We start from the raw sequence: 72,089 nt of genomic DNA, 5'->3' as shown, positions 1-72,089 counted from the left end.
TTGTAGGAGCACATTTCAAGCCATTTAGGCCATTAATAGTAGATGCATGTATGGTTCTGCCAACTGAGCTGGTAATTACGGGGACATAAACAAAACCTTTAAAAAAACGTATTTGAATTATTTCAAAGTTGAGGCAGCTTTTATTAAATACATATTTCCAATAACTATTTATAAAGTAATAATGTCGGTCGGACGACAAATGTATGTTTTTCAGAAGTCTCCCAACCCATGATTACACATTCTTCTGTCGCAGTCATCTGTGATGGGACCCCCAAACATGATTTCCCAAATAGATAATACACGTCCTTTAAAGGCACCTGGACATGAAAACACATACAGTTGACTCGATGCTTACTTATACCACTGTTGAACCGTGAATTAACAGAGTTATGGCTGAAATGAACATGAAAGCACTGAGGGGATCAAGCCTTATAATATATAGCGCACATAGGAATAATTAGAAAAATAATGTATTATCAAACAACATTACTTAAAGTTGGAGACATTACAATTGTTCAAAACAACTAATGCTTATCCCATAACAATATGATTGCCTCCCAATTAAGTTCTTCCATGGCAGATAGCTGTGGAATATTGTGTTTCTTTGCACACATTGATATAATGTATGACAGAGGACCCTGTTTCACAGCGGGAGACTATGATCTGTATGGGTGAAGGAGGAAGGAGATGGAGAAAAAGGGAACGTTTGATTCATAACAAATTACAAAAGATGGAGGCTCACAATCATTTGTACTTGTATTGTTTCGCAAATTGCTTCCTTCATCAGCTTTAATTGCAGTGATCACTTATGCAGCATTCCTAACTGTCACATCGGCTGCATGTAATTACTTTCAGGGGAACGCTTCATTGCCCTCCTAATGAATTCCCTGTATACACGCATACAGGTTACTGTTTGGTTAACATAATGAAGGACATTCGTTTTTCGTTTTTTTTGTATGGCAGAAAATCTGGGAGACATAATTGCTAAAAAACACACATTAGGTAGAACATAGATTTTTTTCTTCTGATAAAACTAAATGATTGCTTGTATCTTAGTCGTTGGGTTGAATGATGACAAACGATAGGAATAAAGATATCTCTGAATAATTGTAGACAAAGACGATTATTTTTAAAAACAAAATATTATCTATTCCCAAAATCTCATTTCACTTTATTAAGTGAATGAAGTAGATGACATTAATTGCTTCAGAGTATTAAATAAAAAAAAAGTAAACCAAGTAGAAACTATACAATTCTTTATGGAGTTGAACAAGTTAGTACTTCAACATTTACACAATCTACAACACAAAATACACTCCCAAAACATAAACAAGAACCACATTTTATAAGATGACATTTGATTACATTATAAGTGAAAATGTACTTAAATCCCATATGGCGAATGAGGGAATGAATGAAGCACTAACAATGTTTTCTATTAGGATTTTTATAATTCCTGTGTGAATAAATCATGTTGAATTAATGTTTGAATAATATATCTTAAATATTTTTGACTGCAACTTACTGCAGGATATTCCCGATGTGGCGGGTATTTTCACAGGTGATTTGGCCAATAACACTTTTGATTAAACAGAATTGAGTTCATTTCCCGAGCTCAGGCGCTACTATAATTAGATTACATGGTTAAATGGTTGCCGGGAACAGGTGCCTGAGATGGGTTCTGCGTCTTGATGCTGCTGAGACATGCTTGACTGTACCTTCAGGGAGACCCAGTAACAGCGGGTAAGATCCTCTCGGCCTGCTGTTCCTGATCCAGGGACACATAATGCAGTGTGCCCAGCTTCAACCTTGCAACAGCACAGCATCAAAGTTATAATATCTAATGTAATCAAATATAGAGGCATAAAATAAGATTTAAATGTATAATTTGTAATTTCTTCCGCTAGGGCTCACTCAATCTAAACAATAACAAAATACGTTGTTTGAGGATATTGTGAAGTAATGTGGGTTCATGGAGTTTTTGTCTTCACCAAAATTGCTGGTGGAAATCTGTCTGACATGATGCATGCAGAATTCATGTTCACGGACGGATTTCCGCAAGTAACCTAATGTTAAATTGCCAACTTGCCTTTATAAGAGTCAGCTACCCTAATTACTGTATATAATGGGCTGTGGTTAATTTAATCGTGGGGTAGTGCGGAAAATAATTCCAGATAATGAGTATAATCCTCATAATTGAAGAAGGCTACCCCATCAAAGGGGTATGTCTTAGCTGGAACTTCGGTGGGTTGTGAGTGCAGGGCACCCAGGCCAATGGGAGGAGCTTGTTGACCCCCTGATAGCGCAAATCAAAACACCCTAGCCATCGAAAGAACCAACCCTAGAAGGGGCAGGTCTGGTTCCCAAGTCCTGGATTCAGAAATAACTTCTATGTGTATTGATTAAAGGTACAGGGGTTGGAACAGGGATTTGAAGGGCAAAATTCCAATTAATAACAAAAAATGGGGTCGTTTAAAGAATGTATTTTTTCTACCACATTGAGTTGGCAAGCAAGCCAAGAAAGGAGCGGGGGCAGAGGCTTGAACAGATTACCCAAAGTTCCAGTCCAACGCGTCATTAGTAAATGTGAAGTGTATGCGAGATATATATGTGTATATACAGTATATGATAATTCAACGATGAACTAAGTTTAACCAAACCTAGTTACTACTCCCTTATGGAGTCGATGAACTAAGCAACTAAATGTGGTTACTACACTCTTATGGAGTCGATGAACTAAGAAACTAAATGTGGATACTACTCCCTTATGGAGTCGATGAAGTAAGTATATCTAATCGTGGACAGTGGCGTCACTACGCTGTTTTATTCAGAGCTAAAGCCCCGGTTATTATTTAATTAGCCCAGAATATAATTTTTGAAAAATTTAATAAAATAATAATAATATTCGGTAACACTTTATTTGAAGGTGTATACATAAGACTGTCATAAGACTGTCATTACACTGTCATAACAATGATATGACACCTGTAATGAACATTATGAATAGTTATGACTGTTATACCTGTCATAAAGTGTCATTCGGTCAATTATGTAACGTTTAATGCAACATTGACGTTGTATGAGATGTCTTTGTTATGACAACCTGACACAAGATGAGACAAAATAACTTGTCGATGTCTGTTATGACAACCTGACATAAGCTGAGACAAAATAACTTGTCGATGTCTTTGTTATTACAACCTGACATTAACAAAGACAAAACATCTTATTGATGTCTTGGTTATGTCGACTTGACATTAACCAATAACATGACCTGTCATAAACATGTCATAGTAGGCTTAATAACCAAATGTAAAGAAACTATTTCGATTTATGTAAGATTACATTAAACTGTCATATGCGGAAGGTTTTGACATTGACTGTCATGAGACCTTTATTATACTGTCATGAATGATTCTGTTTGCCTCAAGTAAACTGAAACAATTTGGAAATTTCAATAACATGTCATGAAGCATTATTACACTGTCTAATGCCTTTAAAACAGGCTCATGAATGATTCTGTTGGCATCAAGTAAAGTGATACAATTTGGACATTTCAATAATATGTCATAAAAAGTTACTACACTGGCTAATTTTGACATTGACTGTCATGAGACCTTTATTATACTGTCATGAATTATTCCCTTTACCTCAAAGTGAAACAATTTGGACTTTTCAGTAAATGTTATTACACTTAATTACACACACAACAGTGTGCAGTAGTCACAACTTCATAAATGTAACATGAAGCATGTGGGTATGACATGAGGAAATACCTAAACAAAAGCAATATAAGTCAAGAAAGTCTCTTTTATTTACATTAAGACACAAAACAAAAAATGTATACAGTGGTGGCCAAAATGATCATGTGTTTACCGAATCCGAATATTAAATCAATGCTCTGCTGTCGTAGAAAACACTACCGCTTCAGTCAAAAGGTGCTGCTCGAATCAAAAGAAACTTCCTCTGAGCTACTTCAACCTAACAACCCTTACACTTTGACCTAAGCTGTTTTTTCACATCATGAAAAAGTCTGCCCAAGACACCATCGTAATGGCGGACACCTAACCAGTTGTGACACTCAATCATTTTGAGGTGAATCTTCAGGGACTCAGGAGTCCGATTACCTCTAGGACGCCATATTTCTAGTTTGTATTTCTGCCATGCACGCTCAATATGTTGGGTATGAGCACCACTGACTGGGTCGACAAAGTTCCTTTTATGGCAGACAGAATACTGTTCAAAACCATAGTTAGAAAGCTGCCCTTTGTAAGCACGCCATTCATCAGTCAGGATGGATGTTCTTGGTCTATAAGGGTTTTCCGTGTGCGGTCCCTGACGAGCCTCAGAATGGGTCTTCTGGAGGTCCCATCTATCTCGACCCGAAGACCCACTGGCGTTTCCTTCTACCATGGTACTGCAAAGTAAACAAAAAAAGGAACAAAAAAATATACTTCAATAAGGGTTGGGCTATTTCATTTTTAACACATTGGTATCCATTCCACTTACACTATGGTATACAGTATTTTCATGCTATTTAAAAAATATATTATAATTATAATAAAAACAACATTTCGGACCAAAGTGTAATCAGCACTGTGGAAAAACCACATACTTCTTATTTAACACATAAACTGCACACACAGTATGTTACATGGCCAAAAGTTCTGCACAGTCAAGAAGCAAAATATAGTCACAATAACAGAGCAACACAATATTTATAAAATAAATAAATAGAGGAATAAGAATATACTAAAAACACAGGTAATGATACACACAGAAAGAAACAATAGACAAAAATAAAAACCTCTCATGCTGGGTTAAAGCCAATGAGCCAATCAAAAATTAGTCGTAAGATGTGATTAAAAAACAGGCAGTGTGGGGGGCCGTCCTCAAATGGAGGGGCAGCTTGTTCCACAGTTTAGATGCTAAAATACGAAAGCTCAGTCCCCCCTGGTCTCAAGTGTTGTCTTTGAGACTGAGACTGGTCAAACGACCTCAAAGACCTGGAGAGGACATACTTGTAAAAGGTCTGTAATGTAGTGTGGTGCCAGGGTATTTAAAGATTTAAAAGCATATAATAAAATATTAAAATTTATTCTAAAATGCACAGGGAAACAATGGATGGAGGCCAGGATTGGCGAAATGTGTTCTCGCTTTTAAATGCCAGTTAGAAGCCAAGCGTCAACTTTCTTCACTTCATTAGAGCCTCAATTGATAACAATCTTGATTTGACAGAGTTCACTTTTTTAACTATTATGTTTTTATTTATGTTAATTAAAGCCGGAAAAAGTGTGCACACAAGGAAACAGTGGACATCTGAATTATTCTCCTCAAATTAGTAAGAATTATAAATGTGAACTTAAGTAAAGATATGGTACAGCTGCATACATTGACAGCCTACCTTTCGTCTGTAGTCTTATGTATACACCTTCAAATAAAGTGTTACCTAATATTCTTTAATATTTATTGGTATATTTACTGCTAATTATGGAATGCATTAATTCAATTCAGTCACTAATGTTAGTTAGTTATTTAGAAAGAAACATGGGGGTTCCAGGGACATCTCAAAATAAAGTAGCCTAGTCCTTCTAGATAGTCCTTCTGGCAAGAGAATAAACTGTTTAAAAACATAACCAGACTGTTTACCACCTCAAGTGAATTAATCTATGCTATCCCCAGTAAGATCCATGTATATATATATACATGTAAGGTCTGTCTCACTTGTATTAATTTTACTCTGAAATAACTTGATTGGAACTTTTGATGTTTGGTGATAAGCAGCACAGCAGTCAGGTATTTATTTAAAGCCAAAATAAACTGCGTATTTTGTTTATTAAGGTAGAGCTTTATGAAAAATGTTGCATGCACAATAAAGCATACAAAAAAAATGTGTATGCTTTAAAAAAAAAATGTGTATGCCCGGATGTTTCATAAACATCCGGGCTAAGCCCCGGATGTTTATGAAACCTAGAAACGCCCCTGAACGTGGATACTACTCCCATATGGAGTCGACGAACTAAGCGTAACTTAACAGGAGTAACTTAAGGAATTGATGAAAAAAGCGCAATAGTAGACGGATATTAATCCTAAAAAGTGTTGAAGAACTAATCACGGCTGAAGCAGTTGTTCAAAGTTACAATTTATCGTTACGATTGCTAGTTCAGATAAAAATGATAAATGATAGATGTGTAAATCTACAACTAATATTCAACTAAGACTAGACTGAATAGCAAACTAAAAACTGGAAAATGAATTTCCTACAGAAAATGATGGCAGTGCTGTAGTGCAAAGGGAGGGGGAAAATATGTTTTAATAAACCCACATATTTAAAGATGTAAAGAAATGTTGAAAAGATTCTAACAGAGTTCAAAGGTCTAAATGGAGTAAACAATGTAAACATCTCGCTGAAAGCAGCGAGATAGAGAGAGACTCCATAAGGGGTGTGCGCAGACAGTCAAATACACCCTCTAGTTATGTATCGTGCTCATAATCACGAAAATTGATACATTGAAACGTGTCCCAGAGCCCGAATGTCCGACTTGTTTCGTGCTACACATAGCGAAATTCAACGCATTTCAATTGGGAGATTTTCTTAGACTTCAGAAGGGGTGTGCGCAGATAGTAGAGTGCACCCTCTAGTTATGTTTACGTCAAAACCACAAATGCAACAAAGGGTAAATGGTATGTAATATGGATACTCCAAATTTTGCAGCAGACCTCCTCAAAAACTGAATCTATTAAATCATGTCCCAGAGCACGATTGTCCGACTTGTAAACCCAAGAAATGTAAACCCATGAATTTTTCGTGGAGCGTTTCTCAGAATATATATATAAATATACTTATTTTTTATATACCGTCTATATATATATATATATATATATATATATATATATATATATATTATTTTTAATTAACTTTCTCTCTGTAAAAACGTATAGCCTAGTTTTTATGTTATAAATATTTTAATATTGTCTGATTTTACCTGAACAACACTCCCCATGGAAAAAGTACACTGTGTTAAGTGGTGTTGCTACTGCTGCAATGACGAATCAACTAGATTAACTTTCGTCCCACAATCAAGTCCAGTCGTGGCATCAGAAAGGGGAGAGAATGAAAGCTCCAGAAAAGGTGCCATGGTTTAAAAAGAAGAAGAAATCAAACTATAACAATTGCGGCAGCAAGCGATAGCAGGCAGTGGCAGCATGAGCAAGCAGGCAGTAGGGGAATGCGTGAGCAGCATTACGAGCACCGAACAAAAAAAACAGCATTCCAAAGTCTGGGAATTTTTCAAACTAAACCTGTCTAGCAATGCAGTAATTTTCAGATGAATGTAATGAATGAGCATTTGGAAATGAAACACCCTGGAGCTCCAAAATAATAATTTGGGACAGCTCTAGTTGCTACCCTCTTTGTTGTTTGGATTGGTGGAAGCGGTCAATGGTCCGATACAGATCTCGTTATAAGGATAATTTAATAAAAGCTACATGGTCCTGGTCTTTTTGTGGCCTATTCTATTCAATGGGCCTTCGTCCACGTTAAGTGACTGTCATGGTTGCTATAGTGGTTGCCATTGACCCCCCCCCCCCCGCACACAGATATCGTATATATCTATATGCACTTGTTTACGACCTATGGCTCTTGTTTCATTTTCTGTAACATGCAAGCCTATGTCCTGTATTTAATACATGAACATGTTATATTACCAGTGGCGTTTCTACATGTAAAAATCAGGTGGGGCTAGGCTAATATTTTTTATTCTTTTAAATGACGAACCAGTGTCCGTGACGTCACCCGTTTGTTTTCAAAGTCGTGGCGATCTTTGTAGACGTTGACTCCGCCCGCTCCCGGCTATCCTGCACAACACAGGACTGTATGTTAAAATCTAGTTCAAGGTCTGACCTGTGAAGGGCAGTCATATGCTAAACAGCGTCTAAACTGCCGAAATCTTTCAACAAAAATGGTAGACCCCTTCACTTTTATTACTGTTGCTACTGGCTTTGCAGGCATACAGATATCCATCCAAACAAATTACGGGGCATTTTTAATTTGGTTTGAAATTCATTTTTGGAAAGAGTTACAGCCCTAATATATTACAAATAAAAATGGTAATTTTCATAAAAAAGCAAAAGTATTTCAAAACAGAGATTGAGCTTCCTTCATTGGTCATACTTACGTGTCAGTGTCCCACCATGCTGTTTGTAGCCCAGGCTTGGTGTTTCCCATTCTCTATTCAGCTCCACCCACAAGGACAACAGGCAGGTCATCACAACCATTACAAATAAAAATATACTTTAACACTATTCAGTATGCTGGGCTTTTTGTTTTTGATCATATATATAAAATAAATAATTAATAAAGTACATTTGTGCAGCTTTTAATCTTTAATTGCTGACAACAAAACATTGCAATAATGAAAGTATAGTTTTTAAACTTTAAACTAAGCTTCCGTAAACCTCAGAATAAAATGATACTACTGCAAACAGCTGTAAGAGCTACTATAAAAACTCAATATCAATTTACCATGGAGTACACCTCCCGTAGGCCTAGGCAGTGTCCTGGAGGAGAAATCAAAGATAATAGCTGTGAAAGAAAAGATTCAGAATGGCCTGTCTTGGTTTAAAGCCCACTCACCACGACAAGGTGCAAGCAAGTAGTGGGAACATATAAGACGAGAAAAACATAAATAGACTGAAAAGCACAAGACATAAGGCGTTTTACCTCTAATTTTTCCTCCAGACTAATGGTCTCAAATCTGTGCTCCAATAGATGATCTACCTCATTCATGTTGTCGACTCGTTTTCATTTGTGTGCCTCCGACATGTTTGTGAGCAAAGTTATCCATCTCCTTCTCTTCTTCACTACCGGACTTCTTGCGTGCGGCACGTGAGGTGGGGTGGGAGGTCGCTCGAGTCATGACTCATCACAACACACACTACAGCCAATGAACGGTGAAAAATGAAATTACACTGTAGTGGAACGAACCATATATGTCCATGGCGGCCCCGACGTGGCTAGCCCCACCAGAAGTAAAATAATCTCTGTCCATTTCAACAGAGAAACACTCGGAGCATGCGCATTTCAATTTTTCAAGTCCAATACACATTACATTGGGCTGTTGGGGCTCGAGCCCCTCTTGCCCCTCCTCAGTCTGAAGAAGCAAGCCAGGGTCGACTAAAAATGAACTAAAAGCGCCAAACTTATTATTTTACAGTACTTTCTGGGGAGATTTTTTTAAAATACTTATATGTATAATTTATTTCATATATAATGTTTTTGATATTTTTATTTTTTCATTTTCTTGTTTTTCCTCTTGTGAGAGTAGGTGGGGCCGAGCCCCACTTGCCCCTAATGACCAGTTGCCACTGTATATAACACAATATTCTGAATAACCCCCGAACATATTGATTCTAGATTCCTGTGATAGGAGCATGGCGCAGTGATGAGGAACATTAATGTACACTGGTCACGTTGCAAACGAGTTAATGAGTTCCGTATAAATTGTCATTTACACAATCCTATGAAGATGTACCACCTTAATAGTGCACTTCAGTAATTTACTAATTTGAAGATAAAGGATTTAGCCAGCTTTCCCTCAAAATGATAGCTCTTCTCCGAACCACAGCTCACCCGTTGTCTTAAACTAGGTTCCGCTGACTAGGAAATAGACAGATATTCCAAGGTGTCCTTCAAAAGGCACCTTGGAATATCTTTATATTTTCCAGAGTTTAGACTTGTAATTAAAGCTAGGGTGGGTAATTCTTTTACTGTAATATTTGGCAAAACTGTCATAATAGCCAGTCAGCTATATGTAGGTGAAGTGTTCTGAGAATATCTGCCCATTACTTTGCTCTCCTCTGCCTCTGTGTGCCTCCCCCAAAAATTGCCACCGCTCATGTACACTTTGACCAAGCGAGGCTCTGATTCTCCGTTCTTATTGGCTGTGGGACTGTCCGTTCAGCTTGGCAACGACGTTGGTGCGTCCCTGGGTGAGCGTTCATGAGCCTAGCAGTCTGACAGTTTTGCACTACTACGGCGACAACAAATGAATAGCAATGTCTTCATCAACGGCCCCTAAATTTCCCATTCCCCGGATACCAACAACTAACACCGCTAAGACAGCGAAAAAAAGAGGAAAGACACTTGTTGAAAGGACAGCTACTAAAAGAGAGGCGGAGAGAGCTCGAAAAAAAACCAGAGTAAACATTGGCGTGGCTTATGAGCGATGGAGAGAGTTACGTGACCTGAGAAATGTAAAATCGGACGCTGAGATGGCTACATTTCTTATAGACAGGTAAGGAATAGTGATATCTCTGCATGGTATATTGTGAAGAATATGTACAGTGTCTGGAGCTGGTATGGTTTTTTACTAGGCAGAGCCACGATAACTGTTACATTACGGTTCTGTAATGTAACCGTTTCAATACGGTTCCGTAGGATGTCTTGCATCGGCCCATGGTTCTTTTCCGGTCCGTTTTATGTGTTAGTTATGGTCACACTAACCTGTTGGAATAACAGAGATTGTGCTCACACGTCGCCTGGGCCTCAATGCAACTGTGGATAATGTCCGAGTCACATTTGTGTAAAAGCTACTTTGACACAACTGCCAAGATAAGCACAGCAAGGGAAGTGTAGCATATGATATTCCATGTATTGTTATAACGTTGTTGAAATGGTGTTTAGTCTTCCTATCAATGTAACTGAATTCATATGAACGTGCATAACTGACGTTCGGAGGGAGGAGCTACAGCAGGTAGAGCGTGGCAGGGAGGGAACAGAGAGAACACAACGGAATCTCAACGGCTGTTTTCTCAAAAATTACCCACCCTAGCTTTAATAGAGGGAGAGAGAAGGAATGTGTGAGAATTACAATACAGTGCATTGCTTGTGTGCATTGGGGAAGTTGCCTCATCCTTTCTTGGTACACAAAGACACAAACCTCATCTCTGATCTGATCTGGTACATAACAAGTTCTTTTTCTAACTTCGTTCAGTGTTTCACTTTGGGAATCGCCTCGGCGTGACCTACTATGGAAGGTCCAATTACACCACGTCTGTCCTTGACAGACAGGTCGGACTGTGCCAAGGGGCCCCGCCCCCTGCACTTATACAGTCGACCATCCCTCCTCACACCATTCTCGCTTTTTTTCCCGTGAGAAAGCTACTCAAGCTCCCTCAGCTCATCTAGGCTAGCTTTAACTGCAATAGTTCGCAGACGTGCCGTCAAGGATTCCGTCGCCAAACGCGGTTACAGGCTTTTAACCTGGATTGGCTGAGTAAGTACTTCGTAAGAAGTTATGTTTGCTACACTGTATTCTCCGGGCAGTGTCCGTGTAAAGGCGAGCTGCTATTCCGGCTACACTGTATTCATTTACCGGTGCCGCTGGTTACGGTGTAGTTTACTTTTTACGGCTAACGTGTCAAGACGAGCCTACCACAGCACAGTTAGCATTAGCTTGTTAACTGAGCCAAAACACCCGGAGTTTAGCTAACGCATCGCGGCAAGCAGACTCCGTCTAGTTCGGCTACTTTTTTAAACTTTTCTCTTCTCTTTGCAGTCGCTATGTCTTCATCCTCCACCCCCGCCAAAGGGTTGGGGCCGAAGGTCAACGAGGCTGTATCCCGCCTGTGCCCCGCGTCATGCGGGGCGTCCATATCGGGCAGGGACCCTCACCCAATGTGCATAGCATGTATGGGCATTAAACACACTCAAACTTCGCTAGCTAACCCGCATTCATGCACTCACTGTGCATCACTGCCGGAGAAGATTCTGGAAAGGAGGCTGAGGGTGACAGTGGCTAACAACCAGGACCCTTCCATGGCAGTTACCACTGCTAAAGCCTCAACGAGCACCCATCAGTCCCAAGCCACAGCTAGCTGGGCGGACATGATGGAGGCAGTATCCCCGCTCGTGCCTCCGCTATTCGAGGAGTTCCTCGAGGCGGGACCGGGCGCTGAGGACGCAGAGGGCGATGCCAACTCTGACCTCCTCAACATGGACGAAATGGAGGAAGAGGATTCCACTTTTCCTGTCCAACAGTCCAGACCCCCTAGTGCCTCTGACACTGTGCCACCAATGGACAGTAACTTGTACGAGGTTTGCAAACGGGCTGCGACAAAATTGGGCATTCAATGGCCTGCAACCCCGGATGCTGAAGGGGAGGAGAGGGACCTATATGACGGCAAAAAGCTCCCACCAGCCCAACCGCCGTCTAAACAGCTCCTACCAGCTGTTCCTGCCTGCATGAAGGAAATGAGCCGTTACTGGTCCAGCCCATTTAAGAGCAAGCTTCCAACCAAGGGCTGCTCTAAGCTGGAGATCCACGGGATGGGTGAGCTGGGGTTGGCCGAACCCCCAGCTGTTGAGCCTTCAGTGGCGTACCACCTCCACCCAAACCGTCGCTCTCTCTCTGCTTTTCGGGCATCTCTCTGCCTGATAAGTTGGACCGCCTCACCGCATCCACTTATCGTAGGGTATATAAGTATGCAGCACAGTCGGTATGCTCACTCAATGCCATGACACTGCTGTCTGCATATCAAGCTGAAACACTGGAGGAAATGGGTCGCCAGCTGGACTCGGGGTCACCTAACCCTGCCCTCTGGGATGACATTTGCATTGTTAATGATCTCGTCCTGCGCTCCTCACGGGGCGCAGTTCAGGGCTGTGGCCGAGTTATGGGACTTGCAGTCTCAGGTGAGAGAGCGTTATGGCTCAATCTCTCCGGACTGGGTGGCACACAAAGAGCTGAGGTCATGGATGCAGCATATGACCCAAACAACGGTCTGTTTGGTCCAGCTCTGGAGAAGATGAGAGAGACCAGCACTCTCAGAAAACAGGAAGGAGAAACCTTCGATCTCTGCCTTCCCAGAAAGCAGGCTCCCCGCCCGCCCCAACCAGCAAGGTCGGGCTTTGCGGCCTCCGCAGCGGCGGCGAAGGGAAAATAGGGGGGAAGTAGGCCTCAGAGGGCCTACAGACCAGCCCACTCAGCTGGCCCACAGACCAACCAACAGCCTAGGTCAGAGAACCCGAGGCCATGGGGCAAACACTCCTTCGCTGCTGCGGCAGCTAGGAACCGCTCTCCCCACCCCGGGGATGGGAAGAAGAAGCGTGCAACCTAACGCTCCCAGCTTCTCTCTCTCCCCCTCCCATGAAGAAGTTGAAGCTCCATGGTTCAGGGACCTGGATAGGTTCAGGTTTTCCAGGTGCCCTTTTTCAGTCTCTCCCGCCTCACGTTCAGGGCGAGGTGAGACAGGGGCAACAGGTTACACGGTGTCACCAAGCACTTTCACTCTGTTCGAATGTGAAAACTATAAACCCGACATTTTCACAGCCAGGCCAAGGGCCAAGGGTGAAATGCACAACCCAAAACAAAATAAATCAAAGTCTTGGTCCCTGCATTCCCATAAGGGGAGCTCACGCTCCTCCTGTGGGAGCAGACTGCTCCCCTCGGTTCCCGAGGGTGACGTCATCAAAGCACAGCCACATGGGCCCTCTCGCCGGCCGAGTGGAGCAGTGGCGCGCATGCGCAGTCACCCGTAGATTCTCTCCACTATATCACAGGGTTACAGACTGCAATTTTCTATGAAACCACCCAGATTCAACAGTGTGTTAGTTTCTATGGCCAATGGAGATGCGGGACGAATCCTAGAGGAGGAAATATCTTCCCTGCTGAAAAAACAAGCGATCAGAGCTGTCCCGGGCGAGCAAGCCCAACAGCGTTTTTACTGCCGTTACTTTCTCATTCCAAAGAGAAGGAGCTCGTCCCTTCACCCCATATTGGATCTCCGTGTGTTAAACGGACACCTGCGCAAATACACGTTCAGGATGTTAACACACAAAGTGCTCTGTCATTCAATCCGTCCAGGCAATTGGTTTGTAACGATCGATCTCTCAGACGCATACTTCCACATCGCCATTCATCCCGCGCATCGGAGATTCCTCTGGTTCGCGTTTCAGAAGACAACCTACGCATACCAAGTAGTCCCGTTCGGGCTTTCATTAGCCCCGAGAGTGTTCAGCAGGTGTGTGGAGGCGGCTCTGTCACCGCTAAGGAACAGCGGCATCAGAATATTGTCTTATTTAGACGATTACCTGATATGTTCCAATTCACGCGAACAGGCACTCAGAGATTCTGCTACAGTGGTAAACCATCTCAGGACTCTGGGATATAGCATCAATTGGGAAAAGAGCCGTGTAGACCCTGCACAATGCGCAGAATATTTGGGTCTCCACATAAACTCTGTCTCCTATCGCGTCACACTAGCGGAGAGAAGACTAACGTCTCTCACGCAGTGTCTCTCCCTCTTCAGGCAGGGAATGGCCGTATCGTTCAGTTTATGCCTACGCCTACTTGGCCTTATGGCTTCGGTGATATCAGTGGTACATTTGGGGCTTCTGATGATGAGAGGTTTCCAGCGCTGGGTCTCAGCACTGCGTCTATGCCCCCGTCGCCACCTGAACCGCAAAGTGAAAGTAACACCAGCGTGTGTTACCGCTCTCCACCCGTGGTCGGTACGCACGTCTCTGAGAGTGGGCGTCCCACTGGAGGCCGTGTCGTCCAGAGTTACCATAACAACGGACGTGTCCCTGTCAGGGTGGGGTGCGACAATGATGGGCAGAGCAGTGCCTGGAGCCACAATCTGTCTCAGGCTCACATAAACCTCCTGGAGCTGTGGGCAGTGTTTTTTGCTCTAAAACACTTCCTGCAATTTATTCAGGGCCGCCATGTCTTAGTGAAAACAGACAATACCACTGTTGTGGCATACATCAACCGGCAGGGCGGCACTCGCTCACTGAAACTACACAAGCTAGCTCGAGAAATTATTATGTGGAGCAGCACCAGGCTCTTGTCCCTTCGGGCAACACATGTAGCAGGCGTTTTGAACAGAGGAGCAGATCTTCTGTCCAGAGGGAACCCCCTTTACGGGGAATGGACTCTGAATCCACAGGTTGTGAGACAAGTTTGGCAGAGATACGGCCTGGCAACCGTAGATCTCTTCGCCTTGCAGGAAAATGCTCAGTGCCCGCTGTTTTTCTCCCTGCCAGACGCAAAGGCTCCTCTAGGGGTAGACGCGCTGGCCCATCCGTGGCCGAATGTGCTGCTATATGCATTCCCCCTCTCTCAGCCTAATCTCCCCCACCCTAGCCAGGGTGAGGGAACAGGGTCTGTCGCTAATCCTGATAGCACCGCGGTGGCCATCCAAACTTTGGGTGGCAGAGAAAATACAACTCCTGGCGGGTGAGCCATGGCCTCTTCCCCTGCGCAGGGATCTTCTCTCCGAAGCACGTGGGGAAATATACCATTCCAGAGGTGGAACTTGAATGCTGCAGGCCTACCTGCACAGGTCATTGACACTATTCAGAATGCAAGGGCCCTTTCCACTCGCCAGCTTTACAGTGGCAAGTGGCAGGTTTTTGAGGACTGGTGTGACTCGAGGCACGCCATTTCGTATCAGTGTTCCTTGGTGGACCTACTGTGTTTCTTACAGGAATTGTTAGAAAAGGGTAAGGCTTTTTCCATGATTAAAGTATACCTAGCTGCCATCTCAGCTTGTCATGTTGGCTTTGGGGATAAGTCTGCAGGGCAGCATCCCTTAGTTTGTCGCTTCATGAAGTGGGCGGGACGCAAGCTCTCAGTTTCCAGGCCCCTGGTCCCTTTATGGGATTTATCAGTGGTGCTGGACGCCCTGTCTCATCACCCATTTGAGCCGTTGGAGGCGGTGGGGATGAAGTTTGTGTCGCTGAAAGCGATTTACAGGCATTGTCTATCCGTCCTTCTTGCTTGCAGTTTGGTCCGGGGACCTCCAAGGTCTGCCTACGGCCCAATCCAGCTTTTGTGCCTAAGGTGGTTGAGTATGCCAATAGGTGTCTCACAGTGGAGCTGTCAGCGTTTCACCCACCTCCTTTCTCCTCTGTGGAGGAGCAGAGACTTAACTCACTATGCCCAGCTCGGGCAATGCATGTGTATGTGAGCCGGTCGGCTGCTTTTAGAAGAGGGGATCAACTGTTCGTGTCTTGGGCCACTCTGCATAAAGGCAAGCCTTTGTCTCGTCAAAGGCTGTCCCACTGGATTGTAGAAGCTATATCTCTTGCTTATGGATGTAGGGGCTTGCAGCCCCCCCATGGCTTGAGGGCCCACTCCACAAGGGGTATGGCTACTTCGTGGGCCTTATTCAGAGGGGTGTCAGTACATGACATTTGTGCTGCGGCGAGCTGGGCTACGCCTCACACTTTTGTAAAGTTTTATAGACTGGATGTCTCAGGGCCTTCGTTGGCACAAGCAGTGCTGGAGACAGTCTCCCCAGGCTCCATGTAATATTACTGCCTGGGGGAATTTGCATGGCTTCGGGAGACATATGCAATACGGGAGTGGTCTATATCTGCCATAGTGAAACACTGAACGAAGTTAGAAAAATAACTTTGGGTTACTTAACGTAATCCCTGGTTCTTTGATAACAGAGTGAGGTGTTTCACCAACACGTCCCTCCTTGCATTTACATGGAAAGAAACCGGTATAGAATGGGGTGAGGAGGGATGGTCGACTATATAAGTGCAGGGGGCGGGGCCCCTTGGCACAGTTCGACCTGTCTGTCAAGGACAGACGTGGTGTAATTGGAGCATCCATAGTAGGTCACGCCGAGGCGATTCCCATAGTGAAACACCTCACACTGTTATCAAAGAACCAGGGATTACTTTAAGTAACCCAAAGTACCTGCAATTATCCGCCTTAAGTATGGTTTCATTTCTTTCCACATTCTCCTCCTCTAAACACTCCGTGGCGATTCAGCTGACTGGGAGGAATTTGCAGGCCATGTAGCCGATATCAGCCAGTGTAACACATTCCTCTGCAAAAATACAATAGCTAGTTAAATTTGGAAAAATGTTGAGAGGAATCTGAATCATACATTTCAATGGCAAATCTGTCTTTTTAAAATTGAAGTATTAAAATGTTTGTCTGCCCCCAGACAAATAATGATTTAGGCCACTCAGCCCTGGGACCAGGAGAATGTTACTTCAGCCCTAGGACCATTAGAGACTAAACTACCCCCAGACAAATAATGATTTAGGCCACTCAGCCCTTAGGGCAGGAGAATGTTACTTCAGCCCTGGGACCAGAAGAGACTAAACTGCCCCCAGACAAATAATGATTAGGGTTAGGGTTAGCCTAGGGTTACCCTAACCCTAAATAGCCATTGTTTTTTAATATAAGTACAGTAAAGCTTAATTGGTTTTACTAGCAGTCTAGCTATCTTAATATGTATCACATATTTAAGCTAGCCAACATGTGCTCAGCTATCTTAACATGTATCACACATTTAAGCTAGCACACGTGTAATCACACATAGCTGCACATACTATGCTCCATTTCACAGAAAATATGCAATCACACATAGCTGCACATACAATGCCCTATTTCACAGAAAATGTGCTCAGCTATCTTAACATGTATCACACATTTAAGCTAGCACACATGTAATTACACAAAGCTGCACATGCTATGCTCCATTTCACAGAAAATGACTCACCTTGCTCAAAACTTAATGACTGAATTCAAATGGTGGCTTGTTCCGTTGTTGAGTTTGAAATTCTGCGGCCCCGCCGCCACAATTCTCTCCTGTCTTGCGATTGGTTGTCAGATTGAACCAATCAAAAACGTTTCTACCCTCACGACAACTTTGACTTAAGAAAATTCCCACGAGCGTTCAGCTCGACGGGTCAGGGACAAGCAGGGTCGAAACCAAGATAGCAATCCGGGAAATAATACTAGAGAGCTTTGCATGCTGCTAAAGACAATCTGGCAGAGACTGAGTGGAAAGAGTGGGTTTGAATCAGGTGAGGGAACACAGGTGAAGGTGGTTGCACTGATGAGATGGGAGTGGCAGGCAGGTGATCAGGAATAGTACTGGCAGAGCTGGCAGTAGGATGGAAAGCCAGGAGCGGATCATGACAGTACAGAGCTGGCAGTAGGATGGAAAGCCAGGAGCGGATCATGACACGAGCGGCTTCCACTGACCTGAAGCGATCCAGCCAGCTATTATAAACATAGTTACATAGTCAAAAACATTGTTGTTGATCTGAAGTTGAAACGATGATGAAAACGATATTTATATAATATAATATATATATATATATATATATATATTAATGAGACATCCCGTAGCACCCCCAAGAAGGAAATCATTAATTCAAGCCATTTACTCTGTTTTCTCGATCGCTCTGCCCTGGTCAAATAACATGGAAGGGTTTGTTTGCTAGTGGTGCCATCTGAGAACACTTTTCCTTTTGCCACCCGGAAGAACGTATATTATTGTTGTGACGTCATAGTGTATTGTCGTATACCAAGGGCCAGTGTGTGTGAAGGAGATGTTTTTTTTTTTTTTTCGCTATGTTCCTGTTGAGACAAGAACATAGCGCGTAGTTGTAGGTGTTGACCAGGTCAATAGGGGAGGCGTTCAGAGTCAGGGCCGAGTCGGAGATAGTGTCGGCCAAGATGGAGAAAAGAGAGGAGGAGTTTGATGGACTTGTAGTTCCGGAAAGTGATGTTTGTGTGTATGTCCATAGTGATAGCAAGATGGTCAGAGATGGTGAGGTCAGTGCTGTTCAGGTTACTGATGGTGATGCCAGAGGTGCAGACCAGGTCCAGTGTGTGGGGTAAAATTGAAATAGTGATAAATGTCCAGGACGTTGGGGCGGTTGAAATCGCCCAGTAGCAAAACAGATGGTGAAATGGCACAGAGTTGAGTTAGATATTCAGACAAATCAGACAAATTTGCTTGGGGGGAGGTAAATGAAAGCAGTGACCAGAGGTTTAGGACCAGAGGGTTTGAAAGCAAGGTGCTCAAATGAGGAGGGGGTGGGAATGGATATTGCACTAGCTTTAATAGTTTGTTGATACAATATCACTATTTCACCACCACAACCGTCCTGGCGTGTTTTTTTTCAAGTAGGTGCATGGCAGTCTGGTTGAGAGAGAAGCATTCCAAGGGTTTTTGCCAGGTTTTGTTTAGGCAGAGAAAGTCAACTTTATTGTTTGTGATGAATTTACTGAGGATGAGGCCCTTGTTATTTAGGAATCGGGTGTTGCAGAGTGCGAATTTGAGATGTGATTGTTTCAGAGTGGTCTGGTTTGCTTTGACCAAGGTTTGTAGGCAGGCAGAGTGCACGTGTTGTTTGTTGTGATGACGTAGTGGAGCTGCAAAAGTGCACCCACTGGACCACATGGAGAAGGAGGGAGTGCTCCGGCCCAGAGTCAAAAAACTTTCTCCGGGAGGCTCTGTGGATGTAGCTTGGTCTACGTAACAGCCCAATGTTTTTGATGGCTGAAAAGCAAAGAGGTGGAGTGGTGTGATTGAGTTTAGGAAGATGCGAGTTAGAGTATTTTAGCATCGTGTAAGCCTGGGAGGACGATTAGCACAATGTAACTGCCCAGCTGCCAACCAACTGAGAGATGGCGGTCCCAGCCAACAAGGGCTGAACACATCGGGACAGCTGAGAGGCTGTCGGGGATAGAACTCTCAGTGACAGGCAGCACTGAGCAGAGACAGAGTAATCCAGAAGTGCAGATTGGGCCATGGGAGAGTCCAGATAGAGCAGTCAGGCTGTGCTTGGATGGGTCGAGTTGGGAGTGGCAGTAAAGTCCAAACACTCTACCACAGTGGGAGCTGTTGTAGCTGCTCCATTAGCTGGTGTAGCAGGATTGTTCATGCAGGTATGTAACCACAAACATTCGTCGAACTAGCGATTGGGAAGAGAACCTGTCTAGGCAGAACAAAACAAAAGACACAGAAAGGTTAAACCTAAGGCTAGTTAAAAAGTCTAATGTTAAATTACCTTGAACGTATCAAACAAATTTAATCTCAGGTGAAGAAGCGGCGGACACAGCAATGCCTGTGTCCTCTGGAAGAGAAGTCCATTACTATGAATGAATTAATAAAATACTATGCAAAATATGCTGCAGAACAAACGAAGAGAATTCAGGGCAATAGAAAGATAAGAAAAATAATAATAATGCTCATAGTGCCACGAAAAACCCTGGGTAAAACCGTCAGCCTCTCTTGTCAATACTATCCTGTGATGCCTCACCCTACGGGTTGGGAGTGGTATTGTCTCACCTTATGCCAGATGGGGCTAAGAAGCCCATAGGGATTGTATCACACACACTCAAATAACTATTCACAACTTACTAAGGAGTGGTTAGGAACTTAAGCTTCAGTTGAGTTCACCGTTTATTCATACCGTTTATATTGTGCCACGTTTTGACATAGACAACCTTGGGTTCAGCAGATTATGCGAATGTATTTACAGCTATACCATTTTTTATCTCAGTAATATTCAGGAAGACTATCAGTGCAGGGGGAGGCCGGGGCGCCCTACGCATTGTTGTTATCAGCCTGTTGCCATGAAGTTGTGAAGGTACTGGTGGGGCGTGGGCTGGGCATCATAGACACAAATGGGTAGTTTCACAATCTATTTGGCCCGTTGTCTAAGGTCATGCCCACTGTGTCAGTGCAACTAAAGATATGTGGGGGATATCTTCAAACTTATATGGGATCAGAATGACTGCATCAGAGTCATTCAGGCATGACCAGAATGAAAGGCTTTTTCAGGAGTTACATGTGGTGGCCTAATATAGATTATGGAGAAAAGCACCTGCTAATGCCACACTCCATCCATGGGAGTGGCCCAGTAAGCCATGGAGAAGGCTACACATAGACTATGCAGGTATTTTCATGGTAAAGATGTTTTTGATAATAGTAGACACTCTCTCAAAACGGATGGACGTATACCCAGTGAGCTCAGCTACGTTGGCTGTTACTGTTGACCGTCTCAGGAACAGCTTCAGTAGTCATGGTTTTTTAGAGATGATCGTTTCAGATAATGCTCAGTGTTCTGTGGGTGATAACACTAAAGAGCTCATGAAAAAAAATGGAATCACACGTCACCTCAGCACCCCACCAACCTTCTTCCAATGGGCTGGCTGAGCGTGCCGTTCAAACTTTTAAAGAGCTAATGAGAAAGAGCTCAGGTGACACATTGGAGTTTTGTTTAGCTATCGTATAACTCCACAGTCTACCACTGGACTTGCACCTACTGAGATGATGATGGTTAAGTAGTTGAATTGCACATTACACCGGATGTAATACTGTTTGTTGCAGGAAGACTGATAGCTCCTTTTTGCTAATATAAATGTCAACTGTTGATAGCTCGAAACTCCCAAAAAAATCATAGGGAAACACAGAAGTAACGGCCAAAGGGAAAAGGAAAGGGACAGGAAGAGCAAGTGGTGCGGCAAGAGGAAGACCGGGGGGTAGAGGAAGAGGGACGGCATCAGCAGGCGGCACGGCAGGATTGAGCAGAATAAGTGACCAATATCAAGACCCAAATGGCCAGCCCACTGGGTTTATGGCAGCGCTGTTATAATTATTGTTAACAACCCCTATTATCGTCTTTAGATACATCTTTTTATAGAACTGAATGGTTTGTCAACATTTTTGTACATCTTATAATTTATTCTTGTTATAAAATATATTATTTGGTTCCATACTGCCTTCTTTATAAGGCATTGATTATTCAAAGCAAGCAATGTTTTTATACACTGTACATGACATTTATAGAAATATGTATCTAAAATATTTATTTAAGTAAAAATGTTGCGTTGTGATGAATGTATTTACATTCAATTAATTAAATTAAATAAATATATAAAGTGCAGCTCGTTCAGTTGACCATTGGCTTTAGTTTAAGTTCAGGTCTTGTAGTGTACCATAATTTAACATTTCAGAAAAATGTAAACCACGACCATACCACTATTCAATTAGAGAGAACAATAGCATATCCAAGTTCTGCTATTACAGTCTGCTGATAAATATATTGACCTTACCAAAACTAATATCTTCACCTTCTGTTAAATGTTAAAGCACTTTAGTGTCTAGCCTATTGTTTATTTACAACAACCTACCACCACATTCTCTTTATATAATGTCAACTTTCATGTAGGACCTGTGATTCTATTTCTGACATGGAAAGGTCTTCAATTCCAGGCTTCAGAAAACAGTGGAAAAGTGAAATTCTAATAATTCAGTATTCCTCACCTTATCTGATGGTAAGTCACTGATGGTGCAACGGTAGAGGCTGCTAGGTAGAAAGGACTTGAACAGGGTTTAGGTCTCTTGATAGGATTTGACATTGATGCTCCTCCTTTTTGGTAACGACAATGTGAAGTAAACAAAAAGGTATTGAGCATGTGCCACGAAGAGAGCATAAATGAAGGCAAGAGATAACAAACTACCGGAAAACGGTTCATAAGATGCCTCTGTGAAATCGCAGTGAGCCACACTATTTCCTACACCAAACATAATCACTGAATATTGTCAGTTTATGAACATAGTGAGCCTCAGTATCTCCTTACACCAAACACACTTAACGCTTAAAATATTCATGGTTTATGAACGTTGTAGATCACTAACGCACTCAATCTAAGATTGGCTAAAGTAGTTACTTTTACCTATTTGCAAAGATAGAATACGTAACTATATGAAACCATTGTATTTTGTTACTTTACCCTGTTTGTGTCACCACCCAACGTTTGTGTCCGGATACATATATAAACGCAGCACAAAAAGTAAGGAAATTTGTGTTTGGTCGATTATTTCTCTGTGGTAACAATGCTTTTTGGCAATAAATCTTATACCGTTGGAAAGCCTGTTTAGTTCCCTTTCAAATGGTGCCCCATATGTAAGGAACCTGCATTTGTGGGATGAGCAGCAGCGCTGAGTATGTGGGTTGTGCCCATGAAAAATTTGCCAAATCTTTTCTGCCATTACCAAACAGGTTATTTTGCTGTTGCTATTGACACTTGTTTTGAGATTCTGGTACCCCAAGGTACCAGAATCCCCACCTCTGAGCATGGGCCCTACTACTGTAAGTACAGCTACAGTCATCAAAGGTCTACCCCAAGAATCGGCATGGCGCGTTTGACTGATCTGGAAAGGGCCCGTGCAATAGGGTAACTTAAAGCTGGTGTTCTGCAAAACCAAGTTGCGGCATTTTTTTGGAGTGAGCCCTAGTACCCTCTCCAAACTGAAGGCCACGTTCTATATAATGGGGGATCTCAAAGACAGAACGCGAAGTGGGCGTCCCAAGAAGACAACACCCCAAGAAGACCATTTCATCATCCTGTCAGCACTTAGGCTGTCTTCTACAGATTTGCAGTCAAGGTTTGCGAGGAGGATATGGCCGACGGCTCTCTGCCCAGACAATCCGGAACAGACTACATGCAGCCAATCTCCGGTCTCAAAGGGCTGCCAGAAGTCCTGCCATGACTGCCCTTCACCGTCAGGCCCGTTCGCGCTGGTGTCGGCAACACGTACTGGAACCTGAACATGTGGTGGAACGTTATGTTCAGTGATGAGTCCAGATTCTGCCTACGGCAGTTGGATCGTAGGGTGAATGTGTGGAGAAGACGCGGCGAATGCTATGCTGATTGCTGCACCGGTAGAATAACATCTTTTGGTGGAGGCAGTGTGATGGTGTGGTGCGGCATCTCCCTCACTGGAAAAACGAGGCTTGTCATCATTGGAGGCAATATCAATGCAGAGATATATAGAGATGAGATTCTGCAACCAGTGGCAATCCCATATCTCCACAGTCTGGGCCCAAACTCTATCCTCCAAGATGACAACGCTCGCCCCCACAGGGCGGGGTTTATCAGAGACTACCTCCAGAATGTGGGAGTGGAGAGGATGGAATGGCCTGCAAGCAGTCCTGACCTCAACCCCATTGAACACTTGTTGGATCAGCTTGGGTGTGCTGTTTGTGCAAGAGTAACCAACACAACCACGTTGGCTGACTTGCGACAAATGCCGGTTGAAGAATGGGATGCCATCCCACAGCAGTGTGTGACCAGGCTGGTGACCAGCATGAGGAGGAGGTGCCAGGTTGTTGTGGCTGTGTATGGTTCTTCCACATGCTACTGAGGCTCCTGTTTGTGAAATGAATGAATTGTTAAATTGCCAATATGTCTTTTTTCTTCAAACTTCAATCATCCAATCCAATAAACACCAAACGAGTCAATGGCAGAATAAGCTGTTTGGCATTGGCAGAGAAGATTTGGCAAATTTTTCATGGGTGCAACCCACATACTCAGCTCTGCTGCTCATCCCACAAGTGCATGTTCCTTACAAATGGGGCACCATTTGAAAGGGAACTATACAGGCTTTTCAACGGTATAAGATTCATTGCCAAAAAGCATTGTTACCACAGAGAAATAATCAACCAAACACAAATTTCCTTACTTTTTGTGCTAACTTTATATATACGGATCATATGAATGACTGAAATCTGCACAGGATCATGAAAAGCTCAAAATGAGTGGTTATTTACTTATTATTTATCGATCACAGTGATTGATAGCCTGCATTAAGGTCACAATGTTATAAAACATAACATTCAGATGATCACACCAACAAGGCTAATTCCTATTATGCGTTAATGGTAGTAAGGTGAAACTCTTGACAAACTGCGATGTCAGAGAAAGACAAACATATGTTGCTCATTCTAATTCATAAACACACAAGTATTATCATTATTATGAATAACTATGGAAGTATATCTGTTTCATCGGATTTTGAAAAAAATGCCATTGAATTTAAGCACCGAATATTTATGCATTGCACTTTTTTGGCTCTGAATATAACTCTTTTAATTTTCAACAAATCATTTTCACCTATATTTTTCAATGTTCACAAATTCAGAATCTAGTATTCAACGTTAAAAAATGCAATATGCAAAATTCAGAGGCAAAATTTAACGTATAAAATTCAACTTAAATATTTTGATAAAGTCCCCAAATTCAACACGCCAAATTCAGCTGCAACATTCAATGTATGAAACTCAGTGTTAAAAGTCACATGACATGCCACCAGGTTTGAGTGTGATTAGTCGTTACAAGCCGTTTTGAAAATCTGCCCCTTATGACAATACAAGTGGGCGTGTCCATCTAGATGTGTGACGGATAGATGAGTAGGCTGGTAGACTGATCTATCCAGCACACATCTAGGTGGACATGCCAACTTGCTATCTCATAAAGGGCAGATTTTCAAAACAGCTTGTCAGGCTAATCACACTCACACCTGGTGGCATGTTATGGGACCTTTATCATCCGAGGACCCAAGGAAGAGCAATCAATCCTAGATGCTAGATCGCGGTCAAGCAAGGAGAGCGAGCGGGAATAAAAGCGTCACTCGTTGGACACCCGACTCTGATGCAGGAAGGCATGTGCAAAGCAGTTTTTGGCCATGTCCAACAGCAACGGCTGTGATGATGGGTCTTTCTTTCTTGATACTAATTAATTCTAAACAGCATTTTACACAGTGGCCTATAATAGGAAATGCTCAAAGGTAAATCAACGTAATTTAACACTGACCAGTCACTGTAGCTTTTTATGGGGAAAGAAGCAATGCTGGTGGACCGTACTAAACGCCCTATCCAGGGCCGGTGCTCCCCACATGCAGAGTACGCAGAGCGCTTAGGGCCCCAAGTACCTGGCATGGGCCCCCAAAGTTAAGGAAGCTGAAAAGAAAATCATGATATTATTACATTACAAAATAAATAAATTTGTTATGAACAGGCCCACCGTTGTTTTTTCTTAAATGTGTACCCTATCACTCAATTCGGGCAAATAACATGTTTTTACCTAATATATAAAAAGAGTCCGTCCCACCGCTTCCCTGAAATAGTACAGCCTTCAAAGCCCTTGTCTTTTTGCATTGGAGGTGGAGCATCCTTTCTAAACGCAGATTTTCTAAACTGAAACTCATTAAAACATATCTACGGTCAACAATGGGACAAGTACGCTTAAGTGGCACATAGGGTGTATTATGATGACTTGAATAGCGATTTTGCTGCCAGGAAAACTTGTCGTGCACCTTTGTAAAGCCTCATGCAGCTGCTGAGAATGCACACGCAATTTAGCATTGTACACTATCCAACAGTTACAGTTCTGCATCGTGAAGGGTAAATATTTTCATTAGGACAATACTGCCCTTTGAGGTAGTTTTTTGGTGTGTGAAAAATAGTTGTGGGATTGTGTGTGTGTTTGTTGGTTTTGATGACTTTATAACTTATTCATCTGCATAATTATTTTCGTTCATCTTTGAAGCCTGCAGTTATTATATTGTAATGCTGGTGTTAAGAAGGTTTAATATTTATGACAAAAATGTATGAAAATGTATGCTTAGGGCCTCCAAAAGCTTAGCAGCGGGCCTGGCCCTATCTATTGAATGGGTCTGTAAAATGCTAATCAAATCAAATGTATTTATCAAGCACATTCAACAAAAATGTGTGTGTTGGGGGGGGGGGGATTTTATGTTTTATGTTATAATGCACACCGTTTTCAAAGCCGTTTATTGAATAAATAATGAGTGTTTGCCTGTATGTAAAGTGTGTGTGTGATTGCAGTGACTTGGGTTGATTTGCATGCAGCATACGGGTAATTGTAGTGGGTTAAGAGCCCCATCCGAGGTCCCTTTGCCTGTGTTTGGTCAACACAGTCTCACTCTGAGTTTGTCAAAAATCGACGATCAGGGGGTTTTCAACTCCCTTTTAAATCCCCCCACGGCGATATCTGACGCCCAGGCGCTTTAGGGTTAGGTTAGTAGTTAGGGTTAGGGTAGTAGTGGTTAGTGTTAGGGTTAGGGTTACGCTACTTGTCACTGTTTGCCGTGGAGGGATTAAATTGTAATGAGTTGAAAGCCCTCTGCGTCAAATGAAGATGCACAAGGACACCCTTTGCGTCAGCAGTTAACGCCAAAAGCCCCTGAACAAGCGTCGATTTTTGACAAACTCGCAGAGCCGACAGAATTTTGCTCACTGAACAGTCTGTAGTTCCAGTGGAAGCATGGCGTGCCTCCGGAAAAAGCGCCTGACAGCCACCGGATTCATTCATGGGCAGTCATCCTCATATCGGTATCATGGCACTAAGTGCCAAATACTGTCGGCTCTGCGTGCTCGGTGCGATGAGTTGGGTATCCAACGACTGAAGCTTGCTTGACTGTGATCTAGCATCGATGGCTCTTCCTTGGGTCCCTGGATGTTAACACCGAATTTCATGAATTGAATTTTGCTGTCAACATTTGGCATGTTGAATTTGGGGACGTAGAAAATATTTAAGTTGAATTTTATACATCGAATTTTGCATCTGAATTTTGCATATTTAATTTTTTAACGTTGAATATATGTTGATTTTGAACATTGAAAAATAACGGTGAAAATGATTTATTGAAAATGGAAAGAATTATATTCAGAGGCAAAAAATTCAGATACGTTATTTCAATGCATAAATATTCAGCTTAAAATTCAATGGCTTTTTCTTTTCAAAATCCGATGAGACAGATATACTTCCATACAAACTGCATTGTGCTATCATATAACACTATTGACATTGAGCATAGTAACCATTTTCCGACATTATAATCAAATTGATATAGAGCATGCTATTATTACTATTGTTAGTACTATTATTACTTTTGTAGTACTATTATTCAGATAAAGCGAGGAGCCAAACAGTGCTCACCTGTCTAGTAGAACACATGCTGTGAGGTCCGTGTCTCTCTGTAGTCCTCTCATCGAAATTCACTCTCTCGGGAATGCTGCACCAATGTTTAATCTTGGATCTCTCCTCTTGTCAGATAATCTTCTTGGGTTGCTTGATTCACCCGTACATTGGCACTTTACATGGACAGCTTCGCGATCTTACATATTCTGCTTTAATGATATGTGTAATCCTGTAATATTGCATTATAAGAACAGTGCGTGTTGAAAATCTGATGACAGCTGGCCCTATGGTGGAAAATAATGGAGGCTTCTCGGATGTCTGGCACACGTCACGGTGAGAGGGGAAGACGGGTAGGGCTTTGACGAGGAGAGGCCCTCCTGTGGTTCCCCCTACTTATGGTTTAGCTATATTCTGTGGGCTGGCTGAGTCCACTCAGAAGTTGGAGTTAGTTAACTAGGCCCCGTCCACACGGAGACGATTTTTTGGTGAAACGGCATAATGCTTGTGCGTTTCAAATTTATCCGGACCTAAGCGGTTTTGTGTAAGGATTCGTGTGGACGCCTGAAACGCAAACAATGACGTCATTAGCCCTCCACCAGCTGGGGGACGTCAGAGTTGCGTTGAATTTTTTATTTATTATTAGGGGTCTGAGCAGCGAAGCTGCTTGGTCCCCTATTGTTTCTGTAACTTTTTTTTTTCCCTCAAATTCTGTAAAAGTCATACTGCAGCCTATACCGTTAGTCGAAAACTCTTTCAGGTATGGCAAAATTTTCAGGTATGGTAACCAATAACCCCCACTACCCAGTAACCTAAAATTGTGGTACTGAACCCAAAGGTGGTGCTATTATAAAAATTCATGAATTAGGCTTATTTCTCCTCACCAGATTGACCTGGACTCAAAATTCTTTCATGATATTAATCTCTAGAATCAGATGCATCTATAAAACCCTGGTCTTATGCTCTATAAATGTTTACTTTTCCAACAATTTCATAGTAAAGCCAAACATCCACAGTCTCAACCCATTTTGCCTATATGACCATTTTGTTTTGTATAACTACCATACGGCTATCATTAGGTGGATACTATTAACAGTGCACATTTTCAGATCTGTACTCTTTTAAGAAAGCCCTTAATTCTCTTGTGAAATGTGTGCTTGGGAGTTTTCTTGACGTTGTGTGCTTATCAATCGACATTTTCACCATGTGAATGAGGCCTCACTTAGTTGAAGAATGTCAGTGGCTGAACGGGATAATGCCGTTCTACTGGTGATCCTTAGGTTGGGAGTTTGATTCCTGATTAGAGCATGCTGAACATGACATTATGTCATTGCCACTCATTTAAGAAACACAACATTGAACAGCACCTGAAATTCATCAGGCAATCAACTTCCGGCTCATTAGTTTCCAAGAATCGGACTGCCAAGACACAGTATGGAATTAAGAGGAACTTCTTCGTTAACCATTTTTCCTTCAAAATTAACTCTGTCATATTTATATTTCTTCAGTTAGTGTTCTTGACTACAAATGTTTAATTGCCCCAGAATTTCAAAGATTTTTCAGGTATACGCTTTGAAGAAAACCCTTAATTCATTTGAGAAATGTGTGCTTTGAGTTTTCTGGATGTTGTGAGATTATCAAAAGACATTTTGACCATGTGAATGAGGCTGCAGTTCAGGTTTATAAGTGGAACATCTTTCCTTAAATATGACAATTATGTTATATTTATATATCTTCCATTAGTGTGTTCTTGACTTTTAATTTTGCTCGGACCCCGTTAATTACCGCTTGCAGTTATATTTTTATTTGTATTCTTTTTGTAGCTTTAAATACAGCCCCTTGATGAATTTAATTACTAACTGTACATTAAAAAGTATTTCTGCTCAATTTAAAACGTTGAATCTCCTCGTGACTGAATGAACAGCGCGCAGGCTGTATGTGCGCAGGCTTGATGCGCTCCACTTCTCTCTGTGGAGAACCAGCGCCTTCAATATTTACTACAGTGTTTCTACAGCTCGATGCGGTTTCGCAATGACTCCGTCTTTACGGAGATAGTCCTGAACCGCATAAAACGATACCGGATCATTTTCGCCCGGTTCGGCTCCGTGTGGACGGGGCCCTTGTCCATACTCCTATTAAAGTCAGACACTACCAGTTTTATGATTATCACTGTATATGCCACAGACAAATAAAGTGGTATTCTTAACTATTACAATGCATATTTTACTGTTAAATGAATATTGGTTTTATAGGGCTCATCTCTTAAACACATCATAGATCAGGTTAATAAACAAGACAATGAATGGATTTTAATTAAAGACCTCACTTCATATAACGTTTAAATCTGTAACTTCATATAACAATACTGTATAGAATGTACTGTGAGAACCGTGGGATGGAAGATAAATGTTAATGGGGAAAGGGGAAGGCCTATAGTTTAGAGCATTGTGATTGGCCTGGGAGGTCACAGATTTTTGGGTTATCTCACAGGGCTCGGGCCGCCCTCAGGAGTTCTTTGCAAACCATCTCAGGTTCTGTTGTTACTCTGTGCAGCTGCAATAAAGCCTTGATCATTCAACCCTAGTCCTTCTCGACCTCTCATATTTATTATGAGAGGTCGAGAAGGACTAGGGTTGAATGATCAAGGCTTATTAGTATTAGAGTATTAGACTGTGGGTTTTATCCATGACAGCCCATCTGAAAATTATCTACCACAGTAGCCCAGCACTTGTATCCGTGTTCAAAACAATCATACTATAAATAACTTTATGAGCAGTTGTTACCGTTCACATTACAGTGACTACCACAAAGTTAGATTCTACTTGTGGTGGTAGCTGATGAGGGGGTTGAAATGGTTTTTAGTATAATATATAAATACAAAGTAACCTTCCCTCAACAATAGCCTAAGTAAGATGCAATTATCAGTTTCGAAAGGTTACCTATTGTAGAATGTATGTGAGTGTTTGCTGGGACCACATTATCCAGGACGGTAACTCCGGTCAGAGAGTAGACGCATACACAGGGAACAGTTCAGGATGTTTATATCTCTTGGAGACAAATGACATCAATGATGGCTTCAATTATTACAATTCAAGTAACCAAAAGAATGACGGAATGGATGAAAATATGTATGAATGAATAAACGATGTTGGAATGTTTTTTCTGTAAGACAGAATAAGAAATAGACAAATAGTTATTACTAGAGTTACCTACTAAAACACCGGGCTCTAGAACTAGCAACATCCCATAAATGCTATATAAACATTACTGGCATAAATAGCTTCCACATGCACACGTTAACACAATGATGCAATAGTGCAATATAACGGCCGAAATGGTGCGGCAGAGTGACGCAAACATGCTACACGAGGTGCAGGCTAATACACTAGCTACCCAATTCGTGAGTGAATCAATTAACAAAGTAGCAGAACCACACAAATCACGGCCACTATAAGGAACCGAATTACGTAATGTATATAACATTTATATTACGTAAATACACGTGGTTCAATAGTACTCACTCTTCACGAACGCATTCTCTGTCGTGGCGTGTTAAACTGTCGCGCGCAACGAGCTCTGGCGCGGCCCCGTACAACTCGTAACTCTATGACCCTACGACGCTACCTGGGCTGCCCAAAGTGCCTGAATAGAAATAACGCTTTATACACAATACGATATTAGAAACTAATAGGGAATTTACAACATTACCAATGGATTAAAAGAGCTGTCCAGAAGTGTATCCTATTCGCTCTACAAAAGTTAAAAGCAATAAAGCGGCCAATGTGTGGCCAATGATGCTAGTCTAGTGTGTTTGTAACTCACATAGCCTATAATACTGTGGCGAGCAGCACGGGAAGGACGAGACGGGAGCCCAGGTTGAACAATTATGCAGTTCCGTGCCCCATACACCGCATAACTACGGACTGCCTTTATTAACCACGTCCGAACGTAACAGAAACACGGGACACCTGACCAACACACACAACACTATCACTAATGGTCCCGATCACACTACACGTCACACAACAATGGAACAACACACAATTAACACACAACATCCCGAACCCATTAGCCCCAACAACAGAACAAATCAACAAAACCCCCTTGTCAACTGACTTCCCCAACTCCCAGAATCCCCCGCGGCTCCGGAACATGGCGCCCACACCCGTGGTCGCCACACAGCCCCCACCTTAGGGGTCAGACGTCCCGTCGACCCCAACACCCAAAACATAGTCCCGAATGTTCAGGGGGTCGGCGCCGCCGCCTTGGCCCCTGCCAGCGGTGGCCCCGTTGCGGCGCAGCCTTCCTCCCTTGTTGGGACGCCCGTCTCCAACAGTCCCTAGAAGTCCTGGGGGTGTGGTCGGGGACCACCGCCATCGGGGCCCCCACCAGTTCCTGCCGTAGGGCGGCGCTGGAGCGCCGTCCGTTCACCCCATCCTCCGCCGCCCTCCGACGCCTGGCCCTCCGACGGCCACGCCGGCGGCTGGGATGGACTGGACGCTGTCCAGTCCGCCCGTAATCCTTGACCCACTGACACTGCTCCGGCTCGAGGTCCGGTGGCCTGGGTTTGCCCAGGGAGGTGCCGTCCCTGGGCATTGTGCCACGGGAGAGGGCTGTCTCAGCTGCGTCCACCCGGGCACCACAGCGGCGGCAGCAGTACTTGGCCGGACCACACTGGTCCTGGCAATCATCCTCCGTGGACGGCTGCAGGCTGGGTTGCTCGCAAAACTCCCGCTCCGCCCGTTCCGCCACCTCAAGAGCCACCTCGAGGTTCGGAGGCCCGGTGAGGCGGACGTGCCGTCCCAGCCGCGGCGGGACAAGTCCTTGGAGGAACGATTGAAGGGCTAGTTCCTCCCTAGCCGCAGCAGGGAAGTCGGGGTAGCCCCGCTGGGCGTACAATTGAATGTCCGCCGCGTAGACCCCCAAGCTTTCCCCCTCCCGGCGGCGGCGGCTGGTTAGCAGCTCCCGGCTATCGTTCACATCCGCCCTCTGCCCGAAACGCCTCTCCAATGCCCGGATCAGGGCCCGGAGGTACCGTTGGTCCTCTGGGGCCAGGTCCAGGACGCCTGCACCGCCGTCCCCTCCAGCGCCAGGGCGAGGTGGACGACCGCCTCCCCGGCACCCCAGCCATTGTGCCACTCAACAAGCCGGAACTGAGCAAGGTACGGCTCAAGCTGCGTTGCCTCGGAGAACTTCGGCAGCTTCACCGCCGTCCTTGCCACCAGAGGGCGGTTGACCGCTGCCATTCCTCCGTCCGTGGGCCGCTGCGCTCCCACAACGCAGGGTGTGTCGGCGTCGGTTGGGGCTTCCATGGGCTCGACCGTCAATCCCAATCCCTTATCCGCGTGCGCAGGCCAATCCCACCTCTGACACCAATGTGGCGAGCAGCACAGAAAGGACGAGACGGGAGCCCAGGTTGAACAATTATGCAGTTCCGTGCCCCATACACCGCATAACTACGGACTGCCTTTATTAACCACGTCCGAACGTAACAGAAACACGGGACACCTGACCAACACACACAACACTCTCACTAATGGTCCCGATCACACTACACGTCACACAACAATGGAACAACACACAATTAACACACAACATCCCGAACCCATTAGCCCCAACAACAGAACAAATCAACAAAACCCCCTTGTCAACTAACTACCCCAACTCCCAGAATCCCCCGCGGCTCCGGAACATGGCGCCCACACCCGTGGTCGCCACAATACAGATTAAACAGATTTAATATAGACTGTAGAATGACTGCAGAATATCTGACATTCCATAATTGTACATGTTTAAACTCCACAAAAAAAAGCGCCTATAAAAGTATTATTGAGATTAGGGTGTGTATTCGATTAAAGTTTTTTTGGTATTTCTGGCATCCAGCATACTGATTTGTGTATTTCAAAATTATATTATCAATTCAATCAGCAAGCCGACTTTTCTGCAGGAAAAGCCCAAAAACAATCCTTTGCACAGTGCATGTTTTTATGAGTTTTGGAGGATGAGAAGAAGGGCTATTTAGACCAGCGGCCTCCAACCTTGGGGTTGTGACCCGGTTCTGGGTCGAGGCTCATTTGGTACCAAGTCGCCAAGAAAGAATAAATAACTTGTCTTATTTTTGTTTCAGTTCTCCCTTGAAAAGTAACTCCTCTTTCAAAACCAAACCAAATCATTGATCAAGCAAGCTTGTTCAGAAAACGGACATTGGTTTAATTAAATCAATAGAACTGGCATTGACCTTGCCGCCTGGTAACAAATCGTATGCCACAACACATATCCACGTCGACACGCGCGATGCACGACCATGCTGTCATCGTAATAATGTGCTTCAGCTTTATATGACTTTTTAGTGAAAAGGCTATGCTTAAAGTAAACAATTCGACCTAATTTGATCCTATAGTGTAGTTACACTGCACTTGCTTTTTGATCACCACAAATACGGTACAACACTTTACTTGGACTCAAACCTCTTTGGACCCGGACTCGACAAGCCCTGGTCTTGACTAAAGCTCTTCAAGAAAGAAAGACCCTTGATGCCACAGCGGCAAATCAACCGCTTTCTTCACTCAATGGACTTTCGGCCGGTATAACAAAACAAATTAACCCATCCCGATTTGTCGCAATGTTTATTAGTTGTGTACTCAGTCTGTGCTTTAAGCAGGGAGAGAGAGAGTGAGATGATGATGAAAATGTGTTGCACGCAGCTCTACAAGGACATTTCATTTGATGGGAAACAGGGAATGCCGAATGGATGAAAAAGGACAAATAAAATGGGTAACCCTTCCTTTTACAGTCCCCTAATTACTAGGTATTTACCTGGTACATATATGGTAAATCATAGTGTATTACTGGGTAATTACCACTGGTAATAGGAAGGTAAATACAAAGGAATTACCCGGTAAATATATGGTAAATCATGGTGTATAACTGGGTAATTACCACTGGTAATAAGAAGCTAAATTCAGAGGCATTACCCGGTAAATATATGGTAAATTATGACCCTCCCTGGCAAGGTCAGTGTGTTAGCTTGGTGGCATAAGCCACTTGTGAAAAGTAACACATTTTAGTATGGTAAATTGATATTGAAGTATACCAATAAATGAGGTCTCTGTTGGCTGGTTTTGCTTGTTTACCCAGAAGTTGCAGGGTAAAGGGCATATGACATTCAACCAAATGTAACGGACTGTTACATTGAATACAACTACTGTAACTAGTGTCACTATGTTACATATCTAAATTAAACCACAATCATAATTAATATTGAATATTTCAAAATTGGAATCTTCCAATTTTATTTAAAGGCCTAATATGTCACATTTCCGCATTAAAAATATCTACAAACAAATAGACCTACATGTCCCCCAATGGGGCAATTTGTTGTGCAGCAGATGTTTACAAATTACACACACAATAAAAAAGACTAAACAATCAATAAAAAGTAGTTAATACATTTTTTTAAAAAAGGTAGCAAGGTGATCTATTTCGACCGCTCTCTGACCGTCACCAAGGTCTTACTACGAATGATGCCATTCAGCTACTTGTTGCGAGACCCTTACATCAAAATTGTCACCTGTGACTGATTGGAGGCAGTTCCTGCCGCATAAAGCGGATGCAAGGACATGGCTCTTCCTCTTTTGCCTTCTCGCTTCGGTTTTTCGTGAGACCCGGTAAGTTTGAAACTTGGGAAATCTACAATCTGTCACGTTAATCGTGCAGGCGCCTTAAGCCCCTGAGGACTGTTTAAAGTTTCCCCGTTAAAGTTTTCGCAATTTTTTCCCTGGTTAACCAACTTTGCTTGTGTGTGCAGGAGAAAAGTACGGCAAGACGAAACGTTTCTACCCTGTTTTGAATGCTTTAAATATTTTGATTATCATAGACTCTGAAGTTAAACACTAAAAACACAAGGCTGAAGTGATAGGCTGACTCCCCTCTGCAGCAACAGTCGGGTTGTGCCGTGAAACCCCCACACACGTCCGCATGAATTGTGCGGGGTTTGTTTGTTAATTAGTTACCCCACCCACGTTCGCGTGAATTGTGCTGGGTTTGTGCGTGACATATTTCATTTGTTTATTAAGATAATTCGAATGAGAATGACTGCCAGCTGTTGTCCTTAATTTTTGTTCCGTCCGTGAAAACCCCCACCCACGATCGCGTGAATTGTGCTGGGCTTGTGCGTGAGATATTTAATTTGTTTATTAAGATAATTCCAATGAGCATGACTGCAAGGTGCAGTCGTTAATTTCTGTTCCGCCCGTGAAAACCCCCACGCACGTTTACGTGAGTTGTGCTGGGTTTGTGAAAATAGTTAGTTTGTTTATTAAGATAACTCCAATGGGCGTGGCTGCCAGGTGCAGTCATTAATTTCTGTTCCACCGTGAAGACCTCCAAGTTCATGTGAATTGTGCTGGGTCTGTGGGTGAAGTTATTACTTTGTTTATGAGGATAAATCCATAAGCGTTGTTATTAGTGTATGCATACAATTAAGTTGGCAGAGCCTAGTTACTTTACTATCGATTGAAAATAAAAAAAATAAAAATAAAACAGCTTTCTCAGTCCGTTGACCACTGCACGCAGCAGGCCGGACAAAAAGTGGTGGATACGCTTACTGTGCGCAGTAAAGCTACATTTAGTATTCCCTTGGCGGCTGTTCGCAGCAGGCTGGGCCAGTACACAAACGGCGTTGGTCAGTGTGGTGTCTGCTCCAACTAGCTCGGCAGCAATTGCCTTGATCCCGTTGGCTATGTCAAGAACCCATGCCCCGCCGCACTCGACTTGCCTCTCGAGGAGAGGGCTCGTAGGGCTGGCCTGCAGGCAGCACTCGTGTCACTGACGGACTCCTCTTCCACTCATGGAGGGCAGTCCTATGAACCAGAGGGTAAGTCCTCGGAAAGGAAGCACAGGTCGTCCCATAAGCCTCCTCATAAGCACAAGAGGAGAAGAACCGCAGACGCTGTCGACTCCCCCATGCTCCCTCCAAGTTCGCCCGTGTGGGATTCTGTAGAGGAGGAGAGCGTGTACAGACAGGGTGAACAGCTTCAAAACCCACCCTCGGCCGTCCCGGCTCAAGGTGTCTCAAATGTTGAGGAAAACCTGGGATGCTCCGAGCAAACCTTGTCAGTTTAACACAGGTTGCAGGACGCTGGCTAGGGCGTCATACCCACCGCAGACCGGGTTGGGGGATATGCCGCCTGTAGAAAGGGAGATGGCTGCTCTGACTTCCGCTGGACCACCGAGGTTGACTGCAGACCCACACTGCCCTCAGAGGGAGTGTGACAGGACTGATCGCCTTGTTTGTAAGGGCTATAATGCGTCTGCTCGTGCTGCTCGGTCCGGAAATGCATTGGCGGTTCTTTTAGCTGCTGTAAGGAAGACTGTTGGTGCAGGTGATCAGGACACCAAGGACCTTATGGATACGGCCTTGTCTGCCCTTGCCCAAATGACGCATGACGTGGGCTCTGCCATGTCATTGGCGATTCTACCTCGCAGGCAGATCTGGCTGGCCCAGACTGCCCTCCCTGAGGGTGTGAGGGCAGAGCTTATAAATATGCCAGTACTGCCAGCCAAGGTGTTCCATCCCGACTCACAGTCTGTGCTGGTTAAAGCTCAGAAGTCTGTGCGTGCTTGCGAGGGTGTTCAAAGGTATTTTCATCCACCCACAGCTGGAACGGCAAGTAGTCAGCACACACATACACGTGTCTGGAGACCTGGTCGGGTAACACACGCCAGGGTTTCAGCGGGCAAGGTCCGGCCCGGCCTGGGCACTATCAGGGGGAACGTCTACCCCAGTCAGGGGCAAATAGGATAGCCCAACGCGGGTGCCCCCCCAGGGGTCTAAGGACTCGGGGGGGCCCTAGTTGGATACGGGGGTCAGCTGCAGAGGTTCACACGCAGCTACGCCTGGATGGCTGGGAGAGGAAGACTTCAGACCCTTGGGTGTTGGACACAATTTTAAGGGGTTACAGACTCCAGTTTCGGCGGCGGCCTCCACCCTTTTCGGGGTTCCATCCGACCACAGTCAAGGACCCAGTCCAGGCAAACATTTTAGCAGAAGAAGTGGTGACACTACTGCAGAAAGGCGCCATAACAAGGGTAAGCACCAGTGAACAGCAAGCTGGCTTTTATTCAATATATTTCCTGGTCCCCAAAAAGGGTGGTGGGCTACGCCCCATTTTAGACCTGCGCCGCTTAAATGCGCACTTGAAAACCCTGACCTTCAAAATGCTCCAGAGAAGGCACATCCTAGAGTCAATAGAGCCTGGCGAGTGGTTCACTATGATCGATTTAAAAGATGCGTACTTCCACATACCAATTTGTCAAGAACATCAGCCATTCCTCCGTTTCGCCTTTCAGTGACAAGCCTCTCAATTTCAGGTCCTTCCGTTTGGCCTCTACCTGTCCCCGAGGGTGTTCACCAGGGTAGTGGCAGCTGCCTTGGCACCCCTTCAGAGGAGGGGTTTAAGGATTATGCCCTACCTCGACGACTGGCTCGTATGTGCCACATCCCGCCAGCAGGTTGTGGAGGATACAGAGTCAGGACTGTCCCACATTCAGTGTCTCTGACGACAACAAGTCTCTCGGCTTCCAGGTCAACTCGAAAAAGAGCGACCTGAATCCAAGGCAGGAAACTCTCTCACGATGAGGGCATCTATCACCCCTCAGAGAGTAGCCGGGGTCCAGGCAACCCTCTGTGCTTTTCGCCAGAGCAGGCGTATAGAGCTGCTTTACTTTCAGAGGATGTTGGGGTCGGGCCCTTCTAAGGGCCCGACCCCAACATCCATTGCAACATCCATTGCAGTGTTGGCTGAATGCTTTCGGCCTTCACCCACGGAGGTACAGGCACAGAAAGTTCAGGGTGACCCAGTTATGTTTGCAAGCCTTGCTACCCTGGCAGAACGTCAGCTGGTTGACACAGGGAGTTACTCTGGGCAGGGTACCTTCCAGGTGGATGCTAGTGTCCACAGATGCCTCCCAGACGGGCTGGGGAGCAGTCTGGGAAGGTCGAATGGTGAGAGGCTGTTGGGAACACCCGTGGGACAAAGAACACATCAATGTACCGGAGCTCAGAGTAATACACCTTGGCCTGAGAGCGCTTCTTCCCTTTATACAGGGCAAGCATGTGGTAGTACGTACAGACAATCACCAGGGGGGCACAAGATCTCGGCGTTGCCTCAAGACCGCCCAGGGACTCCTCTTTTGGGTGTCCCCATGCCTGACCTCATTAAGAGCAGTTTATATTCCTGGTGCGCTGAACCAAGCAGCGGATCTCATCTCCAGGTCAGGACCCCCTCCGCGGGAGTGGAGGCTGCATGCAGAGGTGGTCGCAAATTTGTGGGCACGCTTTGGCGTAGCCCAGGTGGATCTCTTTGCATCGAGGGAGACGACCCACTGCCAAATGTGGTTCTCCCTGAGCTATCCGTGCGGCCCGCTGGGGCTGGATGCACTGTCTCACGAGTGGCCGGGAGGAATATTGTACGCTTTCCCTCCAATTCTCTTGATTCCACTGGTACTGGAGAGAATACGCCAGGGCTCCTACCGAGTGCTGTTAGTGGCTCCACGCTGGCCAGCGAGACATTGGTTTCTGGCCCTCCTGCGCCTTGTTCACTGCCAACCCTGGCCTCTGCCAGTCAGGGCAGACCTTCTCTCGCAAGTGGGGGGTCGAATTTGGCATCCCAAGCCGGCTATCCTGCAGCTTTGGGCCTGGCCCCTCCTCACCCCCTGCCTCAAAGGTTGAGTGAGGCTGTGATGGAGACCATAAGTAATGATAGAGCACCCTCCACTCGGGCAAATTACCAGCAGAGATGGAGGTTATTCTCTTTATGGTGTAAAGACAGGGGCCTTGACCCAAAGACCTGCCCAGTGGGAGTGGTACTCCATTTCCTCTAGTCTCTTTTGGACACTAGGAGGGCAGCCAGCACCTTAAGGGTTTATGCAGCCGTGATCTCTGCATTCCATGTGTAGATGTGCATGAATGAGGAAGAGTGTAGACAGCGAATGGTGTTACACCCACTAGCTTTATTAGCCCAGTTCAACAACCACGACCATCACCACCAGCGCGCCCCAGCATGCCGTGCGTCCCCGTGACGTCAGCACGCCGTAGCAGTAACCATAGAGACTGTCAACATAGTCTACATCCCCCTTCTTAAGTTATATGCTAACGAGGCACATAATATGAAATAACAGATAATATAAAATAGCGCATAATAGAACATAGCACATAATAGAACATAGCACATAATAGAACATAGCAGACTTGCATATAATGAAACCCCAAGCATCTAATAAAGAACATGTAACATATATCTGTTTGTCCTCCCCATTTTCTTTTTTTTTTTTTTTTTAGAAAGAGTGTCCAACAGTCCACAAAGCCAGAACAGGCTATAACATGAGGGGGGGGGTCAAATGTCAGTGTGCCTGCACATCACAGAGCTGGTCTGTGACAAAGTCCTTGTAGCAAGAGCTGGGCCTCGACGCTCTCCCTGAGCGGGTAAAAATCACAGGCCGCTGCCCCTTTGACAATTCTGGTCCCAAACTGTCATGTTGTGGGCTTCGTGGATGTGCGATTGCAGCAACAGCAGGCGGGTCCCCTGCCATGGAGTCAGGAACATAGGTCTCAGGTGTCTGGAGTAGGTGGCGTCTGTTCCTGACCAACACAGTCTCACTCCGAGAACGTCAAATACCGACTGTTGGCAAAGGCCCTTTAGCGTCGGTGACTGACGGGAAAGGTACCCTTTTTATTCGGTCCGTGACGGTAAAGGTACCCTTCGGCGTCTTCTGCATACGGAATGGGGGGTGCCTCACTACGTCTCTAATAGACGATGTGAGCATCTTTCCTATTGGATAGTTTTTTAGGATATTATTCTGTGAAAATGGCGGACATACTTTTTATCCTGGGTGGAAAATATGATATTTTAGAATAGTTACACCATTAAAAGTGTTTATGTAAACATTTTTACCGAGAAATGTGCATTTTACTTTCATAATCGTCGTTCGGCGAATGTGAAGGATGTTTGGTTTGATAGATATGACGAAGAATATTTCATCGGGCGATAATGGCCGGCGTACAGGCATCCCGGGCTCACGAAAATAGGTGACACTGTCACGTTATTTTATCAATTGAAACGTGATCAGGTACACGTATTTTCTAAATGTTCGTGTCAAAAAGCACAATTTTCAAACTCATGCATGTCAATTGGAAGTATTTGTCGTGATTTGTCACTAAGCACGACTTCCATCTAAGGTTCTGTCCGGGAGCTTTCTCCCTATTGTCCCTTAAGGAGCTCCGTACAGAACATTTATTGTTAAAAATTGTCTGTGATAACTAAGAATATGACAGTATTTGGCCACCCGTTTCTACTTAAAATTGTCTGTGATAATATGACAGCGTTTGGCCACCCGTTTCTACTTTCACCTTTGATTCTGAGATATGTGATAATTCACGGATATATTAAATGCAGGTGCGCTGCTCTGTAGGCAAACCGCGATGGAAAAAAGGGTAGATGCTTCATCGGAAAATATGGTATTTTAGCATAGTTACGCCATTAAAAGTGTTTATGTGAACATTTTTTAGCGAGAAATGTGCATTTTACGAATGTGCGAATATGAAGGATGTTTTGTTTGATAGTTATGGCGAAGAATATTTCAGTCGTCTCCACATAATGATTATAACATGGTTGCTATGATGGTTGCTATGGACGCTGAAACCAGCAGCTCGCAAGCCGTTTAAATCATGGGTATAAAACCATTGTCTTTGCTGGTTATGTAAGGGATAATGTATAGAACAATTATTGCCATCAGGCGATAACGGCTTATTTTAGATAATGACCGGCGACGCTCATTGCACGGATACTTGCCTAAACGAAATACTAACTTCACATGGTGTGTCTTTTTACTATTTATTTGTTACCAGCATTCGTAGTATCCAAACAAATCCTTCGTTTACCTTGACAGCGGTACTTGGCAACGATGAATTATCAAATATAATTCACGCCGGAAGTTGTGAAGGGTGAACCGAGTGTGCTACATACAGTGTACTGTATGTAGTGGCTGTTAAAGGCATAACATTTTTTCATAATTTTGATAATAAGAATTTCAAATACAAAGGATTGCATACACTGCATATACAACCAAAAAATATCTTAACACAATGCATTGGGCAATTGGAAGCAACGTAAGGTACATACCAATAGCCTCTGGAGCAAAGACCACCTCAGAGCTAGTGTCAGGAACATCAACAGGAGGATTAGACTTCTGGCTGCAGCTAGCTGTACCAGAATAAAAAACAAAGAATTATTCACAGCATTAAAATGGTCTACTTGTCCCAATGCTACTTGCACATGATAGTCGGTTATCAGTTATCAGTGATATCAGCGCACAGATTTAAAAAGAAAACACAGACCCCAGCCACGGTCTGTTCCCCCTTCTGACCAAACCCAAATTGTATAAGCCTGTGTAGTCTAGTTTGGCAATTGCGATAATCTACATAATGTTGTTACTTGAAGAAAAATAAGACAAAATAAATAAATTCACTTTGCAAATCAGTTATCTTAATATTGCTTCTGGTTTGTTATTCATGGTGTAAAACATTAAAAGCTTTATGTTTTCCTTGATTTGGTATAAACTAAATATATGTATAGATATATATTATTTTTTTTGTATGCAAAAAACAATACTGACCCTGGTTAGACTGACTCCGCCTTGAGTGTGGTATTCGGATTACGTTGCCATCGCTATCCCTCTTCTTCCACTTAACCTTTGGCAGAGGTGCAGTAGCTTGCTCTTTCTGGAGCCCACCCACCAAGTCATCCACCTCTTGCAGGTCCAGCTTATGAACCAGGTCATCAGAACTCTGGAGCAGATCCTCAAGCTCTGAATCGCTCATGATGAAGACCCACAGACAGACAGGCAACAGAAAGATGAACAAATAAGACAAACACAAAGATAAGCACAGTGACAGTGAGAGACAACGGCTAACAGGTAAAACACATCAAGGACAAGTAAACAAGAAAAGACGTGGCTCTAAAAAGTGCCTTTGGGTGGTTCTGTTTGCAATAAACTAGAAGAGGGTTGGTAGGATGACAAATTTGCAGGATCTGTTGAGAAAAGAGAGGGCAGAATTGGGAACTCAAACTTGATTGAGATACAGAACAGATTGACAAATAAAAGGTAGCATTTCATTTGAAGGGATATGTAGGCTACGCCCACAGATCAGAGAACTTCTGGTGGTAGCATATGACTTATAATACTTATAATTTAATCTAATATTCTGGAAACAAAGTTTAAAGCCTATTTTTTGTGATTTTCCAAACAGAACCGTATTTATTTCAAATATTTTATTCTGCATACATGTTGCTTATGTAAAGAGACTATAATCATTATATGTATACTCTCTCTGATCAACAACGGTATGTATACATGTTGTAGGAGTGGACAATAGTGTGGTAGACTCTTGAATAGGCTGTCTAAATGCTTTAGGTCGATCAAAGCACATCTCAGTCATTGATGCAAGGTAGCCATCACACACCACATTAAAGATTACATCGTGACCTGATTTAAACATTTAGGAAACATGTTTCTTGTTCATAGCAACGGTCAATATCGTTTATGCAAGGCTCTTCAAATAAAATTACACTAAAATACAGTTTACATTTAAAGACTTAGCCTTTTTCATCCTGTAGCCCGACTAGCTGGCTGTAGGGCTCGGATAGGCTACTAGCTGGCTAAAATACATCTGTGCACATTTATGACGGTGTAGTGTCTTAAATAAATCTGTCAAATTAAATTGCTACTGTACAGCTCTAAATGGGCTACCCACTACATTTGGGCTGATATTATACATTTTTGTGGCGTAGTTTTAGTCATACTTCTTATTTTTAGTCTCTTAACCATTCAATGCGCGCTCTTACCTGAGGTAAAGCGAAAACTGCAACTTCCGCCAAGGACGACGCTCGGAAGTTCCGGCACAGATGTACGTAACATTGGCTTGTGTAAATAACAAGGATACAATGCTGTGTTAAGGGCAAGAAACGTCACAGATATTTTTTTTAAATCATCGTTAGGGTAAAAACCTAAAAAACGGACATTACACTACTACCGGGACAGGTCCTCTGACTTCCAATGGGACAGGTGCCCACGGCGTCTTTCAGCCCGTCCCTAGCAACCTGACGTCATTGAAACATCTGTCTAGCCATAAACATCGTTCTTATATCTATCAAGTAGGACAGATAGCGTCCATTAGAGCCAATGTCGGGTTAATACATGAGTGACCGGAGCAGATGCTCACAGGAAATCCCAAGAAAGAAGACGCCATAATGTTGTTCAATAGGAGAACATTATTATAAGGTTACATAAATATCTTATTACACGGGTCTTTTCAATGCCGTGGAACGCTCGGTTCACCCTTCACAACTTCCGGCGTGAATTATATTTGATAATTCATCGTTGCCAAGTATAATTGACCGCTGTCAAGGTAAACGAAGGATTTGTTTGGATACTACGAATGCTGGTAACAAATTAATAGTAAAAAGACACACCATGTGAAGTTAGTATTTCGTTTAGGCAAGTATCCGTGTAATGAGCGTCGCCGGTCATTATCTAAAATAAGCCGTTATCGCCTGAAGGCAATAATTGTTCTATACATTATCCCTTACATAACCAGCAAAGACAATGGTTTTATACCCATGATTTAAACGGCATGCGAGCTGCTGGTTTCAGCGTCCATAACAACCATCATAGCAACCATGTTATAATCATTATGTGGAGACGACTGAAATATTCTTCGCCATAACTATCAAACAAAACATCCTTCATATTCGCACATTCGTAAAATGCACATTTCTCGCTAAAATGTTTACATAAACACTTTTAATGGCGTAACTATGCTAAAATACCATATTTTCCACCCAGAATAAAAAGTATGTCCGCCATTAAATACGGTATGATTTCTAGCTGTCATGGCAACGTCCGCTCGCGACACTGGACTTGCGAGGCATCGACGCGGACTTTTCAGATAGCCAAAAACAAGACAATAGATGGCTAGATAAAACATCAAGACATACAATTCTAAAAAGAACAGATGAAGCATCTACCCTTTTTTCCATCGTGGTTTGCCTACAGAGCAGCGCACCTGCATTTAATATATCCGTGAATTATCACATATCTCAGAATCAAAGGTGAAAGTAGAAACGGGTGGCCAAACGCTGTCATATTATCACAGACAATTTTAAGTAGAAACGGGTGGCCAAATACTGTCATATTCTTAGTTATCACAGACAATTTTTAACAATAAATGTTCTGTACGGAGCTCCTTAAGGGACAATAGGGAGAAAGCTCCCGGACAGAACCTTAGATGGAAGTCGTGCTTAGTGACAAATCACGACAAATACTTCCAATTGACATGCATGAGTTTGAAAATTGTGCTTTTTGACACGAACATTTAGAAAATACGTGTACCTGATCACGTTTCAATTGATTAAATAACGTGACAGTGTCACCTATTTTCGTGAGCCCGGGATGCCTGTACGCCGGCCATTATCGCCCGATGAAATATTCTTCGTCATATCTATCAAACCAAACATCCTTCACATTCGCCGAACGACGATTATGAAAGTAAAATGCACATTTCTCGGTAAAAATGTTTACATAAACACTTTTAATGGTGTAACTATTCTAAAATATCATATTTTCCTCCCAGGATAAAAAGTATGTCCGCCATTTTCACAGAAGAATATCCTAAAAAACTATCCAATAGGAAAGATGCTCACATCGTCTATTAGAGACGTAGTGAGGCACCCCCCATTCCGTATGCAGAAGACGCCGAAGGGTACCTTTACCGTCACGGACCGAATAAAAAGGGTACCTTTCCCGTCAGTTACCGACGCTAAAGGGCCTTTGCCAACAGTCGGTATTTGACGTTCTCGGAGTGAGACTGTGTTGTCCTGACATATGTTGCATCTCCAGCCGTGACCTGGTAACTATTTGGTTGTGGTGCTGTTCCTAGCACTGTTGCCAACCTGTCGTGTCCTCTCTTTGTCTGCACTCTTACTGTCTGCCGAGCTCGCAGTGGAGCCAGTGGCCTAGCTGATTTGTCGTAGTAGGCCTTTCCACTCCGTCTCGCCCGTGTCAGGGCCATCTGGACCTGTGTCTCCACTTCGGGTGAGTACATGGCCTTGGTCATGGGAATGAAAGCCCTGGTGCGCCGAGAAAGCAGGCATTGAGCTGGCAACGGCAACCCATCCCTGGGCATGTTGCGTAGGCTGAGGAGAGCTGCATCTATGTCCGTACCATCTCGTGCACATTTCTCCAGCAAGGGGCTTTGCCGAGCGCACAGCCCTCTCAGCAAGCCCATTTGACTGAGGGTACAGTGGACTGCTGGTGACATGACAGAAGTCCCACTTGCGAGCAAATTCCCGGAACTCCCTACTTGTAAAGTAAGCAGCATTGTCTGTCATGAGTTGCTGTGGTACTCCATGAGTAGCAAAGTGGCGTTTAAACTTGGCCACCAATGTGGCACTTGTTGTGCCCAGGAGCTGGTCTATCTCGAACCAGCCAGAGTAGGAGTCAACAAGCACAAGATGCTCCTTCCCCTCCCACTCAAAAACATCTGCTGCGGTGAGGGACCACGGTAGGTCTGGGATGTCATGCAGTTGAAGGGGCTCCTTAGGCTGGTGTGGCTTGAGAGCATTGCAGGGGGCACACCTGGAAACTTCTCTTTCAATGTCAGTGTAGATGGTCGGCCAGAACATTGTCTCCCTGGCCCTGCGCTTCGTGGCATCGGGACCAGTGTGGCCCTGGTGCAGCTGTTGCATGTAGTAATGTTGGAGGGAGTGTGGAATGACGAACCGCCGTCCACGGAGGAGCAAACCACCGTCACTCGTGAGTTCCTCCCTCATGGCGTAGAACGGTCTCAGGTCACGTGGCACCTCCCTAAATGCATTGGGCCAGCCTGCAGAAACGATCTCAGCGAGACGCCGGCACAGAGGATCAGCCAACGTCTCACGCTTCAGTTCCTCAACCCTGTGTGAGGAGAGGACGTCCACCATCATAACCTCGTACTCCTCCATTTCCTCAGCTTGGTCAGTGGAAGGCAAGTGTGCACGGGAAAGAGCATCAGCGACGTAGAGCTCCCTGCCCCTCTTGTAGATGACGTTGAGGTTGTAACGCTGCAGGCGGAGCATCATCCTTTGGAGGCGCGCAGAGGCTGTGTGAAGTGGCTTTTATAGGATGGTAATGAGCGGCTGATGGTCAGTCTCGACAGTCACAGCCCGTCCATATATGTAGTGATGGAATCTTGTGCAAGCAAGGGCCAGGAGCTCGTTTTCAATCTGAGCGTAGCGCGACTCAGTCTCTGTGAGGGCCCTTGAAGCGAAAGCTACCGGTCTGTCGTTTTGGAGGCAGACAGCACCCAGTCCGTGCTGTGAGGCGTCAGCTGACAGCACAACAGGTTGGTGCACATCAAAGTACTGCAGCACCGGGGGACCTGCGATAAGTTCCTTGAGCTTTGTGAACGCCGCTCTGTGGAGCTCCAGCCAGCACCAGTCTACATCTTGGCGCAACAGCTCGCGCAGGGGTGCTGTGGCCTCGCTGTAGTCCGGTACAAATTTGGCCAAGTAGTTGGTCATGCCTAGAAACCTTTGAAGACCGTTTTTGTCCTCCGGCGGGGGAATCAGGCGGACGGCAGCGGTCTTGGCAGGGTCGGGTTTCACACCCTGGTCGGTGAGCAGGTGACCGACCTAAGCAACCTCAGTGACCCTGAAACGGCACTTCTCAGGGTTCAGTCTGGGATTGACAGCCCGTATCCTGTCCATGACTTGGCGGAGACGGAGATCATGCTCCTCTCTCGAGCGGCCCCACACCAAAATGTCATCAATCACAATTGCACACGGCAGTCCCTCGAAAAGCTGCTCCATGCACCTCTGGAAAACCTCACTCCCCGTGGTGATGCCATAGGGTATCCGTAGGAAGGCAAAGCGGCCCACAGGAGTCATGAAGGTGGTGAGTTTTGAGGATTCTTTGCTGAGCGGCACCTGCCAGAAACCACACAGCATCCAGAATGCTGAACAGTTTGGCATCAGGCATGTCAGCGATCACCTCTTCCACAGTTTTCAATGGGTGGTAGGGTCTTAGGAGGGCTTTGTTGAGGTTGACGGGGTCGATGCACAGTCTAATGCTCCCATCTCGTTTGCTTGCAGCCACCATGGCTGAAACCCATTCAGTGGGCTCCTGAACCGGTGTGATGACTCCGAGTCGGGTCATTCTATGCAGTTCCGCCACAATCTTGTCCTTCATGGCCAGTGGCACCCGTCTTGGAGCGCATACAGTGGGGTGCACGGTGTCATCCAGGCGCATGTGATACACTACTGGCAGCTTGCCAATGGCACTGGTGTGGAATAGGTCCTTGTACTCCATCAGCCCTGGCGCTTCCTGCTGGAGGACGGCATGCACCTCTGGTCCAAAAATCACATAGCCGAGCCTGACACTGTCCCTGAGACCCAGCAGTGGTTTGACGTTTCTGTCCACAACTTGGAAACGTAGCAAACCGCAACTAAAAACCATGTCTGCCGCACCAAGAGTCTGCATTATATGACCTCCGTACGCTACAAGATTTGCTCTTTTGTTGAGATTGACGTGAGCAGTAGGATCGATGTACTGTAGATGAGCCCTGGATATGACGTTGCATTTGGCCCCAGTGTCAATCTTCACAGTCAGTTGTCTGCCAGTGCTGCATGCAGACAGCTCAGCAAACCTTTCATCTTGTTCACGCACATCCTCTGGCTTGTCTATGCTCTCACAGTAAAACATTTCCACAGTCTCACAGTGAAACACATCAGTTGGCTCTTGCAGTGGCTGCATGTCAAGTTCACTCACGTGTGTGTATCTGCCTCTGCGTGCAGCGGGGGGCGGAACCTGCCCTGGCCTGTTGGGGGCAAACGGTTTGCCTGATCTGCAGCATCTAGAGAAGTGGTTCATTCTTCCACACGTGTTGCAGCGCTTGTTGAGCGCTGGACATTTGTTTCCGTCTGGTGCTTGTTGGCCACCACAGTTTGTGCATGGGTCGAACTGAGCGTAGCGCGACTCAGTCTCTGTGAGGGCCCTTGAAGCGAAAGCTACCGGTCTGTCGTTTTGGAGGCAGACAGCACCCAGTCCGTGCTGTGAGGCGTCAGCTGACAGCACAACAGGTTGGTGCACATCAAAGTACTGCAGCACCGGGGGACCTGCGATAAGTTCCTTGAGCTTTGTGAACGCCGCTGTGTGGAGCTCCAGCCAGCACCAGTCTACATCTTGGCGCAACAGCTCGCGCAGGGGTGCTGTGGCCTCGCTGTAGTCCGGTACAAATTTGGCCAAGTAGTTGGTCATGCCTAGAAACCTTTGAAGACCGTTTTTGTCCTCCGGCGGGGGAATCAGGCGGACGGCAGCGGTCTTGGCAGGGTCGGGTTTCACACCCTGGTCGGTGAGCAGGTGACCGACCTAAGCAACCTCAGTGACCCTGAAACGGCACTTCTCAGGGTTCAGTCTGGGATTGACAGCCCGTATCCTGTCCATGACTTGGCGGAGACGGAGATCATGCTCCTCTCTCGAGCTGCCCCACACCAAAATGTCATCAATCACAATTGCACACGGCAGTCCCTCGAAAAGTTGCTCCATGCACCTCTGGAAAACCTCACTCCCCGTGGTGATGCCATAGGGTATCCGTAGGAAGGCATAGCGGCCCACAGGAGTCATGAAGGTGGTGAGTTTTGAGGATTCTTTGCTGAGCGGCACCTGCCAGAAACCACACTTAGCATCCAGAATGCTGAACAGTTTGGCATCAGGCATGTCAGCGATCACCTCTTCCACAGTTTTCAATGGGTGGTAGGGTCTTAGGAGGGCTTTGTTGAGGTTGACGGGGTCGATGCACAGTCTAATGCTCCCATCTCGTTTGCTTGCAGCCACCATGGCTGAAACCCATTCAGTGGGCTCCTGAACCGGTGTGATGACTCCGAGTCGGGTCATTCTATGCAGTTCCGCCACAATCTTGTCCTTCATGGCCAGTGGCACCCGTCTTGGAGCGCATACAGTGGGGTGCACGGTGTCATCCAGGCGCATGTGATACACTACTGGCAGCTTGCCAATGGCACTGGTGTGGAATAGGTCCTTGTACTCCATCAGCCCTGGCGCTTCCTGCTGGAGGACGGCATGCACCTCTGGTCCAAAAATCACATAGCCGAGCCTGACACTGTCCCTGAGACCCAGCAGTGGTTTGACGTTTCTGTCCACAACTTGGAAACGTAGCAAACCGCAACTAAAAACCATGTCTGCCGCACCAAGAGTCTGCATTATATGACCTCCGTACGCTACAAGATTTGCTCTTTTGTTGAGATTGACGTGAGCAGTAGGATCGATGTACTGTAGATGAGCCCTGGATATGACGTTGCATTTGGCCCCAGTGTCAATCTTCACAGTCAGTTGTCTGCCAGTGCTGCATGCAGACAGCTCAGCAAACCTTTCATCTTGTTCACGCACATCCTCTGGCTTGTCTATGCTCTAACAGTAAAACATTTCCACAGTCTCACAGTGAAACACATCAGTTGGCTCTTGCAGTGGCTGCATGTCAAGTTCACTCACGTGTGTGTATCTGCCTCTGCGTGCAGCGGGGGGCGGAACCTGCCCTGGCCTGTTGGGGGCAAACGGTTTGCCTGATCTGCAGCATCTAGAGAAGTGGTTCATTCTTCCACACGTGTTGCAGCGCTTGTTGAGCGCTGGACATTTGTTTCCGTCTGGTGCGTGTTGGCCACCACAGTTTGTGCATGGGTCGAATTGCACTGTGCACACCTCTGCTTCCTTTTTTAGTTCCCTGTTGCCCTTCTCAGATCGTTCGTGTAGCATGCAGATCTCAACGGCCGAATTTAGCGTCAGTTTCTTCTCCTTTAAAAGCTGTGCACGGACAGCGTCACAGTGAATACCACAGACCAAACGATCTCAAATCAGTTCATCATGCAGTGTCCAAAAATCACATTTCTTGGCCATGACCTTCAACGTGGAAACATATGACTGGATTGACTCGTGCCGTTTCTGGTCAGTCGTGTTGAATGCATGTCTGTCCATAATTACGTTCTTTACCGGCAGGCATAATTCCTCAAATTTCTTTACCAGCACGGCAGGGTCCTCGCGATCCTCGTCGGCCGCAAAATCAAACGTGTCGAGTTTATCCAATGCCTCCGGACCGGCGAGGTTGAGAAACGTGTAGGCCTGCACTTTTGTACTAGCCGTCGCTAGCCCGGCGTTGCTATAGACATGCCATTCCCGCTTGAATTTCTCCCAGTTGTGAGCGATATCCTCGTTAAAGACGAGCGGGTCGATCGGGCGGAGTCCTTGTGCCATCTTAGATTCGATTCGGCTCACTTCTGACACCATGTAGATGTGCATGAATGAGGAAGAGTGTAGACAGCGAACGGTGTTACACCCACTAGCTTTATTAGCCCAGTTCAACAACCACGACCATCCCCACCAGCGCGCCCCAGCATGCCGTGCGTCCCCGTGACGTCAGCACGCCGTAGCAGTAACCATAGAGACTGTCAACATAGTCCACACCATGATTAGATCGGGGGCCTGTCTATCGGAAAACACAGTATGGTGTTACAATTTTTAAAAGGTGCAAACCGTCTACGTCCAGGCAGGTGTTTGAGGGCCCCATCTTGGGACCTTCCATTGGTATTGAGGTCTTTGACCACAGCCCCATACGAGCCGTTGGGGCAAGCTGAACTTAAGTTTTTAACACAGAGGTCAGTGTTTTTACTGGCCTTGTGCTCTATCAAGAGGGTGAGCGAGCTGCATGCACTCTCTGTGAGTACTGAGTGCATGAGGTGGAAGCCTTAAGATGCAGCGGTGTCGCTTTTGCCGAATCCATTCTTCCTCCCCAAAGTGCTAAACCCTCAGTCAATTAATAGGGCTATTGAGCGGGAGGCATTTCTCCCTGAGCCAGCCTGTCAAGGCAGGGGTGGCTCTTCACACATTATGCCCAGTCAGGGCTTTGAGGGCCTATGTGGATCGTACACAGCAGCTGAGACGTGGCCACACTCGGCTTTTTCTATGCTATGGAGCTAGGCAGTTGGGACACCCACTCTCGAAACAGCGTGTGTACCACTGGTTAGTGGACACTTTTGCCCAAGCTTATGCCGGTAGGGGTTTCCCAGTTCCTGAGGGCCTGGTGGCTCACTCCACACGAAGCATGGCCACCTCATGGGCAGCTTTGAAAGGGGTTGCTCTTGCTGACATTTGTGCGGCAGCATCCTGGAGTACTCCATGTACTTTCGCCAGGTTTTATAGAATCAATGTGACATCCACCGCGGTCGGCGCCACTGTTCTCATGACGGCTGCCAAACAGACTAGTGAAGGGGATCCTTGGTTCCTCGCGACACTTCTGGTCTTGTCATCCGTACTAAGACCGTGGTGACGGTCAGAGAGAGGTTGAAATAGATCCTAAGTTATGACCATAACAATGGATCTATGAGACCGAACGATGACCTTCACCCTCCTTTGTCACTCGGAACAAACCTAAGCATTCCAGGCAAGGAGGAAGAGCCATGTCCTTGCATCCGCTTTCTGCGGCAGGACTTGCCTCCAATCAGTCACAGGTGACAATTTTGATATAAGGGTCTCGCGACAAGTAGCTGAATGGCATCATTCGTAGTAAGACCATGGTGACGGTCATCGTTCGGTCTCAGAGGTCATAACTTACGTTATCTATGGTTCTTTCAACCCGGTATCACGCGATTTCGTGCTCATGCGCACAAACGATAATCTATTAAATAGTTTCCCAGAGCACGATTGTCCGACTTTTTTTGTGCTGAACGAGAACGAAATGTAACCAATGCATTCTGAATGGGAGCGTTTCTCAGATGTTTCCGTGTTACACAGAACGAAATGTAAACCAATGCATTTTGAATGGGAGCGTTTTTCAGATGAGAGAGAGAGAGACAGTACAGTGCACCCTGTAGTTATATATATGTCAATATTTCCGATTTTTTAAGAAGACCTCCTCAAAAACTGAAACGAACGTGCTCCACAGAATGCGCGTTTCTCAGACAATTATCGTGCTCCACAGAACGAAAAGAGAGAGAGATAGAAAGACAGAGAGGGAGGGAGAGAGGCTTCAGAAGGGGTGTGCGCAGATAGTACAGTGCACCCTCTAGTTATATGTCAATAATTCCATTTTTGCATTTTTGAAGCAGACCTCCTCAAAAACTGAAAATAAATAAATAAATAAAAATAACCGTGCTCCACAGAAAAAAAATGTAAACCAATACATTCTGAATGGGATCGCCGATGTTAACCCTATATATATATTCATTATATAGGAGAGGCTCTCTTAAGCCCATCAGTTACTTGGCTCCGCAGTGCATCAGTGTCCCTCTCTTTCTTTTCCACTGTGTTTCGATATAACGAGAAAAGATGTAATGATAACGGCAAGAAAATAAAGGCTCCATGGTCATAATAATTTGAAAATAATTAAATTAAAGCGTGTATTTTTCACATCGTTTTTATATTCATATGAATATTTTAATATTGTCTGGTATACCTGAGCCACACTTAGTTGGGCTACAGATCTTGTTATAACGATAATTGAATAAAAGCTACATGGTCTAAATATTATAGGCTAACTAAATAATTGTATATTTATATATATAATATATATATTTTAATATTAAATTAATTGAATATTAAACTAATCGGGAGATTTTTTTCGACTTCAGAGGGGGGGGGGGTTGCGCGATGCACGCTCTGCATCATCTTGTTATTACGATAATTGAATAAAAGCTGCATGTCTACCTATAATATTATGACTAAATCATTTTATATTAAAAAAAAATATATAGGCTTATATAATATATATTTTAATATTTAATTAATTCAATATTAAACCAATGCATTTCAATCGGGAGATTTCTTTCGACTTCAGAAGGGCGGCGCAGTGCACGCTCTATGTTCTATTTCCCACAGTTTAGACTTGTAATTAATACGTTTATTTTGTAGTCAACGTGACTCACGATTTTTTTTATCACTGTCTGGTGGCTAGTAGGCTATAACGTCACTCTGAGAGATGTGCACGGACACATTTAACGATGCAGGGTTATTTGAAATCATTCATTAAATTATCATGTGTGAGAGGTCATTCCTCCTCCTGAGTGTGTACTTGGTGTGTATTAACAACACATTCTCACTCCGAGAACGTCAGATACCGACTGTTGGCAAGGGCACTTTAGCGTCGGTCGCTGATGGAAAAGGTACCCTTCGGCGTCGTCTGCAGACAGAGAGGGGGTTCAATTCACTACAATGTTATGCCATCCCCGGCGTTGTTTGACGTTCAGAGCGGGTGCTCCAGCAGTCCATTCAATCCTGTAGGCCTATTAACCCGACTAAGGCTCTAAGACGCTGAGCATCTTTCCTATTGGATCGTTTTTAGGATATTTATTTATTATATAGGCTACGGAGACCACCAGACTTCCTCGAAGCAACGAGAATGGTCTATAAAATTCAAGATGGGTGCGCGAGAATAGGGATATATTGCCATACCGTCAATATGAATTTCATTCAGGCTGGTCAATGGTCATGACACAGATCTTGTTATAACGATAATTGAATAAAAAGCTATGGTGTACTAATAATATTATAACTAAATAATTGTATATTTCTATATATATATAATATATTTTAATATTTAATTAATTAAATACAATAACGGCTTTAAACATGTGACATGCCTACGTTTATTTGGCCTTTTCTTTTCAATGGGCCTGCGTCAACATCACGTGAACTAGGGTCCGCTGGTTAGGAAATAGACAGATATTCCAAGGTTTCCTTCAAAAGGCATCTTGGAATCTGTTATTTTCCGCAGTTTAGACTTGTAATTAATAAGTTACTTTTTTAATGAACTCGTTTCTTTTAAATCGCTGTCTGGTGGTTTGTTACGTCACTCTGAGAGACGCGCATGTACAGATTTCATAGTAACACAGCCTATAACCTATTCTTGAAAGCAAAACACCAAGCTCATTGATTTAACGAGACAGGGTTATTTGAAACAATTAATTGAATATGTGTGAGAGGTCATTCCTCCTCTTGAGTGTGCTTCCTATTTATGTCTAGTGTACACCCCTACTGTCCACAAGCACCTCCCCCCCTCCCCATATTGATTTGGAGAATTGTTGCCACGTCCCAGTGGTGGTGGTATCATATATATCAGGGGTCTTCAATTAAAATTGAACCAGTTACGATAATTGAATAAAAGCTGCATGTCTACCTATACCTCCAGTTACTAAAAATTCCTTCCAAAAAAGGACCGAACCTGTAACCTACCATGTCCTAATAGCCTACTTTTGTCAAATACAATCAACACGCATATTTCCTTATAATTTCAGATGTATTTATTTTCAATTTCCAAATAGCTTACTTTTAACAATGAAAAACAAGTAAGACAAAGTAACGCATATTAACATTTCAAGTAAACAAAACAGGTACATTAGGCCTGCATTTCAAGTAAACATAAAAAGTGCATAAGGCCTACATGTCAAGTAAGCAGAACAGGAACACTAGGCCTACACTTCAAATAAACACAAAGAGCATTAGGCCTACATTTCAAGTAAGCAAAAAAGGTACACCAGGCCTACATTTCAAACAAACACAAAAAGAGCATTAGTCCTACATTTCAAGTAAGCAAAACAGGTACACCAGGCCTACATTTCAAGTAAGCAAAACAGGTACACTAGGCCTACATTTCAAGTAAGGAAAACAGGTACCCGATCTATAGTGATTGAGACAACCTTTGTTAGATCAATCCCCCTCTTTGACAGCATCTCCTTAATAGCCTCATAAATATCTTCTCGTCTTGTGTGTGTCTCAAGTGGTGTTAGACCCAACAGGTCCTCACAGATCTCTTTCTTGTATTGATGAAAAAATCGCACATAAACAAAAAGCTGGGCATTATCCGTTACATCTGAAGACTCATCAATGGCTAAGGATGGGGCACTCTGAACAGCTGCATCAAGCTGTGACAGTACGTCATCTGATAACATTTCAGATTTTCTGGTTGTCGCTGCAGCTGACATTGGGATTTGCTTTATTTTTTCACACAATTCATCCCTTTGTTTACCTTCAAGTAACGTCTCGGCAGCGGCGTTAAAGCACTCCTTCACAACAGTCGGTCACTGAAAGTTTTTTATGTTGCCCCAAAATCCATGCAATCTTAAGTGAGCATTCATTTGCACGTTGCTGGCCTGTAAATGAGTGTGTGAAGACTCGTGTAGACCTCTCATACTGAGCTCTCAGCTCAGATATTTCCCATGCTCTTACTTCTGACTTTTGGGGATACTTTTCCTTAAAGGATCTGTGTTTGGATTCGTAATGGCCCTTAATATTCCCGCTTTTTATCAGCGCCACGGATTCAACACATAAAAGACAACAAAGGTTTAGTACTGCCTTGCGGGAGAATGAACATGTATTGGTCAGTCCATTCATCTTTAAAATGTCTGTTTTCGTGGTCAACTTTCCTAATTTTCGAGCAAGCCATTTTCTCATTCCAAATCGCTCTTCCGGTAAACAAATGATTTGAATGGCTATTTTTTGAGTGACGCTATTACGCACATGCCGTGACAGAAGGAGGGAGGGGCGGAGTTCGGTGAGTGCATGATCTTTGCTCTGTGAAGATCATTACTTTCCTATCTCAAAAACTGTCATTCCACCACATTTTGAACCACTAGGTCTTGCAGGCAACACTTCTGAGAGGCTTTGTCAAAATAACAGTCCATTTGGGAAAACTTTTTTACTCTAAGGGCTAGAACTCCATCTAGGATATGTCGTTCTCGGGACCCCGGGAAATGTGCGTATACATTTTGGCATCTTTAGCTATCTCGAAAAGGCGGGAAAAGAGGCATGACCTCCAACAGTAAAGTAAATGTACATTAGACAGAGGTTAGTTTCTAGTCCCCATTTTTTGTGGGATGGAGGTGTACATTTGTGGCTTAAGGTGTGTAGACACAGCTGGCCTGTGGCCAAGTATTTGAAGTCTGGGGTCAAAAGGAGCCGGCACCATGCCGCTTATGAGTTAATGTGCATTTCTCTCATAACTTTTTGTCATTATTAAAGAGAGGCCTGATTCTCAGATATGCATGTTGGATGGCTAGGTTGTAGGTCTGGGAAGAATTTCAGGCCAAAATCTTGCAAGCCAGCCGCTGGGTGAGGTGCAACGAGATGGAGCACTTGCTGAGTAATTTCCTGTAGGGCTGGAGCCACAAGTTGATGCGTATGAGTCCTTTGACCCCCTTTGATAAAAAAGAGACCCCAGGTCTATAGCTTACTTGTAAATATCCTTGACTCAGTCACCTATTGCATCACTTACTTTAGGGCTTCGCTCTCCTAATTGATCATTGTAGTATAATTGAATGTCCTCTTTCATATATATGATACCACCACCACTGGGACGTGGCAACAATTCTCCAAATCCATATGGGGGGGGTGCTTGTGGACAGTAGGAGTGTACACTAGACATAAATAGGTAGCACACTCAGGAGGAGGAATGACCTCTCACACATATTTAATTAATTGTTTCAAATAACCCTGGCTCATTAAATCAATGAGCTTGGTGTTTTGCTTTCAAGAACAGGTAATAGACTGTGTCACTATAAAATCTGTCCATGCTCGTGTCTCAGAGTGATGTAACAAGCCAACAGACAAAGTTTAAAAAAAAGTTAATTAAAAAAGTAACATTAATTCCAAGTCTAAGCTGCAGAAAATAGAAACATCCAAGGTGCCTTTTGGAATATCTTTCTATTACCCTAGTTTACGACAAAAACAACACAATCGACGGCAGCTCCGTTGCCGCATGTTTTTTGGAGCCATGTAAGGAGCAGAGGGGGCAGTGGATAGCAACCACCATAGCAACCATGACAGTCAAGTGACGTGGACGCAGCCCCATTGAAAAGAATAGGGCATGGCATGATTAGAGCCGTTATTGTAATGCGTTTTCCGCGGTGGATAAACATAGTTATACTACATTCTGGTGTGAGACTGGATTTAAGGGACGTGGTTAGTTTTAGTTTTTGAGGGGGTCTGCTGCAAAAATCGGTTGTTGTTTTGACCAGTCCATAACTACAGCGTGCACTGCGCCGCCCTTCTGAAGTCAAAAAGAATCTCCCAATTGAAATACATTGGTTTAATATTGAATTAATTACATAATAAAATATAGGCTATAAATTATATTTAAATATAAATATAACATTGTTTAGTTATAATGTTATAAGTAGACCATGTAGCTTTTATTCATTAACAACATCTGTTAGAGCGTGCCCTGCGCAGCCCGCCCCCCCCTTCTGAAGTCGAAAAGAATCACCCGATTGAAATGCATTGGTTTAATGTTAAATTATTGAAATATTAATATATATATATATATATATATATATATATATATATATATATATATATATATATATGTATGTATATATATATATATATATATATATATATATATATATATATATATATAAATGAGTGCTGTCAAGCGATTCAAATATTTAATCGCGATTAATCGCATCAATGTCATAGTTAACTTGCGATTAATCACACATTTTTTTCTATTGTAAATATCCCTTGATTTCGTGCTGCTAGCCTTTTAGTGAGATCAGAGAGTTTTGAGAAGGACAGTAATAAAATATATTTGGTAAGATGGCTATAAGAAGACACCTGCAATGAATTCAACCCGGTCCACTTGACATCAGGTGCATGAAAGTGGTAGGCCTATCGTAAAACTTCAATAGCCCAGGCTTTTATTTGTTTCAATCACTGAACTTTCGAATAAAATTCTTGCTCAGCAAAGATGGAAATAACATTTATTATTTAAACCAGTATGAATATTCCTACCGTACGTAGGCCTATACACATTACCAGGCTATCGAATAACGCCTACACATACACAAACACACACACACTGTTACGTATTTTAAGCACATAAGCTGCCCCCACATAGCCACAAGGAAGAAGGTTTGAACACACAAGCTGCATTTCCTCCACATAGCCACAAGGGGAGCAGGACCAACATATAAGCTGCAATAATTACTCCAGCCACAGATGGCAGCACCTTTAGACAGGTGAGGAAGCCGGAGCCAATACGTCACATAGGCCACGCCTACTTCACATAGGCCACGCCTACTTGATACAAAGAGGAGCGGGAGTCAGATGAGGACAGAGACATATGGCAGCCCCGTTGAGAGCCCCGGGGAAAGCCCCCTGGGGCTGTAAGATAGCTCTGCGGTATTTCTCTCCACGCGTGTTAAATATAATTCCCTCCTTTTGCTTCATAGTTACCATACCGAAATACTTTAACAAATAAAGTGCGTTAAAAGCGAACCGGATTGAACTACTTTCTTCAAGAACACGACAACACACACAGACACACACACACACACACACGGTGGCTGAGTGGTAATCGGGAGAGTCGGGAGAATTCCCGGTGGGCCGTTAACGTTTCGGGGCTGTCGGGCTGATTACTGCGGGAAAACAATATTGCGTTTATAAAAGTTCCTTGCAGCGCTGTCCGGCAGCCTGAGCTGTGCGCCCGCAACCTCTCACTCACTCAACAAAACAGCTGCAGCCAACAATTGTCAACGTCGCAACCAAGCCGTCCTTTGTCCCCTCTAGACAAAGTCTTTTATCTGCACTTCCACCAATATGTAGGCCTAAGTGCGGTTCAGGTATACCAGACAATATTAAAATATTCATAATATAAAAACGATGTAAAAAATAAGGTTATGGGCCGAATTCGGTTAAAATTCAGCCTCTGCTGGCCCACAACTAGATCGTCTCATTTCCTTGTTACACACTTTAATTTAATTATATTAAAATTATTATGACATTGAGCCTTTATTTTCTTGCCGTTATCATTACATCCTTTCTCGTTATATCTATATGAATTCTCGAAACACAGTGGAAAAGAGAGAGAGGGAGCCATAGAGAGAGACACTGATGCACTGCGGAGCAAAGTAACTGATGGGCTTAAGAGGGCCTCTCCTATATAATAAATAAATATATATATAGGGTTAACATCGGAGAGACGCTCCCATTAAGAATGCATTGGTTTACATTTCATTCTGTGGAGCACGGTTATTTTTATTTTTTTCAGTTTTTGAGGAGGTCTGCTTCAAAAATGCCATAATGGAAATATTGACATATATATAACTAAAGGCTGCACTGTACTATCTGCACAAACCCCTTCTAATGCCTGTCTCTCTCTCTCCCTCTCTCGTTTCGTTTTGTGGAGCACTTTAATTGTCTAAGAAACGCACGTTCTGTGGAGCACGTTCATTTCAGTTCTTGAGGTCTGCTTAAAAAATCGGAAATATTGACATATATATATAACTAGAGGGTGCACTGTACTGTCTGCGCACACTCTCTCTCTCTCGTCTGAAAAACGCTCCCATTCAAAATGCATCGGTTTACATTTCATTCTGTGTAGCACGGAAACATTGGAGAAACGCTCCCATTCAGAATGCATTGGTTTACATTTCGTTCTGTGTAGCACGGAAAAAGTCTGACAATCGTGCTCTGGGACACGATTCAATCGATTAACGTTTGTGCGCATGAAATCTCGTGATAACGGGTTGGGTTCTTTATAGAATTTAGTAGTAGAGTGGCTGCGGGTACAAAAGATTGTTTTTATCTGTTGGTTTTGAAATGTGTGAGTTCAAAGCATGATCAGGATGGCAACATTTGAAATTCCGCCTGTAAGGAATGAGAACTATTTGACAGGATATATACCTACCTGTAATGTACCTGCATTACCCAAACAATGTTGAAACCCACAGTAAACCGTTGTAACGAGTTTGTGTAATGAGAGCAGGCGGGGTTGTCATTCTCTCCGCAGGAGGTCGGTTTATTTGCATTTAACCGGAACAGAAATATTCAAAATACAACAAAAAGGGTCCATTCAGAGCCATCTCGTGGTGAATCGGGGTAAGTTCCACTCGCTCCGGACCTCCGTGGTCCGTTCGCTCCTGGGTTTGGTCTTCCTCTACTATAACAGAAAGCAGGCACATAAGTACACCCTCCCTGACTGACCTGAGTGCAGACACCTGCTCACCACCAGGTTCAATCCCCCCGGCCAATCCCGTGTGCTCCCAACCTGTCCATACTCCCCCTGCAGGCCAGACGTCGCACGTCCCTCCACACTCCCCCATCGCCCGACACAGGCCGGGGTCACATTAGGCCGCCGACTCACTCCCCCCCCCCCCCCCGGAGGGGGAGAGGAAGTCTGCCATGGCCATTTGTGCCCCAGGCCTGTGCACGACCCGAAAGTTAAAGGGCTGCAACGCAAGGTACCACCGGGTGATCCTCGCGTTGACGTCCGTTATGCGGTGGAGCCACTGGAGGGGGGCGTGGTCGGAGTAGAGTCCCAAGAACCGCCTCACCTCCTTCTTGGTTCTGGGCCGAGGGGAGGCGGCCACCACCGTGGACTTAGCGACCTGTGGCCGGACCTCCCCCCCCCCCCAGGTGGTACCCCAGATACTGGATCTCCCTCCGCCCGATCACGCACTTCTTCGGGTTGGCCGTGAGCCGTGGGCCGTCTCAGCGACTGAAGGACGGCCGCCACCTGCTGCACATGCTGCTCCCACGCTCCACTATAGATGACCACGTCATCAATGTAGGCAGCAGCATACACGGCGTGTGGCCGTAACACCGTCCATCAGTCGCTGAAACGGGGCCGGGGCCCCAAACAACCCGAACGGAAGCACCTTGAACTGGTATAAACCGAGCGGAGTGGAGAACGCCGTTTTTTCCCGGGCTGCTGGAGACAGCGGAATCTGCCAGTCGGACAGACCCGTCCGGCTTCCCCACAAGCACGACGGGACTGCACCAGTCACTGTGGGACTCCTCGACCACGCCAAACTCTAACATGGTTGCTAATTCGCGCCGTACCACATCTTGTTTGTGGACAGGCAGCCTATAGGGGCGTGTCCGCACCGTTAACCCGGGCTGCGTCTCGATGTCATGAGTAATTAGCGGGGTGCGACCGGGCAGGGGCGAAAAGACGTCAGCGAACCGGAGTTGCAGGCCGGCAACGTCCCGCCCCTGACTCCGCGAGAGGTCCTCGCCCCGACCTACCGGAGGGGTGGGACCTGGGCCCGGAACTTCCGGCCCGAGCTGTTCTCCCTCCGGCAGCGTTGACGCAAACGCGACAGGGACCACGTCGTTCCACCTATTCAGGAGGTTGATGTGGTACACCTGTTTGTTTTCGCCCCTGTCCGAACATGCTACCTCGTAATCCACGTTCCCGACTCGCCGCGTGACCACGAAGGGCCCTTGACACTTCGCGAGTAATTTGGTGCTAGAGGTGGGCAGCAGTACCAGGACCTTGTCCCCCGGGGTGAGATCGCGTAATCTAGTCCCTCTGTCGTACAGGCGTCTCTGACTCTCCTGGGCGCGGTGCAAGTGCTCGCGTGACAATACCCCTAGTGAGTGAAGCTTTGCATGCAGGTCCATGACGTACTGGACTTCGTTTTTGCTGTCGCTGGACCCCTCCTCCCAGTTTTCTTTAATGAGGTCCAGGACGCCCCTGGGCTTGCGTCCATAGAGTAACTCAAATGGGGAAAACCCCATGGAATCCTGGGGCACTTCCCGCACTGCAAACAACAGAGGGTCTAGCCATCGATGCCAATTTCGAGCATCTTCATGTACGAACTTTCGGATCATGGACTTTTTTTTTTTGAATGATTTTTTTATTTGGAAATGATTATGAGCAGATTACACTGAGCATACATTTGAGCAGACATATCCAAGTTTTTTTTTTTTTTTTTTTTTTTTACGTACATATACAAACAACAGTATCCCACCCACCCCACCCACTTGAACATGTAGTACACACACCTAGGATAACAAAAAGAAGAAAATATATAAATAAATACAATAAAAGTAAATAAATAAAATAGTTAGCAAGGTTACCATACTTAGTAGTGACAAATGTCACCATGTACTTGTTCGCATACATACTCACAAACACTTTACATTATAGGCTGAAATGCCAGCATCAATCCACATCGCAATTACACATCCAAAAATAATAAAATAAAATAAAATAAAATTGTTTTATAATTTGATTGGCCCAGAAGTGACCAAATCTGTTTATAGGGTCCTAATGCAAGAACTATTGCTATGGGGTATCAGGTATAGTTTTGAGTTTCCCTATGTATTTCAACACCGGATCCCAAGTGGAGTGGAATTTGTCCCTTGACCCCCTAAGCGAGTATTTAATTTTTTCTAGTTGTATAAAGTGCATCAGGTCACACATCCACAAAGACGCTTTGGGAGGGTTTTTTGATTTCCAATGTAATAATATTCTTCTGCGTGCAAGCAGAGTCACAAAGGCTAATATATTTTTATAACTTTTCCTTACTATAGAATGTCTTTGATCTGTGATACCAAATATAGCTGCTGCTGCATTTGGTTGGAAGTCAGTATTGAGCGCATCAGACAATGTTTTAAATATCATAGACCAGTAAGTGACCAGGGCAGGGCACGACCAAAACATATGGGTTAAATTGGCAGGGGTGTGGTGACATCTGTTGCAACTAGCATCTGAATCAGGATATATTTTAGCTAATCTTGCTTTGGAAAAGTGAGTCCGGTGTAAAACTTTAAATTGTATTATACTTAATTTTGCACACGAAGTGCTGTCATTCACTCTTTGTAAAGCACAGTTCCACATGCCATCTTCCATATCTTCCCCCAGTTCATCTGCCCAGTCCGCCCTTATCTTCGCGATGGTTATGGTTTTAAGAGAGGCTATACAATCATGTATTCTAGAAATTAGCCTTTTCGAATTGAACGGGGATTCTAGCAGATCATCTAAGCTTGATACTGAAGATAAATTTGGAAAGTTGGGGTCATGGCTCGTAAGGAAGTGGCGTACTTGGAAATATCGAAACAGACTAGATCGAGGAAGGCCAAATTTTTGTGATAGATCAGTAAAGCTGGCAAATACATAATTTATGTACATATCTTTAAATTTAGAAATGCCTTGTCTTTGCCAAAAAGAGAATGTAGCATCTAATTTAGCTGGGTGGAAGAGATGGTTATTGCATATAGGGCTTAAGCTAAGAATTTGTTTGAAACCAAAGTGCCGTCTCATTTGAAACCAGATCTTCAAAGTATTGATGACAATAGGGTTGTTTGTGAACTGGGTAATCGAAACTGGAAGACTGGAAGTGACCAGAGCTGTGAGAGATGTTGAGATGCACGATGTAGCTTCAAAGTGGCACCAGTCTGTATCTGGAGCGTGAAGCCAAAACATTATTTTTTGAACATTTGCAGCCCAGTAGTAGTAGAAAAGATTAGGAAGAGCTAGGCCTCCCTGTAATTTAGGCCTCTGTAGAAGCTCCAAACGTACCCTAGGGTTCTTGCCATTCCAAATAAAAGAAATAAAAGCGCTATCAATACCTTTAAAGAAAGACCTAGGAAGGTAAAGTGGGATACATTGAAACAGGTAGAGGAATTTTGGGAGCACACTCATCTTGATGCAATTCACTTTACCTGCTAAGGACAAGTGGAGTGTTCTCCATTTCTTTAGATCTAATTTGACTTTATCAAGTAGAGGAGCAAAATTTTCCTGGTAGAGGTTTTTCATATCTCTTGTGATGTTAATGCCCAAATATTTAAAACTGTTTCTAGACATTTTAAACGGTAAAACATTATCCTGGATTTGAAGAGCCAAGTTGTTAACAGGGTAGCATTCACTTTTACTAAAGTTCAGTTTATATCCGGAAAATTTACCAAATCTTAACAGAACATGGATTATATGAGGTACACTAAGAATAGGGTCCGATACAAATAGTAGTAAATCATCGGCATATAAGCTTAGTCTATGCTCTTCTCCTCCTCTAAAAATTCCACTAATAGATGGCAATGATTTGAGTGCGATGGATAAGGGCTCTATGGCCAAGGCAAATAACAGTGGACTAATTGGACATCCCTGACGGGTCGCTCTCGACAGGGTGAAGTACTGAGATTGCCTGCCGTTTGTAACCACAGAGGCCTTGGGTGAGCTGTAAAGAAGTTTAATCCATGAAATAAAATTAGGACCATACCCAAATTTCTCCAAACACATGAATAAATATTCCCACTCAACCCTATCAAAGGCTTTCTCTGCGTCCAGCGAGATGACCACCTCTGGTACCCCACTGGGCGCAGGGGAGTGAACAACATTCAAAAGCCGTCGGATATTTGCAAATGAGTGTCGACCCAAAATGAAACCGGTTTGGTCAGCAGAGATCACATCAGTCATTGTGGTTGCTAAGCGCAGGGCAAGAGCTTTAGCTAGGATCTTCACATCGCTGTTTAGGAGGGAGATGGGTCGATATGAACCACATTCTGTATTCTCTTTACCTGGCTTAAGCAGGAGAATAATCGATGCCTCAGTGAGAGTTTGTGGTAATGAACCACGGGACATAGAATCTATAAACATTTCAAGTAGAATTGGGGATAGTTTCTTAGAAAAAGTTTTAAAGAATTCTATTGGGTAGCCGTCGGGGCCAGGAGTCTTACCACTTTGCATTGCCATAATTGCGTTAATAATTTCAGACTGTTGTAATGGGAGTTCGATCTTTGTCTTATCCGTTACCTTTATGGAAGGAGCCTCAAGATTGCAAAAGAAATGTTCCATATCAGTTCTATCATTGGTCGCCTCTGATGTATACAGGTTAGAATAAAATGAGGTGAATGTTTCATTAATTTCTCCCGGGTCAGTAGTTAAATCCCCATTTGGTTTCCTTATTTGTGAGATTTGTTGAGAAACAGATTGGGCCTTAAGTTGGTGTGCTAGAAGGCGGCCAGCTTTTTCTCCATGCTCATAGGTATATCCACGTGATCTTAACAACATTTTTTCTGTTTTACCGGTTGACAACAGGTTGTATTGAGTTTGAAGGTCAAGCTTTTTTTTATAGAGTTCAGGGGATGGAGACGAAGAGTACTGAGAGTCTATTGTGCTTATCGATTTAATAAGCTGGTCTTGTTCAAGTCTTCGCATTTTATTGATTCTTGCTGAATATGATATAATCTCACCTCTGATCACAGCCTTCAGTGTCTCCCAAAGCAATGAGGAGGAGATGTTATCTTTTTTGTTGGATACTATAAAGTTGTCAATTACTTTGTTTATCAAATCACAGAATGAGCTATCAGCCAGTAAGGTTTTGTCTAATTTCCAAGGAGGACGTTCCGAATTGTTAGGAGGAAACACGAGATCTAGTAAAACTGGGGCGTGATCAGATTCGACTATGGTTGAATAATCAGCTTTTGTGACAAAGGGAAGAAGGTTTCTATCAATAAAAAAGTAGTCTATTCTGCTGTATGAGTGGTGAACCGGGGAAAAGAAGGAGAAGGATTGACCAAGTGGAAAAAGAGAGCGCCAGGGGTCGACTCCACCTATTTGATCCATAAGAAAAGATAAAGATTTGGCCATTTTAGAAGGGTCTGTAGATTTAGGATTAGAGCGGTCCAATATTGGGTTAATGGTACAATTCAGATCACCCCCTAAAATTAATTGTTGTGAACTTATGTCTGGTATTAATGAAAAAACTTTACCCATGAATTTATCATCATCCCAGTTTGGGGCATATATATTGACCAAAACGACTGGTTTGTGGAAAAGTAGCCCAGAAACGATGACAAAACGCCCCTGTGGGTCAGAAATAACAGTGGTAGCACTGAACTGGATTTTTTTATGAATTAATATAGCTGTCCCACGTGTTTTGGAATCGAAACTTGAGTGGAACACATTTCCCACCCAAGCTTTCCTAAGTCTAATTTGATCTTTCAACAACAAATGAGTTTCTTGAAGAAATGCAATTTCGCATTTTAAATATTTAAGGTGATTGAATATTCTAGCTCTTTTTACAGGCCCATTTAAGCCTTTTACGTTCCAGCTAATAAATCTTACATCAGCCTTACTTACATTAGTTCTTTGTTCCATGTTTCATCAGGGAAAGGATATAATTGTATTAATAACTGTAAAGCAAACAAATGGTCGCAACAGAGATGTGTGCAGCTCCATGGATAACCTCACTAGGAAAGAGTTAGTTAAAGAAATAAAAAATATAAGAAAAAATATAGTGGTGTACCATCCCATAACCCTGTCCCAAACCCCAGACATAAACACATACATAACTAACACTAAGCCTATACTTGTTCCTTTTCCTAAGGCAAGCTGCAGGCGTAACACTTTTTCCAATAACTTCTGGTGCAACATCATCTTCTTGCTTCTAGCTAAGAAGGCTCCCAGTAATATATGTATAAACAAGCTTAACACATAGGCCATGAAGGCAAAAGCAGGGCTGAGGGGACAAAAATATTATAAAATAATAATTAGGCACATCCATGTAATGGAAAAGCTATGTGTCCCCCTCCCTTTATTTTTTTTGTTCCCCCTAATTAGCCCAAACATAACATGAATGAAAGCAGTAGCACACAGTAACACAAAATCCGGGCCACTTTTTTCCCCATTCTTCTTTTCCCCTTCTAAACATGTTATCCCCAAACGTAGCGTGGATGAAAGCAGTACCTTAAAATCCGGGGCGCATGTCAGAGTAGTTGCAAAGGCCGTTACGAACGTACATAGAGTATGCGTTATTTACCGTCCGTCTCCAGCCCATATAGTGAATGCGAACGCTACCGAATTATTACTCTTTAGCAATTCTCTGATCGTAGAACCTCTGAGCTTCATCAGATGAGTCGAAGGTGAGCACGTCGTCCCCGTATGTCACGCGCAGCCTGGCGGGGTAGATCAGGTGGAACCGGACGTTCTTTTGGTAAAGGGCTTGTTTTATTCCGTTAAATGCAGCTCGCTTTTTAGCGAGAGCTGCGCTGTGATCTTGAAACATCCTTATGACAGTTCCTCCGTACCGCAGCTCGTGATTTCTCGCCCATCGCAGCGCAGCCTCCTTCTGTTGGAATCGGGAGAAACAAACCAAGAATGTGCGCGGAGGTTTTCCTTGTCCAGATCTGAAGGTCGGGGATCGGTGGGCTCTCTCCAGTTCGGGCGGTACAGTGAAGACATCGGGGCCCATCACCTGCATCAGCAGCTCCGACATGAATTTAACCGGGTCCTTGCCGTCCTCGCTGCCTTCTGGTATGTGCAATATACGGAGATTCGCTCTCCGCGATCGGTTTTCTAGGTCATCAAGCCGAGTGAGGAGAGATTGGTTTTGGGCTTGGAGCGTCTTAATGCTAGACTCCGCAGCGCATACACGTTCAAAGTTATCACCGGACACTGACTCCACTGATGTGAGGCGCTGTTGAAATGTGTTCACTGTTGTTTGGAGTGAGTCCAGCGAGGCTTGTAATGGCTTTGTAGATTCTTGAATCAGAAGAGAGACATCATCCCTTAGTGTGATTCTCTGCTTCGCAAATTCTGCAGCCAGTTGATCCTTAGACATGACAGCGGCATCCATGGTAGCTGAAGTTTTTGTCGCTGTCGGAGGGCTGTTAGCTGAGAACGGTGCTAGCTTACTTGCGGCGCTACTAGCAGCACGTGTAGCTTGGGTTTGTGCACTGCTGCAAACTGATTTAGAAAGCTTCGATTTGCTCATTTTAAGTGGAAACACTTGATTAAACACACTACTGATGGTTTGTCAAAAACACTGGGAAGAAAGCTTGGTAAAAGTCGAATATAGCAAAAAATAGACTGGGAGCCTTCACTCGTGCGTCCGCCCACCACATTTACAACCGGAAGTCCCGGATCATGGACTTTAACGTCCGGTTAAACCTCTCACACAAACCGTCCGTGGCTGGGTGATAGACGCTTGTGCGAACAGCCTTGACCTTCAACAACCCGTAAAGTTCTCTAATCGTGCGTGAAATGAAATTGGTTCCCTGGTCAGTGAGAATCTCTTTCGGGATTCCCACCCGTGATACGACATGAAACAACGCCTGCGCAACACTCTTCACGGAGATATTGCGCAACGGAATTGCTTCCGGGTATCGGTTTGCGTAGTCGATCAGGACTAACACAAATCGATACCCGTGTGCGGAACGTTCTAATGGCCCGATAATGTCCATGCCAACGCGGTCGAAGGGGGCTTCCACCAGGGGGAGGGACCGTAAGGGAGCCCTGGGGACGGCCGGGGGATTCACCAGCTGGCATTCGGGGCAGGATGCGCACCACCTGCGCACCCCCGCCCGAATCCCCGGCCAATAGAACCGGGCCATTATCCGGTTGAGTGTTTTATCGTACCCCAAATGGCCCGCCATTGGGTTGTAATGTGCCGCCTGGAAGACCATTTCCCGGTGGCTCCTTGGCACCAGCAACTGGGTGATAACCTCCTCACTCTGGGTGTCACGACTCACCCGATATAGCCTGTCCCTAACCACCATAAAGTGTGGGTAAGTCAGCGCCGCGTCTGGCCGGACCCGACTCCCATCAATACTTATCACCTGGTCGTAGGCTGAGCTCAATGTGGCGTCACGAGACTGCTCGAGGGGGAAATCCTCCACCGGTGGGAATCTCGGCGCTGGGACCTCGGGATGAGGGCCCCCCCCTCCCCCCGATCCCTGAGCAGCGTTGGACGCCCCCGCCTCGGCGCAGAATACGGCACACGACTTACATGTCCCTACCTGTCGTGTCCGCAACCCCGTAGTCCCCCTAACTGCCTGTGGAAACCCCACCCAATCCAACCCAAGAATCCGGGGATGCGAGAGGCTCGAACTAACCGCCGCCTTGACCCTATATTTTCTACCCCCACAACGAATTTCGATGGGGACTAAAGGATACTCGTGCACATCCCCGTGTTTACACCTCACCGAAACGCTCAACGCTTCCACCAATGCCTCGGACCGCACCAGGCGCTGGTGGATCATGGTCTGCATGCAGCCCGAGTACAACAGCGCCTGGTGCATACCCCGCTGTATCCTCACAGGGATACGGTACGCCTCACCGGGACAGTGGGGAGGAGACGGGGCCCCGGTGACTCGGACGACCTGGCCCACCTCCATCATGGGGCAATCCCGCCGGAAGTGGCCAGGCCGCCCACACCGCCAACACCCCTCCCCTGCCGTCTGAGCGCCCGTCTGTGGAAGGGGGGGGAAGGCGACTCATGTGCCCGCTCTGGACCGCCCCCCCTCCCATCTCGCCCTCGGCGCCGGGGTTGGCCTCTCGTGGGGCAGCCGCCCCGGATCGTGGGCCGGTGTCGGCGGTCGCTGGCTCGCCGGTGGTGGCTGCAGGTGGCTCTCCGCCAGTACGACCGCGGCAGCGAGGCTCTCGGGCCGGTGGTACCGGACCCAGGCGGAGGTCCGAGCCGGCAGCCCCTCCACGAATCTTTCCAGGGTCACCTGCTCGACCACGTCCTCCGCCGTGTTCCGGTCTGGGACCAGCCACCTCCTGGCCTGGTCCCTCAGCTGCTGGGCGAAGGCGAAGGGTCGGTCCCCCTCGCAGAAGGCCAGCGCCCGGAACCGCCGCCGATGTTCCTTGGGGTAGAGACCCAGCCGGTCCCGGATGGCCCTGGTGATCGCGTCGTAGTCCCGCTGGGGCCCGGCCGGCAGGCTGTGGGCCGCGAGCTGCGCCTCTCCGGTCAGGAGCGGTAGAGGCCGGTGCGCCCGCTCCGGGCGAGGCCACCCCGAGACCTCGGCCACCCCCTGGAAGGTCTCGAGGAAGGCTTCCGCGTCGTCGGCCACCCCCATCTTCGGGACGTGAATCTGGGCCGCGGGTCCCGGCACTCGGGGTCCTCCGCCGCGTCCGCCGGAGGCGAGGAGCTCACGGAGCATGGCCCGATCGGCGGCGAAGGACTGGGCCAGCTCCGTGAGCACCTCGTTCTGTGCCTGGTTGAGCTGGCCTTGCCGCTCGGCCATCTGGGCCAGGTGCCCGAGTACATTTCCCAACGGGGACTGGTCCGTGTCTCTGCTCTCGATCCTCACGTTGGGCTCCACTGTAACAAGTTCGTGTAATGAGAGCAGGCGGGGTTGTCGTTCTCTCCGCAGGAGATCGGTTTATTTGCGTTTAACCGGAACAGAAATATTCAAAATACAACAAAAAGGGTCCATTCAGAGCCGTCTCGAGGTGAATCGGGGTAAGTTCCACTCGCTCCGGACCTCCGTGGTCCGTTCCCTCCTGGGTTTGGTCTTCCTCTACTATAACAGAAAGCAGGCACATAAGTACACCCTCCCTGATTGACCTGAGTGCAGACACCTGCTCACCACCAGGTTCAATCCCCCCGGCCAATCCCGTGCGCTCCCAACCTGTCCATACTCCCCCTCCAGGCCAGACGTCGCACGTCCCCCCACAACCGTGTTTTTTGCCAAGGTTATAGTCTGTTACATTTAGTTGCATGTCAATGGCATCTTAAGCCCTTTACCCCTGATGTTGTTCTTTAAGGTGGCTCATGCCAGCCACCAAGCTATGCAGTTTTTACCACACATAGACTTTGGCGTAAAATCAACCAATCACCCAAACTAGAGCTCCACTGGCCACTCAGTTCTTTACCGGATTTTAACTGTTGTAGAGCAAGTAGGATACACTTCCAAATACCGATTGGAATCCATTGGGAAACCTGAGATGTCTTTGATTTAATTGCATTTTTAGTTCAGCTTTTGTTGAGTGAAGGGTAATTTATAATTTGCCTTTTGTCTAGAAATAAGTCCAAACAATGGCTCTGCAGAAGGGATTGCTGTTGCAATTAACGGGTTAATTAACATTTAAAGCCTGGGCCCCTGATGTTGAAGGAGCCAAAGAAAGCCACCTAGGGGGAATGTGCCAGCCACCTAGGGAGAATGTCCCAGTCACCTAGGTGGTGTGTAGCAATGGGCATTGCAAAAGTGAGACCTATGACATCACTGCTGCACCCAGTGTTAACCCTAATCTTGAAATATTTCAGTTACCAGTTTATGAAAACATGTATTTTCTAGCCTGCAGGTTTCTAGCATTTACAATAAAAATGTACTATTCTATGAAGTATTTAATAAACAGCCATTGCTAGATACATTTTATTTAATTTTTTGACCAATTGACGGTGATACTAAAATCTGCATATCGCCATCTAAAGGTGTATGCCATGTACGCAGCCACATTTCACAGATCAGTAGCAAGTCACATTGCACAAAACAAGATCCACAAATTTGTTTTGACTCATTTCGGAGTACAATCCTGCTCTGAAAGTGAGTGTGGATATCATACTTCAAAATACAAGCTAGAAATATGCATTTGTGAATCATATCCACAAATGTTGCTTATAAAAGTGGGACATATTGTGGATTAAAGTGGGACGTTTGAAAAAACTCCAGAAACTTATTCAAGCAACTAAAAAAGTGCTATTCAATCCTGAAATTGATTGGTATTTGAGAATCATGAAAGATTTATGTGGATATCATTTCACAAAGCACAAACGTATTTGTCGATCGGGATCAACTTAATGTGAGTTATCTTCTGTGAGTTACAAATAATAAAGTCTAATAAAAACGTCCATAGTTTAATTGGATCTTTGTGTTTTGTTTAACTAATTCCCTATGGAACTATAGAAAATGATATCAGATAAAGATATTGGCCTT

Source organism: Pollachius pollachius (genome assembly GCF_949987615.1).
Source record: "Pollachius pollachius genome assembly, chromosome: 1".
NCBI lineage: Eukaryota > Metazoa > Chordata > Actinopteri > Gadiformes > Gadidae > Pollachius > Pollachius pollachius.
Note: the sequence above shows the minus strand (reverse complement) of the source record.